Source organism: Lissotriton helveticus, chromosome 6 (assembly GCF_964261635.1).
Source record: "Lissotriton helveticus chromosome 6, aLisHel1.1, whole genome shotgun sequence".
Lineage (NCBI taxonomy): Eukaryota > Metazoa > Chordata > Amphibia > Caudata > Salamandridae > Lissotriton > Lissotriton helveticus.
This window is the reverse complement of record NC_136067.1, coordinates 432365870-432437958: the sequence shown is the minus strand read 5'-3', so window position 1 is coordinate 432437958 and position 72089 is coordinate 432365870.

Here is a 72089-nt window from a genome sequence, read left to right as displayed (position 1 = left end):
GTCACTGCTACCAAAGTTCTTCCTGATATTGATAGTTGACTTGCTACAAAATTTTTAAATAAAGTTTCCAATTTTTTTCCATCAGCTGTACAACGTTGTATCATTAAAGTTATATATTGTCAAAATCTTTATAAAAATAATGTTGATAACATTTCTGATTTGAATTGGCTACACTCCATGTTTGCTGCTTTAACTAATTTGTTGAAAGACACTGTTTTACAGTCTGGTATTGTCAAATATATGAATCTTTCAGTGTCTATGTTAGTAGTAGAAGTAAATCTACAATTTTCACATTCATGTTTCCATTTATAATGAAGTCTAAACAGATTTTCAATTTGTATTCCTTCATCTTCCAATACTGCAATCATATACATTAGAAATTCCTGAGCATCTTTTTGCACATTCTGTGTAAATTACGTAGAACCAGAACATATATCCAGAAGATTGCGAATATCAGAAACACTTTGGGGCATATTACCAAGGGCATTATCGCCGCTTTCGCGTACATGAGTTCAGAAAGTAAAACTTGTCAATTAGTTGGGGGGGCAGTGTCCTCTGGCGGTGGGTCCAGGTCCAAACCACGATAGTCCGCCCACCTTTTCCATATTTTGAAGTGCTTCCGGGGGCAGCCCCTTGCCACAAACACTGGGTGTTCAAGCCCCATACAAAAGTCCAACCCATTCTTCCATGCCGCGAGGGGCGGGGCACGGGGCGCCTTCCATGCCCTCGCAATGTCCCTTTTCGCCAAAGTTAATCCTAGCAAAAGCAGGTGTCGCTTGTATCGATCGCCCCCTACCCCAGCCATAACGTGAAGCAGGATAAGTTTAGGGTCCCTTTGGAGCTCCCAGGCCAGAACTTCCTCAAGACATCTGATAACCCCACTCCAAAATCTCTGCAAAGCCCCACAGTCCCACACTGTGTGCAGCAACGTGCCCACCTCCCTTCCGCAGCGCAAGCATTCTGGAGAAGGCACCATGCCCGCCCGCCACAGTCGTTGTCTGGTATAGTATGTACGGTGCAAGTATCTGAATTGGATGAGTCACAGGCGCGTGGATATCGCCGCCCCCCTAGGACTCTCAAGGGCCTCTACCCAGTCCTCCTCGTCTAACTCCCCAACATCCTGTTCCCATAAGGTCCTGAGTTTCGTCAGGTCGGAGGAGCTATGCCGCACTAGTGTTTGGTAGATGTGAGACACCTTCTTGTCGGGCAATTCCCCCATAAATAATTTGGCTTCGAGTGGACTAAACTCAGGGAGTTGTTCCAGACCCGCCAGACATGGCATAAGAGCGTGACGGAACTGGAGATATCTGAAGAACTGCGTACGGGGCATATCAAATTCCTTCTGCAATGTTTCAAAGGTCTTGAGGACACATCCGGACATAACGTCACCCAGGGTGGAAATGCCAATCGCATCCCATCCCCGGAAGCCTACCAGGGTGGTTAGCTGAGGCAGCCTACCGTTATGCCACAGCGGGGTTTCCTGGGTGAGTGTGGTCCACCAGCCCATTCGTCGCAGGGCTTGCCTCCACACCCGGAAAACTACTTGGGTGACTGGGGGAAGGGCCTTCCTAAGTGGAGCCGAATATAAGAGTGTATGAAGGGATGCAGTTCCCATTAGGGCCCTCTCTACTGCATACGCCGGGTCCCCTCTGGCAGCGTACCACCAATCATTCAGTACAAGCAGGTGGGACGCCTGGTAGTACGAGATCACATGCGACGTGGCCAGCCCTCCTGTGTATGTGGATAGGAAACACTTTTGTAAGGCTACTTGCGCCACTCCCCCCCCCCACAGGAATCCACTCAGCGCAGAATTAAGGCGCTGAAACCAACGAGGCGGAATCTCATGTGGATGGTTCTGCAGCTGATACAACATGCACGGAAGCGCCACCATCTTAAAGATGGCAGACCGCCCCGCTATAGACAGCGGCATCTTAGACCATAACTTCTGGTCCTCAAGCGTGCGGTCCCACACCGGGTTAAGGTTCCGTTCACGAGAGAGAGCCGCGTCATCCGACAAGAACACTCCCAGGTATTTCATCCCTTCCGTAACGAGCTGAAGACCAGATGCCCAGTCCCCTACCTCCTGCGGGCCTCCCAACATCCACAGCGTGGATTTACTCGGGTTCAGATAGAGACCCGTCGTCTCGCCGAATATCTGTAGTATGCGTCGCAGCCGCGGCCCCGAACGATACAGGTCGGTGAGAAAGAACAACACGTCGTCGGCGTATGGTGCAATCCTATCTGCATGACCCGCCGACCACTGGAATCCTTTAAGTTGGGCATCGATGCGCACCCACACCGCAAGAGGCTCCATAGCAACTGCGAATAAGTAAGGGGAGAGGGGACATCCCTGCCGCGTTCCACGCTGGATCAGAAATGAGCGAGATACCCCTCCACCCACTCGCACCGCGGCTGTTAGGTCGGTGTACAGAAGACGTACATACGCCAGAAAGCGCGGGCCGATGTTGAGGCGACCCAAAAGGGCAAATAGATATGTCCAGCTCAGGGAATCAAACGCCCTGTCCATGTCCCCATGCGCCCCCAGGCAGATATCGCGACCTGGGCCCTTCTAATGTTATGGCGAGTAGCCCGCTGCGGCATAAAGCCTGCCTGATCAGGATGGACCAGGTCCGTAATGTACGGTTTAAGCCTATTGGCCAGGGCCTTGGCCAGAATCTTAGCCTCCGTATTGAGAAGTGAGATGGGGCGATACGACGCATGACGCTCAGGGGGCCTCCCGGGTTTGAGGAAGACCACCACCTCTGCGTGCCGCCAGTCCGGGGGGAGAGTCCTGCGCTCGCACGCCTCTTCGACCACCGGTCGAAAATGGGGACCTAATTGCGTCCCAAACCGCCAGAAGAATTCGCTGGGAAACCCGTTTGGCCCGGTGCCTTACCCGGATTCAGCTCACCCAGCGCCGTCGCCAATTCATCAGCTGTCAAGGGTTGATCTAAGAGGTCACATCCCTCATCCGTGATAGCCTTCGGCGGAAGGTTATCGATGAAGCACTGGACCATTTCGGCCTCCAGACACTCCCGGGGTGCGTATAATGCCTCAAAGTAGTCTGCGAAACTCTCAGCAAGCGCTGCCGGCTCCAGTAGGGGCGTGTCGCCGGGGCCCGTTATTCAGGGCAGCGGATGGGCATGCATGACAACCTGACACAGGCGGTGCAACAGTTTACAGGACTTGTCGCCCCATTGGTAGACCCGACTGCGTGTAGCTAGCCAGGCCTGCCTTGCTTCGTCTAGCAGCACGGCAGAGTACTGCTGTTGAGCCAGTGCCAGCTGACTTCTGGCGGGACCGCCACCATCCTCTCGACCCCTATGCTCCAACGCCTCCAGCTCCGCCTCGCGACGCACTAGGTCCGCACGCTTCTCCCGACGAGCCGCCGCACACCATGAAATGTCTACCCCCCATATCGTGGGCTTCAGGGCCTCCCAGAGGAGTGCTGGGGAGTCAACCGTACCTACATTGGCCGTGAAGAAGTGATCTATTTCCGTAGTAATATGCGCGCGATATGCGTCCTGCATCAGATGCCAGGCCGACATGCGTCACCGGAATGGCTGTCTGGCCCGCCCCGTATCCAGCGTAAGGAGCACCAGCGAGTGGTCAGAGAGTGCCTGCGGCAGAATCTCCGCCGACTGCACTCTACCGGCCAGGGCCCTTGGGACAAAGATATAGTCTAGTCTAGAGAAGGAGTCTCGCGATGTAGAGAAACACGTGTAGTCACGTCTATTCGCATGTTTATGCCTCCAAGTGTCCACCCAGTCAAGACCCGTGACCAACGCCTGCAATTTGGTGATCGGACCCCCTCCCCCCCCGGAGTTTCGGACTGCAGCCGGGTTCCGCCATCTGTCGTAGAGTCTATCTATGACATCATTCCAGTCCCCCCCCACAATGGACAGGGCTGTTGGCATGTCTTCCCAGAGGGACATGAGCTTCTCCACCAATGACCACTGCAACGGCGGCGGGGCATACACGCTGCCAAGGACAACAGACTCTCCCCCAATCTCTCCCTGCACCAAGATATACCTGCCCTGCGTGTCCGACCATGTGCGTTTGTGAGTAAAGGGAATTCTACGATGGACAAGAACTGTCACCCCCCTAGAGCCCCTGGCGAACCCCAAATGGTATGTGTGTGTGTAACCAAAGCGCTGGAGGCACAAGGTATTCGTACCTAGCAAGTGCGTTTCTTGTAGGAATATGATGTCCGCCCCGGTTCTCCTGGCATGTTTAAGAACCGCCCCCGTTTCACTTTATCCAGCATCCCACGCACATTCCAACTCAAGATGCGCATCTGGCCTAGGGCTAGCCGCCCCCCCTCTTCAGTGTGGGACATTGGAACGCATCAACAATCCGAAATCCGGTAACTATACCCAGCGTGCACATTTTAAAGCAAGCAACGAGCAGCAATGACAGCGCAGACACATCCTCCCCCCGCCAACCCCTAACCCCAAACGCCCCCCCTCTCCCCACCCTGCACCTCCCGAACGCGGAAGCACCTGTCGCGGTCGGCATAAGGCCTGATCCCCAACGGGGGACCAATACCCTACCCTCCCAATGGATCCCCCAGCTGCAGCCCATAGAAACTAGGCTGTTGCCCCCTCCCTCCCAATGGGCTGGGTGTGGTTCCCAGCCTGAGTAACGTTGCACCTGATCATCATCTCCAGATAGGAAGAAATGGACGGATCATGCCCCATGATGTTCCTATCATGTACTGGGACAGGAACAGACTAATTTGCATATAGCTAAGTTCTGAGCTGGGATGGTGCAGTGAGCTAAAAAAACGGTGATGGATCAAGCCCTGATCTTTGGACTGGGTAAGAATGGTCTGCTTAATTCAGGCACTCTGTTCATCACCACCCCCTTTTCTGAATCATTTTGTCCACCATATGCGTGGAAGGGTATACTCAGATGTGAGTCCCTTGCTCATTGCACCATCAGGATTCAAGCAAGCCGGGCCGACGACGCCTGAAATGGCAGAAACCGGTCCCCGGAAGCTTGTTTCCTTCCCAGTATAAGAATTGGTTTGGTAGTTTGGTTTGCCCTGTTCCCATCATGCACTGGGACAGGAACAGACTAATTTGCATATAGCCAAGTTCTGAGCTGGGATGGTGCAGTGAGCTAAAAAAACGGTGATGGATCAAGCCCTGATCTTTGGACTGGGTAAGAGTGGTCTGCTTAATTCAGGCACTCTGTTCATCACCACCCCCTTTTCTGAACCATGACAGTCAAGGCACCTCCTCCTGTCTCTCCCCCATGGGGGTGCCACCACGGGAGGCCGATCCAGAGCACGAGCCACGGCTCGCCCGCGATTTCCCACGCCGCCGTCTCCAACTTCTCAGACCTCTCCTGGCTACACCACTCGATGAGGAATCCGATTCTCCGCCCTTCGCCGTGTTGACCCAGATCTTTACTGTCTCATCGGTCCACTGAAATACCTCCTCAGGGGTGTCAAAGAATAATGTGCGGTCCTTGTACGTGACCCTCAGCCTTGCTGGATACAGCAATGCATACTGTAGCTTGAGGCCTCGAAGCCGGGCTTTGGCTGCGGTGAACGACTGGCGCTGTTGCTGCACCAGCCGTGTGTAGTCCGGGAAAATTAGGATATTAGCATTCTCGTGAGTCAGCGTACCCTTCAGTCGTGCCTGCCGCAGGATGGTGTCACGGTCTGCGTAATTTAAGAACTTTGCTATAATGGGTCGCGGGCGTGCGCCAACTGGGGGTTTCTGCGTAAGCGCTCGGTGGGCCCTCTCTACAACGAAGCAACGTGAGAGAGCGTTCTCCGGGAGCCAGCTCTCCAGCCACTGAGCCAGGAATTGTTCTGTGTCTTTACCCTCGCAATTTTCCGGAAAGCCCACAAAGCAAAGATTGCTCCTCCGGGCACGCCCCTCCGCGTCCTCGACCCTCATTGCTAGGCTCTTTTGCGTCTTCTCTAGGACCAGGATTCTTTTCTTCATGGCAGACACATCGCCCTCAACCTCCGAGATGCGTGTCTCCATCCCCGTGATACGCTCTACTGCATTCCGCAGGTCCTGGCGTAGTAGTATGACATCGGACCCGACGGCCCCGATCTTTGCATCTAGCACATCTCTTGACTGTGTGATCGCCGCCAACAGTGCCGCATTGTCCGGCACTGGAGCCTGCGAGCCCCCCTGGCCAACCGCTTCCGTAAACTTATCGATGGGCCCCTGCTTGCTCTGGCTGCCCCCGGCTCCACCACGTGTCATGTTGAAAAGAGGACTTGTGGGGATGTGCGATGTGTCTGTAGGGCCTGGGACCCCGGATCAGTCTAATCAAGGAAGGCAGGGATGTCAGTGTCCACCAAGCGCTCACCCTGGGCGGGGGCCCCCCGTCCAGCCACCACCAACACCCTACGGTTATGAGCAGTCTCCCAGGCCAGGCTGCCAGGCCAGGCTCCCAGGCCAGCAGATCAATGCGGGCTCCCGCTCCGACGGCTGCGCTGTATATTGCGTGGGCCAGGGCCCGACCCGACCCCCGGGGCCCAGAGCGCCAAGCGGCCCCGACTCACCACTGCACGGCTGATGCGATGCCCCGCCGTCACTCCGCTCCCTCTGCGCCACCCACCACAGGTCTCAGGCGGTCTGCATGGGTCCAAGGGGGCCGCGTTGTTGTCTTTGGCGCCACTCTGCGCTGGTCCCACACACCTGCCGGGGCTTACCACCGAATGCCGGCCGCCACTTCCAGCCTCCCAACGGTCTCGGTCTCCGCGCCGGGCGGGCTCCACCACCAACTCAATAGGTATAGGGCAGGCCCCAACCAGGCTCCCAGGCAGACAGGAAAGTCTTTATGACCAATGGCGCTGCCACAGACCCCACGGATCTCACTGACGCTGGCTCCGTATGTTGCGTGGGTCGGGGCTCGCACCGACCCCCGGGGCCCCAGCCGCCCGGCTCCCTCGCCTCGCCCCTGCAGTGCCGACCTCTGCCCCGTAGATTCTTAGGCTCTCACGCGGGCCGACCCAGGAGGCGCAATCATCCGTGCCCACTCACCGGCTCAATCTCTGCAGATAATGGCGCCCGCTGCTGCCGGCCCCCCTCCTGGTCCCGGACACTGCGCCGGTCGTCTGACGCCTCAGCTCCTCTCCGCCATCATTCGGGAAGGGTTATGATCATTTGCGGCGTCCGGCTCCCAAGGGCTAAGCGATCACGCTGTCGCCCGCCGCCGCAGCCCACAGTTGCCGCCGGCCAGGTGCCTCCAAACTCGAGGCCCCGGCTCCGCAGGCCTCACTGGTCGCTTCCGGGCCGCTTCTCACCTCCGGGCCGCGCCGCGGGTCCCGGCGTCGGTCCGCCGCCTCTGTGCTCGCCGGAGGCTGCCCTCCAGACCAAGTAGGAGATCCGTCGCCAGTAGCACCTTAAGTGATGATCAGGGCCAGGATATGTAGCAGGATATTCGGACGGCTGGTCGGAGCTCTCGCTCTACACGACCGCCATGCTCGCCGGCCAAGCCACACCCCTCCCCGCTAACCAAGCTTAGCGATAATCATCGCTATAGCTTGGTAATATGCCCCTTTGTATTTTACTTTTATCAGTTCTCAATTTTTCATAAATAGAATGCAACAAGGAACACAATCTTTTTACTCGATTCTCCATAATTTGCTGTTGCAGACTTTCTAGGAAAAAAAGCCATTTACCACCACATTAGCATAGCAGTTGATACCTGAACTATTTTTTAACTGATATTCAACAATCTCTTCAATAGTGTCCTCAATTCATAGCAGTAATGCCTGTGTTTCTATTTACTCTTACATCCCTATTGTACAATGCTTTAAATTTGCATTCTAAATTGATTGTCATAATACCTATTGTATACATAGTCTTTGTAACTGAGGTACATGTTTCCTCACGATGTATCATCCATGCTCGTATTTCGGTGTAATTTAATGCGTTGACACCTTACCCTCCTGTCTGAGAGGTACATGTTGTTTATTTGGCCTTGATTGTAATTATGTCAAAAATCTGGAAATGAGGCCATTATTCAGTATTTTATCACTTTTAGATTTGCGGCATCCGTATAGAGTACTATTCATTACTCATTTTGGTAGAAACACAGCAGCAAGCCGGGGAAAGTCTTTTTTCTATTTGACACGATGAGTTGTCATAATTGACAAGCATCTAGCGTCTGTAACGGTACGTCACACGCATGCCCGTGTAAGTCGAGCCCCGGTAGTTAACGAGCAGGGATCTGACTGCTCTGGTTCCCTCCCATCGGACGGAGACACCGTTTCAGAGCTACGGTGAGTCTTTGGCATTAGCACCCGTGCACCCCCATTACCTCAGAGATTTTACAGTACAGTATTCTAAGCCGCTTCCCCCTTTTATGTTTTAGAATATGGACAGAGTGGATGGCCTATGTATCCCATGAAATTCAAGGTAATTCCTGTTTGTAACATCCTCTGGGACATAGTAATTAGTTTGTGGGTTATATCCAGTCGTGTTTTGGAGTATTTCTGATTCTCATAAGATATGGGTCTTTTCCTTATCCAGATACTCTACGTATTTCTGTGTATTTTTCAAGGATTGGCCAATTCATGTGGCTTTATACAGACAAATTTGGGAGGGACATGCTAGAGATTGACCCTGCCGAAGTGAGTTACCACTTTGGTTTTGTTAATCAATCGCTATTATTATTTTTTCCATGTGCCACTCCTTTGTAAGATAATGGGAGGGTCATTGACAGCCTGTACATTTATGTTACAGGTGCCGATACTCCGTTCTTTATCTTCTGGAGCCCACGCACCCAACAAACTCTTGACCATCCCGGATCTGGGATGATTTATGGTAATTTGCATGGGCATTGCCTCCTCATTATTATTTTTATGCAATGTTACCTGTTCCCAGAGTGAGGTCATTTTTATTTTTATTCCCAGGTGCCCCCTCTTCCCTTTCACTTCAGTCCTGAGGAAGACCTCCAGTAAGGAATTTAGAAACCTACAGTTTGTTTGGGGTCGAAACGTCAACATTTTTTACAGTTTGCCAGCTCAATCAACAGCGTTTTTGCATTGTGATAATATTTCCAAGCATGGCAACACATTATATGAATACTGTCTTGATTTGTGTGGCTTAAGGTTGAGCCTTTGTTTGTTTCATGTCAAGAACTATGTGATTTGCACATTATCTTTTCTATATACTCTCCTACCCTCACTCGAATCACCACACCCTCTATATTCACGCTCCCCTCTTCCCTTTATCTATATTTGGGACACATATTTATGCTAATGTTTTGATATACTCATGCATACAGGTAGTGTTCAGTGTGATTAAACAACATTGAACCTCCAAGTATATAACGTGGTTGTCTTATATGTTCTTCATTCCTTTATGTTTTGTCAATGTTGAATCACACTTTACTGGGACCAATCCTGTATTGTACTGTTTCATACCCAGGTCCAAGTGACACAATTTGCATTTACCCTTTTTTGTAACCCCTAACTTAAACACTTATAAGATTTTAAACTCTAGGCCCAATTCACAAAGGTAAACATAGGCCTGAAGTCTAAGTTCAGATCTAAAGTCTAAGTTTAGACCTGAAGTCTAAGGGCCTGATTCACATAGGTAAAATTAGACAAAAGTCTAACTTTATGACTGAAAGTTGAACTTTACGACTTTCAATATTCAAACGGGCATTTACGAGTGGTAAATGCACTTCATGGATACTGAAAGTCAGAAAGTAAGACTTGTGTCTAACTTCACTTTTTAAGTGTAGATCTAAATTCTATCTTTAGACATGAATTTTAAGATTAACTTAATGTCTAACTATAGACCTGAAGGTTACCAATTTGGAAGCGCTGAGCCAAGGGAACCTTGAGCTGCAATTGATTACCAGATCCTAAAATACTGAAAGGAACATAATGTTTAATTTTCCTTCTAAGATAAACAGGGCCTTTCTTGTAAAAGGAATAAAATGTAAACACCAAACATTTAAAAGAGATATGCTTGTGAACCAGGAGACCATGAAGAGTTCTTAGATGTGAAGTGATCAAGTCCCATTTAGGAATGCTCTGGAGCAAACGAGCAACAATGTTCTGAACAAGCTGGAGATATTGTAAGGCGTACCCCCGAAGGCCAATGTAGAGATTTTTTTGCATAATCAAGGCGAGTAGTGATCAGAGCGTGTATAATCATTTTGCTGGTACATTCAGGTACCAGGCTCAAAACCCTTTTTACGCTTTTTAGTATTGTGAAACAAGTGCCGGAAATTGACTTACCTGTGGGGCAACACTTAGTTCATTATCAAATCTAACTCCCATATTTTTGGCCAGCATCACTATCAAAGGAGGGGAACTCAGTTTCAAGACAACCAGGCACTGGACCACAATGTTTGAGAACAACGAAAAAGTTTGTCCTCAGTTTTAGCAGCATTAAGCTTCAGACAACTTAACTTCATCTAATCTGCCACTCGCAGTAGACATGATTGAAAAGATTGCTGATGATTACAATTATTCTCAGAAAAAGACAACAAAGCTGTGCATCATCAGAGTAAGGCACCACTTTTAACCCAATGGGTTGGATAATGTCAGCCAGAGGAGCCATGTAAACATTCAAAAGAGTAGGGCTAAGGACAGACCCCTGAGAAAAGCAGCAAGGAAGAGGCTTACATGAATGTAACAAAGGAGGGAGAAATATTGATAGGGATCGGTCAGGAAGATAAAACGGAATTGTTGTAATGCCAAGCCCCCAATACCATAATCAGAGAGCTGCTGAAGCAGTATGTGAAGCGATGATCGAGAGTACAAAGATTCTTAGATACTTTGCACTTGAGAGTGCTAAACTAGACCTTACACGTAATTTCTTTGAGTTTGAGGAGTCTCTACTCCTTCAAAAACACAAGACCAGCATGGGAAGCACATCTGCTCCCAGCATCGTGGTTCTGTTTGTCCATCACCAAGAAACTCACAAAATCTTGACGCAGACCAATCCATTTATATCTATTAAAATTCAAGAAACGTTACATTGATGACTTTTTTATCATCTGATATGGCAATGCAACCCTAGCCATAAAGGTAATGGACTGGTTTAATACCCCAAATCAGTTTTTTAGATTCACCCACTCAATGAGCGGTACTGATTTATTCTTTCTGGACCTACATATCAATGCGGATCAGGGGAAACTGAAAACAGTTACATATAAGAAACCAACAGCTCATAACTTCCTCCTGCTATTTGTCAGCTTCCACCAAGGCACCTTCTGGAAAATTTACCCTTTGGGCAGTTTCTGAGGATGGGAAGGAATTGCAGTGACCTGAAGGAATCTAGGCTAACTCTGTAGCTAAAATATTCAGGGAGAGGAAATACTTCGTAAATGTAGCACAAAAAGTCAAAAAAAGAGCCTGTAACAACAATAGAGATGCTCTTCTTGACCATACACGACAGAAATGAACAGATGAACATCGCATCTGTGTAACAACCTATAATATTACATCTAACATGGTCAGCAAATCAAAAATAAGAACTGGCGAATCCTGAGAGGCGGCTCCCTGAATCTCAAGAAAGCACTGTTCTCCCACAAAAGAGGATCAAACCTAGGAACTTAATAATACTTAATAGATCACTACACAGGTAACCACAGAACATCTAGACCCTAGGATTTCTACCAAGAATAACTGGACACAACCCATGTGGGAATTGTACCATCTGCCCAATGAAAAAGTTTACCAAGAGTGTGGATTTGGGGGTCAACCGCTCGTAGGAATTTAGACAGTTCACAGATTGTGCTCTAGATGGTAACCTATCTGTCCAAACTATGAAATATCAGGATGACAAGTCGCATACTCAAAACCACAATATGGGAACACAGAAGTATCTTAGCATGTGGCCACAGCATGACCAAAATGTCAACCCATTACAAGGAAAAGTGTCACAAATTGATTGACTTCAACTGGGTGGAATTAGTGCACCTACCAAATCCTGTTAACGGTGAAAATATCCTGATCAAGAAGGAACAGCAATGGGCTTTCAGACTTTCAACACATATATCAGGACTGAATGACAATTTCCTGTGGGGACAGTTCACTCAGTGACAATGCATAATTTCAGCAATTCTCTAGTACTAGTATTCATGGTCAGTTTTTTAATACCTGCTTTGAATATTTCATCAATTATTTTCGAACAAATGGTAAATTACCCCTACTCAGAAACTTTGGGTTAGTCTATGAACATATATTGGAACAGATTATCCCCATACCGGAATTTCACCAAGCACTTGTTTCAATGTAATAATTAAGAAATTGCATTAATCAGGAAGTAGTGCCACTATCAGTAGCCATTTTGTTTCAGACACGTTCTAATCTTCTCTCAAAGACCTGAGGCATGGAAGGGAAGTCAGGTGTGTTTAGTTAGGAGATGCAGCTGTCAGAAGGAAGCATATTTAAACCACTCTGGCTGCTCAGTTGCCTCAAGATGCAGTCATAGACGGAGATGTTTTAGGCGAGCAGGCCGGGTCGGGACCTTGGAGTAGTAAGTACAGCATAGCCCCTTGTGAAGTTTAAATCATGAAAGGACCCTGATTTCCAGTGCTTTCCTGTATTCAATTTTGCAATCCAGTGTGTGACAACATGCACGCCTCTCCTCCGTGCACCGATAGAACCTTATTAAGTGCCTCAATGTGTGTGTACCCACTACGTGTGTTTGAGTGTGGTGCCCAGAAAGCATGACACTTGGTTTCCTTTCGTATGAGTCCTAGATGTGTCCTAGTTTGCATTTGTTTATTCGCACAGGTACAAACCTCATTTATTTTAAATAGCCTCATGGTTTTTAGATTAGAAGCATAATGATACAGCTAGGTGATACTTCTAACAGCATGAACAACAAGTTGAGAGCACGGTCTTTCAATATTTGTGTATAATCCTTGAAAAATGCAGTTTGTTCACTCTCTTTTCAGATACCCACTTACAGATACCAACTAGATGGTTTAGGTGTGCTTGACCTATGTATGGTAATTTCATGAGTTACGTCAGCATTATGAAATAGGTGTGGATTGTTCAAAGAACAATCAGTCCCGACAAACACCACGAGCATTTGAGTACATAAGTGGAGGAAAAATGTTGCCCCTTAGTGGAAGTAGGGCTAACTAGAGCTCTGGGATTTCCTAACATTTCCCTTTTTTTTGTTACTCTTTTTTTATTGAAACATTGCAGGAGTTACAATCATGGCAAATAACTACGTAAGATGTTGCAGCAGTTAGAAGGTATAGAAGGTACAATTGCACAATCAGTTTGTAGTCAAAGCAGTGAGTATCTCATTACAGCATTGCCCTTTTAAATCATACCGGATGGTGCCCAAATTGAAACATTGGGCTACCAGGCAGGTATTTTTAAAGAGTAACCCTAACCACACTCATTGCCCTCTTACTTTTCCAACAAAGTGCTCCCATACATCTCATAGTTTGTAGCATATCCCGTTCTGCAACAGAAAGGGGAGGAACTCTATGATGAGGCATACTACCAAGGGGTCCTGCTACGGGGTGAGAGGTCTTTAAAGCAAAATGATTCTTTTCTCCTTAGGTTGACAGAGGGACCTTAGTTGGGCTAATTGAGTTGGGCTCTGTAGTTTGTTTAACCTCTTCAGCGCGACCGCGATTCCCCCTCCGGTGCTGGGCCGTAATAAAAACGGGCGTGGTCATGACAGAACGGTTCCGTCATGAGCACAGCTCAACCGTAGCTCATGACGGAACCGTTCCGTCATGAACATGGAAGGGGGTAAAGATCTAAGATTTAGGAACCAACACCTGAGAGAGTGAATTATCTAGCAGAACAATATTTAGCAGATTAATAATATGCCCTGCCTTGGATAGGATTGTCAGGGGACACAGATCAGATGGAGAGCCAGAACGAACGTTTGAAATTGCTAGTGCTCTAATGAGATAACCTGAAAAGAGGTAAGGGAGGGAGCAAAGGACCAAATTAGCATGCAGGACTCCTTAGCGAAGGTAAGTAAGCCTCCCTCCCGAAACTCAGAATAAATATTTTCATTAATTTCCTGAAAAAAAGTGAGATTCTCACACAAAGATAAGTTAGGAGCAGACTTTAGGAGACAGAAATTAATTTGCAAATTTAAAGATCTCTCTCAGCTTATTCTAGGAAGCCCCAATTTGATTAGCGGAATACGTGGACTCTACCTTATAAATTGCCACATGGTAGTTAAGAGCCTGTTTGTAAGTCACATTTCCATTTCCCCGTACTCCTTTCTCCATGCACTGGCGTAACGAAAAGTGAGGGGGCCTCCCTGCACGGTACTTAGGGGGCCCCCTCTGGGCTCAATCAGGAGCTCTCCCGACCAGAGTTCAGTGCCGAGGGGGCCCCTTGGAGCTAGGGGCCCCCCGTACCACGTGGGCTGAGGGGGCCTGTGCTACGCCCCTGTCTCCATGCCTGTTCCAGCTTCATGCAATTAGATTTAATATGAACAAGCATTGAGGTAAACCAAGGAGCCGATGACGAGATATGGCTGCCAATTTACATCAAAGTGGGGCAATAAAATATATAGCCGAACTCAGCCAGTTATTAAACGCGGAGGTATCCTGCTCGAAGTCATCATACAATTGTCAAATATGGCTGAAGAGATTAGAGCTCAGTTTGGAATCCTTTTTTTTACACCAAGGACAACAGCGGTGCAGTTTAGGTACCCAGGGTGCGAGCTTCCATGGTAGTGTAACTGCCTATTGAATAAGTTAGTGGTGGGATGAGAGTATCTTTTTCAGGGTCATTTTCAGCACCAAGTAAGATGGATAGTTTCTCTAGTATATCACAGCCTCATTCATAACAATATGTTTGGCACCTATGTAGTATCAATATGGTCATTACATGCTATGCTGTTAGTTATCATAGGAGTAAGATGACCAATTGGTGTGGAGTGACCATACCACACATACTTGCTGCCGTAGAAATGTTTATTACAAGTGGTAGTAGTTTGTGGTACAAACCAGTTATTCTGAATGTGAATTATTAGTCACATAAGAGGTGTACCACCCTCGGTGTGAGGGCAAAGAAGTAGGTACATATATTTTAACAGCAGTGCTATGCTTCAGCCTGTTAACAGTGAATTGGCATTGACATTTCTCATTAGAATATTGGCATAGGACAGTACATCCTAATGGCTTAGTATGTGTATGTCAGAAACCATGATTTTTGATTTTGAAAGAAACAACAGATGAATTCAGCAGTAAGTAGTAGATGTATTGATAACTATCAAACATGGCTGTTATCAGTGCAACATATATCATGATAAGGTATACAATTTGCATAAAGAAACATGAACTACAATGGTGCATTATGGGAGATGTAGTCATTGACACTATTTTAAAAGATGTGAACTATAACTAATAGCCAATAATGATATAAAAGGATCTGTCTGTGAAAATATAATAACAATTAGTAGCTGTAAAGAAAAAAAAATCTTAGCTATTTTAACAGAACCATGGAAAGGAACTGACGACAGGAGCTAAACTAACAATAATGAAGATTCTGAAAAAACCCATATGGCTACATTTTAGCAGAGAGCCAGATGTATCGCTTTACTGATTATGTCATGAGCATGGGGAGATAATATATCAATATACAACCTTGATTGATAATGAAGTTACTATTCACTGTTTTATATACAAACGTGTATTGCAAGACACATGCTCAATATCAACATCCATCAATAATTCTGTATTATACAGTGATCTTGGACAGCACAGATACATTCAATGTCCTGTAACACAGTGACATGTCACATTCTCCCCCTACGCCAGTACCAGCTAAATCTTTCAATTGCTTGCAGCAGTCTGTGGTTAGGCAACCTGTTCAGTTTGTGAGCTAGTAGATGTCTGTTTCAACAAATATGATTTATAAGGCTGCCATATAGCTAATGGTCTAGACACTGGGTGCTGTAGCTCTGCATATATCTCACTTGTGGTGTTACAATACGTCATGCTGACCAACCAGCTGTTCAGTGTTGGCGGGTACTTACTTATTCCCCCTGTGAATTGCCACCTCTCTTTTCGCTAACAGTAATGCAATTGCACTGAAACACTTATTTAGCTTAGTGATCTCTTGCACATACCCCAACAGTGCCTTCGACGAAGGGGAAAGGCTCAAGCCTGTCATGTTTGATAACTCACTGAATATTTGAGTCCAAAATTGAGCTACTTTGATAATGGACCAAACCATGTGTGCAAAACCAGCCATCGGGGCGCCGCGTCTGGGGTAGGTATGTGGGCACAGTGGGTCCATATGGTGAACTTTAACAGGAGATATATATGCTCACCATAAAAATGTAAACTGTAATAGCTTGTTCTAAAGGTTAAATGATACTTTACGGGTCTGTTTGCAGCATGCCTTTCATTGCATGTCAGTAAGGGGAGCACCTAAGTCCCGTTCCCAGGCTGCCCGTACCCCTTCAACCCTAACTGGGAGCATAGCCACAGAGGCTCTATACATCTTGGCCATAAGGTGCTCACTGGTTGTGTCCTTAATAAGTAGTGTCAGCGGAGAAAACTCCTGTGTTCCCAAGGAGTAACTCGGAACCAAGGATCTGAACGCTCTCTGGAATCGGCATAAATTGAACTTGTCCAGGAACATTGCTGCCTGAAATCTTCCATCTTCCTCCCCAATGAATATGTGCCCATCGTGGAACACCTCCCCAATCGTGCTCAGATAAAATTCAGTCAGGGTTTATTGTAAATGTAAATGTACATGTATTTATATAGCGCAAATCACCGACACGGTATCTAAGCGCTTGCTTAGGGAACCCGTCCTGGTATTCCCCTGTGAGATACCACGGCAGGGTATCCACAAGGTGAAAGCCAGGCATCCCGCCGCGAGGGGCCGTAGTGGAGATTAAGCAAGCTATTGCCCAGAGTCGCAGAGTGTGACCCCGTGAGTCGAGTTAGCACCGGAGCGAGAATTATCGAGTCCGTGGAATTTTAGAGCCCGAGACCCGCCAAGGCGGGGAATCGAACCCTGGTCCACGGCCGATCTCAGCTTCCGGGTCTGCCGCCTCTAACCATTGAGCCACACTTCTCCACGAGAAGTGCATCGTGACCTCCTCGGTAATGGGTACCCAAATGTTCCCAGCGAACAGGAGGGCTGGAGAGTACAGCAACTGCACTCCTGTGATTCGAGCCAATTGTATCCAGGCCCAACTGGTCACTGACAACGTCTGTAGGTCCGCCGGTTCTCTTTTTAAACCAGTCGGCAGCAATGCAGACAAGAGGGTAGGCTGTGCTAAATCTGCTTCAGGTTGTAAATATGGAATTCGTGAGTCAGAGTGAAACCAATGTCTGGAAAAGCTACACTGCGTGAGTAGGTAGTATATGTGAAAATTAGGGATCCCAACCCCACCACTCGTACTGGTGTGGCAAAGAAATCTTGTATTGTGGTATTGGAATGTTCTGGAACAAATATAAAAACTGTGGAAAAACTACCATCTCGACCAGAGGGATCCATCAGGCCATGTCAGTGGGAGTTTAAGCCACCTTTCCATTTTGTCATCTAGTTTCTCCATGGCTGGACCGTACTTAAGCTGGAGTATTTTGGAAGGGTCCCTATGTATAAATATCCCAAGGTATTTAACTGAGTCGTCACACCACTTCAAAGCCAGTTCAGTGTCCCGGTTACAAGGTGCCTCCGTCAATGGAAAAATGTCGGATTTGCCCCAATTAATATGCAGTCCCGAAAGAACACTAAAGCAGTTGATCTCCAGCAAAGGGGGCATTCGATTTTCATCTGGGCACCGACCCTACAAGATAATATCATCTGAGTATAATATGCTCATCAATGGGCCTGTTTTGAATTGTATGCCTCTGTGGAAATGATTATCTTGATGGTGACACACCAGGGAGTCCATTGCAATGAAAAAAAACAATGGCGCTAGAGGACATCCCTGGTGCGCCCCCCTCGATAGCGTGAAGGACACCGTCAACATGCCCTTCACCTGAATACAAGATGACGGGCACGTATATAACAATGCGACCACCTCAATGAACCTGGGCAGCATCTCCAGCCTTATCAATGTCACCACGAGAATGGGCCATTCTAAAGAATCAAAGGCCTTTTTCGGCATCTAACAGCGCTGCTGCTGCCGGCAATGCAGGCAACATCTTGTGGAGTGTGGCAAACAGGGTGTAGAGATTCAAGGCAGTGGACCTATGCGGTGTGAACCCAGCTTGGGCGGGTGAAATCAGCTGAGAGATTATCAAGGCAAGCCTGGTAGCCAGCATCTTTGCCAGGATCTTATCAACAAAATTCAATAGAGACAGCGGTCTTAGGATCTTTGCCGGCATTAGGTATTAGTGTGATAACTTCCTCACAGAGGGTCCGGGGAAGCACACCTTTTTCTATTGCTTCCTGGTAAACATCTATCAAGTCAGTGTCCGTTTGAAGGCTTTATAAAAACTGCCAGTGAAACCATCCATGCCAGGTGCTTTGGACCCATCCATTGGTTCTATGGCCTGAACTACATCATCCACTGTAAAAGGCTCTGCTAAGAATTCCCTATATGCATTTTCCAGCCACACTGACACTATTTCATCCAGTTAGGCATTACTGGCCTCCGTATCCGAGGAGACTTTCGTAGTATATAAATCTTCATAATATGCTAATACTTTGACTTCTATTCCCTCACAGTCAGTGATAGTCTTGCCTTGCTACCCAGTCAAGCTAGTTATGTATGATTGGGCCCTGTGCGGATGAATCAATCTAGCCAACGTGCAGCCTGGGTGTTCTCCCTCCCCATACCTCCTGGCGACTGAGTATTTCCTCAGATTCCCTCTCGGCAGCCTCATGAAAGTCTGCCAATATCGCCGCCCCAGCCCTGAAGTCGTCAGAGCATGCCCCTGCTCCAGGTCGAGAGCCATTCATTTCCTCTCAATTCCAGAGTGGGTATTACGCAGGTCTTTGCCCCTTTATAAGCTTAAAATTCTTCCCAGAGCATCGCTTTTGTATCAACTGTACCATCATTCAGTTCAAAGTACTTATCTATGGCCTGACCAATTTCACTAGCAAATACTGAATCGTGCAGCGCCCTCTCAGGGAATCACCACTGCTTGGTTCTAACACCTGGACCAGGGATCCTCAGTTTCAACGTAACCGGGGTATGGTCAGACAACATATGCATTAAGGGCCCTGCATCGCTGAGCCATGTATCCACCTCAGGGGTGAGAACCCAGTAGTCCAATCTTGTCCACATATTGTGTGGGCCGAATAGTGAGTATACATCTGTGTATCTGCATGTAAGTGACGCCAAGAATCAGTCAACTGATATGACTCTGTAAGCCCTGTCAGAGTCTTCCTGGCTCTTGGCTTTGTGTCTGTAGTGTTAGCTGTACTATCCAGTAGTGGGGGTCAATAAAATATTCATGTCCCCCCCCCCCATGCAGACACTTTCTGCCCCCATGCGGTCAGTACTAGCATGTAAATCGGCAAAGAAGTATAGGTCATCTATATTTGTTAGGTTATGTTATGTTATACTATATTTATAAAGCGCACGGTTACTCGAAGTATCCTGGCACTAATTCCCAAGAAAGCCCCCCACATGACTATTCAAGGAAAAAACACAGACACATAACTATCAGAGGAGAGACAGAAAGAACGAGCCCTCAAAAAAGCAAAGTTTTTAACTTCTTCTTAAAAACAACCGGGTCCGAGACCCTCCTAAGGGCCAGAGGGAGCTCATTCCAGGCAAGACCTGCTATACGGGTGAAAGAGCAGCCACCCAGTCTTTGGCGACGGAACCGAGGGTTCTGTATCAGGAGTTGGTCAGAGGACCGCAGTTGCCTGGAAGGTCTATAAAAGGCAAAACGCTTCTGCAGATAGAGCGGACCCAGTCCATACACCGCTCGTTGGACAATGGACAGCATTTTGAATTTAAAACGCGACTCAACTGGGAGCCAGTGCAGATGACGAAGATGAAACCGCACGCTCTGCCTGGTGGAAAGTCCCAGGAGGAGTCTCGCTTCCGCATTCTGGACTACCTGCAGCTTCCTGGTCAGATAGCCAGGGCATCCTACCAGGAGAGCATTGGCATAGTCCAGGCGAGAGAGGATCAGCGCACGGACAACCGTCTCTTTAGCATGGGCAGGCAAGAGGGGAAGGAATTTCCTCAGAATTTTTAGCGTACCAAAACATGTCCCTGTTAGCTTCTTCACATGTGTGGCAAAGTTTAAATTTTCCTCAAACCAGACCCCCAAATTTTTTACGAGGCCCTTGTTTGATAGAGGGGGCGGGAAGTCGGGCGGCCACAACCTGGCTCTGAAGTCCACCGGGAACGTGCCAAACAAGAGAACCTCCGAGTTTTTTCACTGCACTTTAACTGTGCATTAGCCAGCCAGCGAAACAACGCTGCCAAACAGTGCTGCGCCGATCTGACCGAGTCCTCACCACGCTTCCAGGAGAACAACAGCTGTGTGTCGTCCGCATAGGCCATCACCTTAGCACCCAATGACTCCCCCAGATAGACCAGGGGAGTCACGTAGATGTTAAACAATAGGGGGCTAAGTGAGGAGCCTTGCGGAACGCCGGTGGAAAGGGACATAGGCGCCGAAGAGCAAGGGGGCTGCCAGACTTGCTGTGACCTGTCCTCCAGAAAGGATCTAAGCCAGCTCCAGGCAGAGCCAACAATGCCAATAGCAGTAAGACAGTCAAGCAGAAGAGAGTGGGGCACCTTATCGAATGCCGCCGAGAGATCGAGCATCACCAAGGCTGCTCTCCCGCTGGCATCCAAACAGTCCTGTATAGCTTCCGCCACCTCCAGTAAGGCTGACTCTGTGCTATAAGAAGTAGGGAACCCTGATTGTGCCGGGTGCAACAAACCCTCCTTCTCAACAAAGTTGGAAAGCTGAGAGGTAACTGCTTTTTCGCAAACCTTCGCCAGGCTGGGCAGAAGCGAAATAGGCCGGTAGTTGGCGGGAACAGACGGACCCAGGGTAGGCTTCTTGAGGAGGGGCAATATGAGAGCCTGCTTCCAGGACGACGGAACATAGGCATCGCGGAGCGACTGATTAACCAGAAGGTTATCTTCTGGATTAATCACATCGGACAGCTCGGCCAGCAACCTAGCCGGACAAGGATCCCGAGGGGACACCGATTTCAGTGCTCCTAGAATTCGGCGGGAGGTCAGTGGGTCAATAGGCGTAAAAGCCGAAAAAGAATGGACCAAAACCCTCTCCGAGCCGCCTAATGGAGCAGTCGGGGTCGACATAGGATTTTGCGGGAAAGATTCTTGAATGGCCATAATTTTATCTCTGAAGTGTTTTGCCAAGGTGTTGCACCAGGTGTCCGAGGGGGGGACCGCCGCCTCCTGGGCGCGAGGCGTTACGAAACTCTGCACAATGGCGAAAATGTCCTTGGAATTGTTATTCGCCCGGACAATGCGAGTAGCAAAGTGTTGGGCCTTAGCCAAGGCGATGGCTGAATAATAGGATTTTTGTTTGACTCTGAGAGTCTGTTTAGCAGTGGGGCAATAACGCCTGGCCTGCCACGCTCTCTCCAACACCTTGCAGGCATGCTTGAGAACCTTAAGCTCGGGGGTAAACCAAGGCTTAGAGGGGGTTTCTCTCCCCAGTTTGCGGGGAGCCGGGGTCGAGAGGGCCCTCACTGAACCATTAATCCAGCTAGAGAAGGTAGTGAGATTGTCCTGCAGGTCACCTAGGAGGGTAGGGCGAGAGGCCGCCAGATGGGCGCCGAGAAGCCCGGCGTCCAACTTCCTGGCCGTGGGGGGGGCGATGGCAGTTGACTGATTGCCGTTGGCTCAAGGCGGACCATGTAAAGAATATAGGAAAATGGTCTGACCAGGTGATTGGGAGAGGCTTTTGAACCAGCACCGGGAAGTTGGAGCAAATAGGATCCAGAATATGTCCCCCCTTGTGAGTCGGGTCCGTCACCCATTGGGAGAGCATGGCCAGCTGGAGGTTTTCCATGAAGGCCACGGCATCAGCGGACTCCAAGGAGTCAAGATGTAAATTAAAATCCCGCAGGAAAAGGTAGTTGGAAAATCTTAATACTCTATCAGCTAAAGCGTCTCCACAGGTATCCAAGAAGACGCCCGCTGGGCCCAGGTAGGCGGTAAAGAAATTAGAACCCCCAATGTGAAGTGAGGTGACAATTGGAGATTGAAATCCATAGCCTCACAGCCTCCCCATATGGTGGAGGACTCACAGTGCAGAGCCCAATGTTCTCTATGAATAATGGCAACGCCCCCCCCTCCCCAGTGGGCGGTCAGTCCGATGGATTTTATACCCCGAGGGGGTGGCAAGAGCAACGATGGGATTAGAGAACTCATCAAGCCATGTCTCCGTGATGAACAGTAGATCCAGATCATTGTCCAACACCAGGTCAGCAATATCAGCATGATGTCGCTTCAGGGATCTGGAATTAATGAGGCAAGCTTTGAAGGAGCCCTGGGGTCAGGGGTCAGCCCTCGGCGGGACCAATGAGAGTTGTGTAGATGGCAAAAAGCCACAGTCCGGGCAAGGGGAGATATTCTCTGGGTAGACAGTGCTTGTATAGTAGGAAGGGCAGCACGGAACTCTCAATGACCTTAAGGCAGTGCCAGAGTACTGAGTGAGCTTGCCATTGCGACAGGTGGAAGCGAATCCAGCAGCATGACTCGCCCTGAGCCCTGCCTTGGTGCTGACGGGCGCAGACAAGCTTGCCTTCGGCGCGCCATCGGCACGCCCACTGCGCGTTCGGCACAGACACATTAAAATAGGGTGGGGCCAGTGCTGGGAAGATGGGTGGAACGACTGGACCGCTGACTGCGCCGAGCGCGTGTCACGTCCAAGATGGCCGCTACCCGGCCGAAAATGAGGATAGTGGTGCTACGGAGCCGTGGCGGCAAGGATACAGCCCCGAGTAATGCCGAGCACCAACAGGTATTGGTAGACTATAAAATACTGTTTTAGCACATCGAAGTGAAGCAAAAATAAAAGATAACTGGCAAGCACTCCCCCCCAAATTCCCTTCACACACACCAAGAAAATTAAAATGCAGCGAGCATAAGTTAAAAGTAGCAACAAGCTAATAGTGTGGGAACTAACAGGAGCAGCATATTTGGGACATATACATTGACAAATAGTATTGTGTTCCCTCATAACCTTCCTTTTACTGGTAGGTACCTACCGGCCCGGTCTGAGTATACATCTACCACTCTAAAAGGTACCCTTTAGTGGATTAAAATCGCAACCCCTCTAGAATATTTGCTGTAACTGTCAAAATAGCGATTTGTGCCCCAACTACAGGCAAAACGGGGGGAAGGGGGTTATGTGGCGACAAGTGTGATTCCTGCATAAACGCAATCTCAACATTGTGACGCTGTAGGTAATGTAATACTTGCTTTCTTTTCTGAGCATCATTTAGCCCCTGCACATTCCAGGACATAAATGCTATATTCTTCTCAATAACACCCTTACTATGCATTAATCTTCAATTTGGTATCTAATCGGCTATACGGTCTCATCGTCAGTATATGTATGTTGAGTATGTGTCTACCAGCTTGCAAACAAATCAGTTCTGTAACTCTAACACATCCCCCCAAGCCCCCTGCCAAACCCTCAGCCTTCACTAAGGGATCATCCCAACTCCCAAATATGGAAGTAGTGATAACACAGAAAATACGTAACACCCAAGTGTGTATGTTTAAGCATGGGGCGGGGGTGACAACGCTATGCTTAGTCCCCCTATTGCATTCTTTCAGTAAAAGGAGAAGTATATAATCGGCCCACCCCACGGACAGTGAGCACCACAATATACAACAATGTTAGAAAAGCACCGGCAATACTTGTAAATCCTTTTAGAGCAGTCTGTCCATCAACTGCCAGAGAAAAAATCTGCACTGGCACCAGAGTCCAGCAGCCCAGGTGAATGATCTGGCATAGGAGACTTCTTCTGAAATCCATTCACATCTCGCAATCTAAGAAATTCTTGCACAGCAGCTGGTGTGTCAAATTTTCGGGACCAGCCTTCCACATCTACTCTGAGCCTTGCGGTATACAACATGCCATACACCTGCCCTGCTTTTCTCAATGCCACTTTGACCGCAGCATATTTTTTACGTGCATCCTGCACCATTACTGTAAAGTCTGGGTAGAAAGCAATAGCCAATACCTGCCAGTCAAATGTTCCTTTCTCTTGAGTCATGCGCAAGGCAGTGTCCCAGTCCCTAAAATTAAGGAGCCTCACCATAATGGGGCGTGGAGGGCAGCCAGGATTAGGCCGAGGGCCAAGGGTGGAATGTGCTCTTTCAACCACAAATGTTGCCATAAGGACTCTCTGCCAAACAAGTTGACCAGCTATCCTTCCACAAATCAATCCAACCGACCTCTATAGGTTGACTCCATCACGCCCATAATGCGAATATTATTGCGCCTTCCTTGGGCCTCCAAATCCTCATTCTTGATAGCTATTGTTTTAATAACCCTTTTCATTCTCTCAATCTTCTTAGTAGTCTGCGCCGCGCCGTCCTCCAGGTCCGATATTCTGCCCTCTGCCGTTTCCAGTCTACCTTCGTGTTGGTCTAGCCGGGATCCCATTTTATCAAGCCGTTTATCCAATGAGTCAAAACGCGTATGCAGTGGCTTGAATCCTGCTCGCTGGTCAGACCTTAGCGCGTCATTACTCCGGGGCGTCATCTGTGGGGGACCTGAAGCGTCACCTCTTTCCACCATTGATGTGCTTGTGGCGTCTGTTCCACCACTCGGCTTTTCAAAGGTACGTTTCCGTTGCTTGGGGTCTCCTTTGCCCATGAACCCCCATCTTTGGTGTATCTGTGCAGCGTATGCGCACTCACTGTCCTCTCGTAGGAGCCCCACAACGCGCGGGTGTGTCCAAAGCCCTCCAGGGGCAAGCCTGTATTTATCCACGCTTTCTTTAATTGGACAACTCTCTCCCTCCTCACGTTGTACGGGACACCAGTTGCATATATCATCAATTTGTGCAGTATTGGATCAGGAGGAGGCCTTGCCCCATTCGCAGCTTTCCAGCAGTGCGGTGGTGTCAAGCATCACAGCCCACTATTTCCCCTCAAGCCCAGGCCTTCTCACACAGTGTCCTGCACACCGGAACCATTTGATTTGTAACTTAACCAGTACTGGTTCTCATACACCTGTACCATTGTGTAAGCTGTGCACTGTGCTGGGGAGATGTTCAATGGATCCCATACACGCCACTCGCTGCAACAGGTCTTAAGCATTTAGGTGGCAGGTCTGTTACTGCACAGCCACAATCTAGTCTCCTGCTACTCTTTCACGCTACGCGCAGCTCTCTCGGGGCCTCCGGGGGAATATTAAATAGTTGCCATTCACCTTTACGATCACAGAGAGGGACGCCTCAAATACCGCAGTGCCCTCACTGGCCAACACCACACTACACACATTGCAACTTCACTACGCGGCAATGTCCGGCTCAGCCCTCCGGGAGCTCCGAGCCACCAAATCAGCATAAGCCCTCACCCCTGCACGTATCGCTGGCCTCATGGAAAGTGAGCCCCCGGCTCTTCACTGGCCACGCCTCATCTAGGCCGATAGTACGGACGCCTGCAGCTACGACTCCGCTTTGCAGTTCCCGGTCAGAGCAGGTTTATTGTGGCGCCAAGTTCCTGGACATCCTCCGGTACACTTAACTTCTCAGTAGGGGTACCGCCACTGCCAGGTGGCCGATGTGCGCCGGGGGTTCCGGTGGAGCTCCACAGCTACGCGGCCATCTTGTTCCGTGGCTTGGTAATGCCGCCCTACTTTTCACAGTTAAAATAAAAATTTTAACTTTGTTTAGGTCAAACAAAGCATTATTAAAAAGAAAGACAAGGATGTATAGATAAGTAGAAATCTGATGAAAAGCACAGTTGCAAGTTGACATACAGTGAGGTGTGGCGCCGCGGCCAGGGCGTCTGACGTTGGAATCTGGGGACCACGGTTCGATCCCCGGCTCCGGCGGCAGGTTAGCCCAGCACCATGTGACTCTGGGCAATAGCTTGCTTAATCTTCCCGACGGCCCCCAGCGCCTAGAGACCATTACGGGTGATTGTGCCCTTTACAAATGTGGACTTTTACTTTACTTTACTTACCATTCTTCACTCCACCAGATTCCTGCAAAACCTTCAATCTGGATGATTCCATACACCTTCTCCTCCAACAGCATGATGTTCATGGGCCTGTCCGCTGGTCTTCTATATGGACTTTTGAGACCAGTAAATGCACACTCTCCTGCAGATCATTCCAGAGCTTCCTAATTTCCTCCTGTGAGCACCTATTGTTCGATATAGCTTTCACTCCAGTTACAATCCTATTCCACATTTGCCTTTTCTGTGTAGCAGTGGTATTCTGAGCAAGTATGCCAAACAAATATGTCTATACCCCAATAACCTCACCAAACATGACAGTTACTTCTTTGTCAGAAAATCTTGGGTTCTTTCTTCCAGACATTGTGATAAAAAATTATTAAATGAAAAGCAACAAGTGAAATAAAGGTAACATAACATAATAAATGGAGTACCACAAGACCAATAATCCACCTATATCTTACAGCTTCCAAATGAGAAAGGCAAAGGATCACGGTTTTGAAAGGGGTGTGTTGTATAGAGTGTAATGCAGGTGTGCTTACTTTGCCCATACATCTCAGGTGTGTGACATAACCATCCATCATGAAGATGGATGGATATGGCAAGGGAAAACATGCCCGTGACGTCATTTCTCTATCAGTACATTGCTGCATGGCCACCAGTATAGCAAACAAATATAAATCTGGCAGCATGTAAACCGCCACTCTAACGCCAATGGAGTATTATACGGCGCAAGACAACTATGGATATTGTTCCATCTAATATATAAATCAGGCAGAAAAAACTTTGCCATCATTGCAAACAGATTGAAAACGTTGTCACGGAAGATTTATGAACAAAACACCAACATATAATTCAGGCCCCAAGTTTGAAGGTAAATCCTTAGTGAGTGAGGTGAGTGAACAAATCCATCACAGAGATAAAGTAACCTCAGAAGATGCAAAATCCAGCTTTGATCTCAATGGAGCTTTTGGAGCCAAAAGCAGCTGCTTGAACACGAGTTTACCAATGGTGTATCTGTCTTTGATGGGTCCTCACCAGCCTCAGCCTTGGATATTGCCCCTTTGAAGTCCAAAGGAAAAAAACTTTGACCAGGTTGAACCGCTTGGATATCCGACTTCAGCTCCATTGTGATCAACAGGAAAATGCGCCTGTGCTTTTTCAATGTGTAGAAAAAACAACAATGTCTCAACTGGTATTATTGAAAGAGCTAATTAGTAAATATGTACAAGAGATTACCAGGAAAGAGAAATAGGGAGACTTGTAGTTTGTTTTAAATGTGTTAAAGGCATCATATATTTTGAAAAAGAAAAGACAGCATGGGTTGTGTAAACAATTGGCAACAGCTGTATTAGCACTGTAGGTAATTATTGAAAGGGCAACCTGAAGTTTGTGTGCAAGCAAGTGCTCGTGACACTCAAAGGTGAACGGTGCAGGTGACAAGTGAAAAAAACAGGGAGGGCGCAGTGTGAGAAGGTGACTGATATATACAATGAATTTATGGTTCAGAAAGGGTTATTTCATAGCTGAATCATATTCTTTTGACATTTCATGAAAGGACCATAGTTGAAAAAGGAGCCGCAAATCGCGCTGGCATGTCGACTGCATTTCGATACTAGTCAGTTGGGATCATCATCAGGACCAGGTTGCCATTTGAAGGTACTGAGGGGAATGCTGATTGTAGCACAGCAAAGCACGCCCTGTACCAGAGGCGTCTGTAGCCAGATAGTGGGGTCCGGAGATGAGGCGCAGGATCCCTAAGTGCACAAAAACCAGCCGGGGGCCTGAGCCTTGATTGGTTGGTCGTTCCAATGGTGGGAATCAAGACGAGGCCATTTCTGGTATGGAGGAATCAGGAGTAACAGAGGCCCCGGGAAGGCAGCAAGAGCCATGAGATGACTAAAGGCTGAAAATAGGGTCGGAGCCCCGATCCACTGTCAGTCGGCCGAGACGGGAAGAAGAGGAGACATCTAGTCGGTCCATCCATAAGAAGAAGAGTTTGTGGAGTAAAACAGGATGATTTAGCTTCCTTGGTAGGAGTCGAGATCACCACGGGGCCACCACAATCATGATCGGCTTCAGTCTTGACCCTGATGCATATGGGAACAGTCCAGCCAGAACTGCCAAGCCTGGTTCTCCCTGGACCGGAAACAAGGATCATGGGACCGGTTTCAGGGCATCACTCCTTATCAGTCAGGCTAGCTTGATCAGGGTCAAGACTGATTTGCATATGGCTGGGTTCAAACTGGAATGGCATGGTGAGCAACAAACGATGGATTTAGGCCCAGATCTCTGTACTGGGGTGATTGTATGACATTGTTCTGCAGTCTGTCCATCAATTGTTCTTTTTGCATTTGAATGCAACAACCTCCTCTAAAGTATCGGATAAGTTGCAGTTCTCAATTTCTATTATATTTGATCCACCAAACACTTTGTAACAGAGTATTGCAGATAAGGAATTATTTAAAGCCCAACTAGAAAAGTGACTCCTGAAAACACACCTTTTTTATGCCATATTCTCTTTACACATTCTTGTTCGTATATTTTCCAGTCATCCCGCTACTGTACTTGATTAGAAACACATTTATACCAGGGAGCCCAGTTTCTTCTGTTCTCTGATGAGCTCAAAGGCACAGCTGTTTGAAGACAGCTAATTGCGCTTAAAGATGATTTGAACGTTGTTTAAGTTATCTCCGAGGGGAATGAATGAGGACACGGGTGTAGACTTAGAAGGTCAAGACAAAAACATGATAGAACACCGCCCAGGACTGCCAATGGTTAATGAGTGAACATGTTTGTCAACAAAAAAATGAAATGAATGATAAAATGTGTCAATTTGCAAACGGTTTGCCAGCTGTACAGAAAATGTTTATCAATTTAACAAGTAGCTAAAATCAAGTCTATTCTCATTGCTTCTATATTGAAGCTTACTGCGTCCCTTAATGAAAATATATAAGAATGAGTTTTTAAAGTTACCATCCAAAACAAAACCCAGAAAGCATTTGGTTTGTTTTATTAATATGTGGTGGCCTTTGAGCATAGACTGTCACAGGCCAATTCTGTTGCCCACCTTAAGCTGCACGCGTTAGTTCAAGTTAACATTGAAAAAAGGAAAACACAAATTGAGCTAGTATCCTTATTATGCAACATTTTAAAGGAGCTACACTCCTCGTTCAATTCTATGCTGGTATGCTACAAAACAGAAGGTTGATAGACCCATTTAGTATCCTTTCAGTAAATTATTCATTGCTAAGTGTTGATATGTAGGGGTGGGCCCTTAGGTGTTCCCATGAGAGGTGCAGTGAGGGGCTTTGAAAATGTTGTAAACAAGCACAAAGAATGCTTGCATTGTGTACTGCTTTCGAATATGATTTTATGTCGTTGTGTTTTAATCTGCCTATGTCCCCTTATTAACCTGTTGTAAATCGCTCTGATACTCTCAAGTATCACAGTTGCGCAATATAAACTTTATAAATAAAAATAAATAAAATACCTTAGTGATCTTGGAGGACAAAGGTCTAACTGCAACACCATTAAAGAACACCATGAAAGTCATTGACGGGTCCTAGCTGTGACAGCTGGTGACCCCAAAATGACATCCATGGTGTGCGTTAGTGGTGTTGGCACAATGATTATATTTACAAAAAAGTATCGGGACATTATGAATTTTAAATCTAATAACTAACTACGGTGTGGGTGTAGTGAGAAAGTATTCCAAAATTAGTGGAAGGGAAAGGGCATTAGTCTTATAAAGACGAGAAACCTCATTCAACCAAAGTTGACATGCTTCATCATTGGGTTCCCTCTTGCATACTGTGTGCGCAAGGTACACAGTGTGGGCTACAATTCTCCCTCAGGAGAGTAGCGTGAGGTGTTTTTCCTGCTTAGGTACAATTCTCATTAGAGTAAGGTCCCACCCCTGCAGTATGGTTTTGAGTCATACCTCCACAAGATATGGCTTGCGCTCCAGGATATAAGTGTGCCAGGTCCCTCCGTGTCTAAGAGCAATTTGAAATCAAAAAAGCATTTGCAATGCAATAGGTCTCGCATTTACGCGAGTTTATGCCATTGGCATTGTAAATCACAATGCCTTTTATTTATGTTTTTTTTAAAGTTTGATTTATTGAGGAATAAAAGGGGAAGGGGAAGGAAAGAGAAGAATTACAATAAGCAGGTGGCATAAATAAACATTAAAGTAAAAATTTCATAAACATAGGCATTACAAGCATGAGAAAGCGTGAACATATCATATAGGTGGGAATATAAGAAGCAAAAATACAATATATATGAATACAATAATAATAATAATCAAATATAAGTAGGCATAAACAATTACGGAGGAAGACATGGGGGTTTGTGGACTTCAACTGTGTCTGGAGCAGGAGAGGTAGGAACTGAAGTAGTAGGAGAGAGATATGTTACCAAAGGGAGCCAAAGTAGGTCACGTTTAATGGCTAAAGAGATGGGAGATACATAATTAGTGTCTAAACGATGATTAAAACAAATAGCATTCCACCAGGATTGATAGGTAACATTCGCAGCTTGTTTCCAATTAGAGGTAATGATATGAAAAGCTATAGCAAGGAAAAGGTCAAGTAAAGGATAATGATTGGAGGGATGGGGAAGTTCTGATGAGAGGGAACCAAGAAAAACTAGTAGAGGTGAGAAGGGGACCTGGAATTGAAAAATCTTTTGAATTTGCTTCCAGACCGACTGCCAGAACTTGGAAATAGGAGGGCAGTCAAACAACATATGTTTGAGGTCAGCAGAGGGGAATGAACAGGACCAGCAGGAGGAGGGAGTGTCTGTTGAGAAACGGGATAGGGCGAGAGGGGTAAATAAAATCCTATGATAAATAAAAAATAAAGTCTGGGTAGTGTTAGCAGCCCTGGAGGTCTTATGGAGTTTAGTCCAAATTTTGTCCCAAAAAGGAACCGGCCATGTCTGAGAAAAATCCAACTCCCAAGCAAGTTCAGTAGGATATTTTGATCTATCATTAGTAAGGCGAAAAGAATTATATAAGGCGGAAGCAGAAGGAGACGTATCTAATAATAGGGAAGTGGGTCTGCAGCCTGCTGGAATTTCGTTAGAGGATGGAAGAGCTTGAAGGTATGAAAGTAAGACTGGATAAAGGGTGTTGTATTGAGTTCGGGCAGAGACGGGCAAAGAGAAAAGAGATTGAAGGTGTTGAAATGAAAGAGGTGTACCTTGAGACACTAATTGAGATATCCAGGAAAGACCACGAGAATGCCAAGTTTTCCAATATATGGTACGATTTCGTATTTTAAGAAGAGCATTATTCCAAATCGGTTGATCATGAAGAGAGAGAAGAGATGAATAAGAGGACGAGACGTAGGGGGAAAGGAGATTACGAGAGTGTGAAAGAATAGGCGAGCGGAGACGAGTTAAGGAGGAGGTAAAAGATAAGAATTCTTGAAAGGTGAAAGGGGAAATGAAAGAAGATTCCATACTTAACCAGACAGGGGGATGATGTGGCAAATCAGATGATAACCAGCGAATCGTTTGTTTCAGGGAAAAAGCGCGATGATATAGTTTGAAATCAGGAAAACGGACTCCAGAGTTAGCTTTGTCTTTACGTAAGGAAGTAAGGGCTATTCTGGATCGTTTACCGTCCCAGAGGAATTTCAGTAGTAGAGAGTCAATTTTCTTAAAGAAAGAGAGAGGAATGCGTATAGGGAGCATGGAAATAGTGTAAAGAAGTAGGGGAGATAACATCATTTTTATAGAATTGAGGCGACCCCACCAGGATAAAAAGAGCGGATGCCAACGAGTGATAGCTGTATCCATTTTCTTATATACATAATCAAAGGTAAACTTGAGAGTATCAGATAACAAAGGAGCAAACCAAACCCCTAAGTATTTAATTTTGGATGGTTGCCATGAGAAACCTGTAGAAGAGAAAAAATGTTTCTGACAAAAAGGATTCAAAGGTAGAATCTCACATTTATCAGCGTTCAAAAGATAGCCGGAGACTGCAGAAAAAGAAGAAACCTGATGAAGAAAAGAGGGAATGGAAGTAGCAGGATCATAACAGTAGAAAAGAATATCGTCGGCATAAACCGAGAGTTTGACTTGTTGGGAACCAAAAGGAAAGCCAGAAATAGTGTCATCTAAACGAATTTTTGTAAGGAAGGGTTCTAAAGCTAGAATAAAAAGTAAGGGAGATAGTGGACAGCCCTGTCTAACTCCTCTGTGGAGAGAGAAATAGTCCGAAGACAACCCATTAACAAAAATAGAAGCTTGAGGATTAGAATAAAGCAAGGAGATAACAGAAATGAATTTAGGAGGAATACCAATCCAACGTAAAGCCTGAAGCATGAAATCCCATCCAATGCGATCGAAAGCCTTCTCCGCATCTAGGGAGATAGCTGCAAAAGGAAGAGTGAGTGAAGAAGATTTACTAAGTACGTTAAGAAAAACTCGGGAATTATCTGAAGAGAGACGTCCTTTGACAAAACCAGATTGTTCTGGTCCAATGATGTCCGGTAAAAGAGAATCCATACGTAAGGCCAATATTTTTGCTAGAATTTTATAATCAGTATTAACCAAGGATATTGGTCTATAATTTTTACAGAGGGAATGGTCTTTATCATCCTTTGGAATTAAGCAAATTAAGGCTTGTTGGAAGGAACCGCTAGAAGATCCGGTGTCGGAAAAGGATTGAAATAAAAGTAGGAGTTTGGGAAGAAGAAGAGAAGGGAAGTGACTGTAGAATTCAATTGTAAAGCCATCAGGGCCCGGAGATTTACCATGATGGAGTTTAGAAACAGCATGGGAAACTTCAGAAAGAGAAAGATCGCGTTCCAAAGCGTGAAAATCAACATGTGAGGTTGGGGGAGAAGGGAGAGATTGAAAATAAGCAAGAAGATCATCAGGAGTAGGGGTTTGCTCAGGAGTATAAAGCGCATCATAGAATTTAGCAAATTCTGCAAGAATTTCTTTATCTTTAAATGTGGATTCACCAGAGGAGGTTTTAATAGATTGAATTTTTGTGCGCTCTTTACGAATCTTCAGATAATTGGCCAGGAGCTTCCCCATTTTATTTTTACCACCGTAATATCTAGAGTTACATTTGAGGAGAATATTAGAAGCGGCATCCGTTGTAAATTTGTTAAAAGAGATTTTCGCATCAATAAGAGCTTTAAGAGAGGAATCAGATTTAGAGGTGAAATAGGCCTGTTCTAAAGTCTTGATGTCAGCTAAAATGTTCTCCGATTTGGCTGCGTGTAGTTTTTTCCGCCGTGACACAAAATTAATAATAAAACCCCTAGAAGCTGCTTTAAATGAATCCCAAACCATAACAAAGGGAGAATCTGTAGTTTGATTTAAAAGAAAAAATTCCTTGGCAAAAGCAGTAAATTCAGCATGAAAAGTGGGGTCTGTAAGTAAAGCATTGTTAAAGCGCCATCTACCAGAATGTGGGGAGAATGGGAGTAAGTCTAGGTCAACAAAAACAGGGGCATGGTCTGAGAGTAGAATGGAGCCAATCTCCGAGCGGATAGCGTGTTGGGATAAAGGTTTACTGAGAAAGATATGATCAATACGAGATTGGGATTGGTGAGGCGGGGAGAAGAATCTATATTCACGAAGGTCGGGGTTGCATAGTCTCCAAATGTCTACAAGAGCATTATTCTTAAATGAGTTGAGAAATTGCGTGTGGATTCTAGAGGGGGTAAATTTGACTTTTGAGTGTCGATCAAGGAAAGGATCCACAATCTGGTTGCAATCCCCAGCGAGGAGTATATACTCTCCAGTAAGGGAAGACAATTTGGTAGAAATAGCAGGCCAGAAGGATTTATCAATTGCAGTAGGGGCGTATACATTAAAAAGGGTGAGCGGGATGTTATCAATGAGTAAATTAACAATAAGCCAACGGCCATCAACATCACATTCATGAGTAATCGAAGAAACATTTAACTTTTTATGTAACAAGAGTACAACTCCATTCTTTCTAGAAGTGGTAGGTGAACAAAGAACATTACCCACCCAGCAACGTTTAAGCTTCAAAGCCTCCGGTTCAGAAAGATGAGTTTCTTGAAGGAGGGCAACATCAGTTTTAAGTCTTGCTAAATGCGAGAGAACCCTCTGTCTTTTAATGGGATTATGTAATCCCTTAACGTTCCATGTTGTTACACGGAATGAAACAATTTAGAAAACAGCTATAAACAACATGCTTAATAATGCATAAAAATATAATTGAGAAGAGATTATAAAAGTAGAAGAGAAATGTGAAAAGAAAACAAGAGGCAAGGGTGTGAGCAATAATGATTCCAGAGAGAGAGAACCAACAAAGATGTGGAAATGGCAGATGTGATACAGAGAAGAAGGAAAATCTGGAAAAAAGGAGAGAGAAGTGAAAAAGAGTCCAGGGAAGAGGGAGAAGAGAATGCAAGAAAAGAGAAAGGGAAAGAGAAAGGGGACAGAGATGAACATAAAAACAGTACAAGTTCGAAGTGAACGACTGAAAGACATACTTACGAGAACGGAAAAACTCAAACAAGAATGGGGGTGGTGGTTGCGGGAGATGACGACGTCAACAACCAGAGCGAGCAACCAACCAGTGATATGTAGATCCAATGGGCAAGACAAAAAAAACACTAGGAAGCATCGAGAAGGGTCGACGAGGGGAACATCTAAAGGAAGGAAATACACATTAGAGAATAACATAAGAAGTCACATTGAAAACATGACTCAACTGAATATCACAGTATAGAAAACAGTAAAATGAATTAACAAAAACAGCCAATAGAATAAGAGAGAACAATTAACATCGAATAAACAACACTAAGGAAGAGCAAGTAGAAACATAATCAGAGGAGAACAAGCAAATATATCCAACAATAGACAACAGGTGTCCTCAGCCAGGTTTGGAGGTATCTATAACATCCGGATTCAGTTGGCGAAGAAAGGCTTGCAGAACCGCAGGGTCATCATATGTGGTGGTTTTGTCTTTATACGTGACCTTGAACAGGCAAGGGTGTAGGAGACCATATCTGGCATTGATAGCTCGTAACTGAGGTCTCAAGTCTAAAAACCTTTTCCGTCGATCAGCGGTGGCCTTGGAAACATCTTGCGAAAGATAAAGACGGTGACCTTCCCACATGATTTGCTTCTTGAGTTTGGCAGCTGAGAGGACCTGCAGGAGGTCTGTATACTGCAAGAATAGCATGATAACCCCTCTAGGCTTGGTAGCAACCTTGGGCCCAAGACGGTGCGCTCTCTGAATATTTATGGAGGATAGAGCCGGAGCGTCTAGTATCTTCGCAAGGAAGGATTGGAAAAAGACGGTAGGATTGGACCCTTCTGAAAGTTCCGGAAGGCCGTACAAGCGAAGGTTGTTCCTGCGGTTTCTATTCTCCAAATCCTCAGTTTGACGCCTGAGGAGAAGAATTTCAGCTTCTATTGAAGGAATGCGGGAGCATGAAGAATGTAAAGAATCTGAGGATTGTTCCAAAGTTGTGACTCGAGAGTCCAAAGATGTCCACTTCTCCTGCATAGCCTGCATATTTTTTGTAGTGGCTTCCATAAAGGGTTTGAAGGCTCGGAGTTCTTCCAGGATGAGGTCCATGGAGGAGGAAGAAGAGTTACTCCCAGGCGAAGGCAGATCTTTCTTCAGCCGCTTGGATGAGGTCAAAGAAGGCTGTGTCTTCCCTCCAGCGTGGGCTTTAGGAATGGCTCCATGGACTGAGTCAGATTTTGAGGATTTGCCCTCTTCCATTTCTTGGTGTGGAGAATCGGAATCAGATCCAGAAGGAAGTTTCGGTAAATAAGTGAGCTTCAAGGTGCGAAGTTTCCCCATAAAAGGCAGTCAAGCACCAGTAAAAAAAAAAAAAAGGAGAATAGGAGAAACCTCGCAATGCCACTAAATAGCGATGAGTAGTGGACCCACCGCCTAGAAGAAACAATCCAGAGACAATCAACCAACCAAGAACGCAGGAACGGAGGTATGTGGTAAGAGGAAGAGTCCTGTCAGAAAGTTCAAAGCATGGAGAGAACAGAAGCGCCAAATAATGAGAGAAAGCGCTGCATGCGGATAAAGTGTGGCAGAGGTTATAAAAGGAGCAGTCTCTGAGGTGGAGGAGAGGCACTTAGGTCCAAATAGAATTCAAAAATGTCACTGGCAGAACTGGAGAAAAAAGGCGCTTCAGGAAAAGTCAAAATGTAAGTTCATGGAGGTGAGTATAGCAGAGGAGCGCAGATAAACATGGGGGGAGCATCCCTCGTTGAATAAAACACCAGGCTTCGTTGAAAATGACACCACTGACGCGCAAGTTGAGAGCAAGGTGAATACAAGACCTAACAGAAGTTGAGTAAAAATTGGTAATTAGAGGCAAGGAAATAAGCTGTGACGCATCCTACTGCATATTTGAGAGACTTCCTGAAACAGTATTGAGGGGGAAGTACAGTAGAGGTACAGAAAATACCTTCATGAGGCGCTGCAGCTGGGAATCACATGTGTGAATAGATAAAGATGCCACACCACGTAATGCAGGCAGAATCTGTGGAGAAAGGCATTTGAGGAGCTGGTTGTGAAAAACATATGGCTTACCAAGGAGCGCAGTATGAGAGCAGCGCTTGCCAAATTGATATGCAGTTCCTTCAATAAGTGCAGAGGAGTCCGCCAGGTGAAGGGATGTGACGAGAAGCCGGCCGCCTCTGTGTCCCGCGGCCGGCATACAAAATGGCGGTGACAGCCGCGAAACGAAAGCTTGCGGTGAACTCCTGCGTCGACCCGTGAAAAGCGGAGACAGTGAGGGCGCCGGGCTCTGCTCACGTTCCGCTGTACGGGGCTGTGTGGAAAGAGGAACATTTCACCGACATAGTGCCCCTTGTGTGGAGTTTAGGTGCGGTCGGTAGCGGAGCACTCGGTCTACGCCGCCATCTTGGCCGGCGTCCAAGCCACGCCCCTTATTTATGTTTTTAGGTCTGCTGTTCCTTGCAGTCCACCACCCCTGTGTTTGTAGCTGTTTGACCTGACATCCTTGGTGTGGTTTCCATTAACCTTTTGCTTTAAGACCTGCTGTTTTGCTGACTTCCTTTTTAGGGGCCATAGGCCTTTGTGCACTTTACCACTGCTAGGCAGTGCTAAAGTGCTTGTGCTCTCCTCCTAAAACATATTAGATTGGCTTATACCCAACTGGCATATTTGATGTACTTGTAAGTCCCTAGTACAGTGAATTAATGAAATGAAATGAAATGAATGAAATGAATGAAATGAATGAAATGAATATTGCACTTATATAGCGCATAACTACCCGGAGGCCTCGCAGCGCTTTAGACAGATTATTTTCTAGCGGGCACCGGGTAAATCAGCACGTTTTTGCATACAAGTGTGTTTTTAAAGCCTTTCTGAAGGACATGAAATTATTGTTTTCTCGGAGGGAAAGGGGCAGGGAGTTCCAAAGTTTGGCCGCAGTGTGAGAAAAGGAGCGACCACCCCAACGAGCCTTGTTAATTTTTGTTGTGGTTACAAGCTGAAGGGAGCTAGAGCGTAGAGCTCCGGACGGTGCATAAGGCATAACCACAGGATGAAGAACTGCCGGGCCAGTGCGATGGAATGCTTTGTGAACTATGCACATGGCCTTAAACTGCACTCTAGCTGCCACCGGGAGCCAGTGAAGCTCTTTCAGAGCTTTCCTAGCTGACTGCCGGCGGGGGATGTTATACAAGAGCCGTGCAGCACAGTTTTGTATGACTTGAAGCCTGCCGGTGACTGCTACCGGGGCTCCTGTGTAAAGCGCATTCCCATAATCCAGGCAAGAGAGAATCAGGGCCTGGACCATGACTCTCCTGGCCTGGAATGGGAGTAGAGGGAGCACCTTACGAAGCATTTTCATCAGCCCAATGCAAGTAGAGGCAGTTTTTGTGGCTTGGGCTGAAAGATCAAGCACCTTGTCTAGCCAAATTCCCAGACTCTTGATCTGAGATTTGGGAAGGGGGGGCATGCCAAGACATGGGGGCCAAATGGATGCGAGGGCAGATGGAGAGGGATTGCCCAACAGCATAATGTCTGTTATCTCCCCGTTTAATTTAAGACAGGAAGATTGCATCCATCTGGCGAAAGCCTCTAGACAGGGGCCTAGGGTGGAAGACGACCCCTCGGGGTGGTCAAGAGAGACCACCAGTTGGGTGTCGTCTGCGTAGGTGACAATACGCACACCAAAGGGATGGACTATCCCTTCTAGAGGTTCCATGTAAACATTAAAAAGGGTGGGACTCAGGGAAGAACCCTGAGGCACCCCACAGCTAAGTGAGTGCTTAGGGGAGACTGTCTCACCCTCAAACACCTGAAAGAACCTGCCATCCAGGAAGGAAGTAAGCCATTCCAGGGCCGCACCCGACATGCCCAAACCACTCAAACGTTGTAATAATATGGAGTGGTTGACCGTGTCGAATGCGGCGCTGAGGTCGAGTAATATGATGGCAGCCTTTCCTCCCTGGTCCAGCACGGCTCTGGCCTCTTCGGTCACTGCCAAAATAGCGGTTTCAGTTCCGTGCTGGGGACGGAACCCTGTCTGAGAGGCACGAAGCAGACTATTGGTCTCAAGGTAGTCCACTAAGATGTTATTGACGTGCCTCTCAAGCAGTTTGCTCATCCAGGGAAGCAAGGAGATGGGGCGATAGTTGGCCAAGTTGTTTTGATCAAGTGTAGGCTTTTTCAATAAGGCTCTAACCATCGCGCACTTCCAGGGGGGGGACACAGTACTGGAGGTGATGGAAGAATTAAGAACATCCAGAATCACTGGACGAATGATATTCATGACCTTAATAAGAGTCTGAGGAGGTGCTTGATCACTAGGGGATCCCGAGGTGAATTTCGGGATCAACCTATCTAGTGTGGGAAGGTCGAGGAGTGGGAGTTCGTTCAGCTGACTGGAATGGTTAACTACAGTCGGAAAGATAGGTTCTGGAATATTGCTACCGATGGCAAATGTAGAGTAAATGGCCTGGATCTTCTGAAAGAAGAACATGGCTAGATCATTGCCAAGGGTCTGAGCACCGTCTGATGATGGACGCTCGGGGGAGGGAGAAATTAAGGACTTCGCTATTTTGAAGATCTCCTTGGGGGCATTAGCGGCCAGGTTAATTTTTGACTCATAAAAAAGAGATTGAGCAGTTTTTATTTCATTTTTATAGAGCTTTATGGCAGCTCTATATTCAGCCTTCCTCTGCTGCGAGCGATTCTGACTCCACGCTCTTTCCAATTTGCGGCAGGTTAGTTTCATAATTCTAAGCTCAGGTGTATACCATGGGGCAACTTTGGATCTTACTATAGATTTCAGGGGGATCACAGGGAGGACTTGATCGAGAGTATCACAGATCCAGTTATCAAAGTTAGTTGTGGCGATGTTGGGATTAGTGGACTTCTTAGGTTGGTGTTTCATAAGGGCCCTTTCCCAGTCAGGGATCGAGAGTGGGGGCCATTTCCTACCTTTATGTTTGTTAAAATTATCAGGATTAGGAAGGGAGCTTGTGGACCAAGATAAAGGTATTAAGAAATGATCGGTCCAAGGTAATGGAATAGGGGTCTCAGTCTTTAGTTTGTCCAAATTACTATGGATGTGGTCCAAAAGATGTCCCTTGTTGTGTGTTGCAAGAAAACCCTTTTGGTGCAGACCGATGGCCTGAAGATTAGATCGAAGGTTAATGGCTTGAGCATCACAGGGGTCGTCCAAATGTATATTAAAATCGCCCAACAGGGTAAAATTTGCCGAAGCAAGTAAAACATTGGTGACAGTATCTATCAAATTGGGGATGAAATTACTAAGGGCACTAGGAGGGCGGTAGGCTAACATGCCAGAAAAAGTGGTGGTGGGAGAGAATTCTAAGATAAAATGTAGAATCTCACAGCTTGGTATAGTGGAGGAGGTGGTGCGGCATTTGTACATGTCTCTATAGACAATAGCCAAACCACCACCTCTCCCTGACTGGCGGTCTAGTCGTTTAAAGGTATAGCCCTGGGGAACCGCCCACACCATAGTTGGATCGCTTTCTAACTGAAGCCAGGTCTCTGTCAAGAAGAGAACCTCTGGATTAAGCTCTTCAATCAACATAGAAAGTTCAGTGTGATGCTTAGAAAGTGATCGACAGTTAAGGAGAAACATTTTCCAATTGTGTGAGGATTGGGGATTTTCGGTGTAAGCATGAGCTGTGCTCCAGGCACATGACTTACAATGGGACACTGTAATGGTGAGGAAAATCGAATGAAGGCACAGAGGGTTTGTGGGGGGGCGTAACATGTGAAGACTAGCAAAGCTATAAGTAAGGCGTATTCCTACCATGGTGGCCGAGTTAGCCTATTTCTGAGGGCTGGAGGCGTCTGGACGCGGACTGGCGCAGACTGGCTTCTCTTTGGCGCCTCTTAGGCGCGTCAATGGCGCTCCCGCTGCGCGTCACCGCTGCGCGAGGGGACAAGGTATTTGTAGATTGGGAGGTGAGGGAAGACTAGAACGTCACCCTCTGAAGATGGCCGCCCGCCGAGGGACAAGAAGGAAGTACGAGCGCTCTTCCTCCCTCCACTCAATCAGCATAAAGTAGCTGCGGTGGACCGGGGAGTCAGCGCTATGACTGGCAAGGTACCAACAATTTTAATGACACTTTACAGTTTTAAAAACACACAAGTTTTAAAAGTATCCTTGACACAGTGAAAAACGATCCACACCCAAGCGCTAGCGTGCTAGTAATCAGTCTGCACGAGCGCGAGTGTCTAGAGCCCTAAATAGTCAGGGAGGGAGGGAAGACTAGAACGCCACCCTCTGAAGATGGCCGCTCGCCGAGGGACAAGCAGGAAGTAAGAGCGCTCTTCCTCCCTCCACTCAATCAGCATAAAGTAGCTGCGGTGGACCGGGGAGACAGCGCTATGACTGGCAAGGTACCAACAATTTTAATTACACTTTACAGTTTTAAAAACACACAAGTTTTAAAAGTATCCTTGACACCGTGAAAAACGATCCACACCCAAGCGCTAGCGTGCCAGTAATCAGTCTGCACGAGCGCGAGTGTCTAGAGCCCTAAAATAGTCAGGGAGGGAGGGAAGACTAGAACGTCACCCTCTGAAGCTGGCCGCCCGCCGAGGGACAAGCAGGAAGTAAGAGCGCTCTTCCTCCCTCCACTCAATCAGCATAAAGTAGCTGCGGTGGACCGGGGAGTCAGCGCTATGACTGGCAAGGTACCAACAATTTTAATTACACTTTACAGTTTTAAAAACACACAAGTTTTAAAAGTATCCTTGACACAGTGAAAAACGATCCACACCCAAGCGCTAGCGTGCTAGTAATCAGTCTGCACGAGCGCGAGTGTCTAGAGCCCTAAATAGTCAGGGAGGGAGGGAAGACTAGAACGTCACCCTCTGAAGATGGCCGCCCGCCGAGGGACAAGCAGGAAGCAAGAGCGCTCTTCCTCCCTCCACTCAATCAGCATAAAGTAGCTGCGGTGGACCGGGGATTCAGCGCTATGACTGGCAAGGTACCAACAATTTTAATGACCCTTTACAGTTTTAAAAACACACAAGTTTTAAAAGTATCCTTGACACAGTGAAAAACGATCCACACCCAAGCGCTAGCATGCTAGTAATCAGTCTGCGCGAGTGTCTAGAGCCCTAAAATAGTCAGGGAGGGAGGGAAGACTAGAACGTCACCCTCTGAAGATGGCCGCCCGCCGAGGGACAAGCAGGAAGTAAGAGCGCTCTTCCTCCCTCCACTCAATCAGCATAAAGTAGCTGCGGTGGACCGGGGAGTCAGCGCTATGACTGGCAAGGTACCAACCATTTTAATTACACTTTACAGTTTTAAAAACACACAAGTTTTAAAAGTATCCTTGACACAGTGAAAAACGATCCACACCCAAGCGCTAGCGTGCTAGTAATCAGTCTCTGATCACTACCTGTGCCCTGGACCTGTAAATAAAGTTCTACTACTGAACCTGCAGCACTGATTGTACCACCCACTTAAGTAGCACGTCAAACATGTATCAGGCCTGCCATTGCAGCCTCAGTTTGTGCAGTTTTAAACTGCCATTGTGACCTGGCCAAACAAACTTTTGCCAAGCCCAAGCCTTCATTTTTAATTTGTATAAGTCACCCCTAAGGTAGGCCTTGGACAACCCCAAGGCCAGGGAGCATTGTATTAAAAAGGTTGGACATGTACATTTAAGTTGCACATGTCCTGGTAGTGAAAAACTCTCAAGGTCAATTTTCACTACTGCAAGGCCAACCTCTCCTATAGGATAACATTAGAATTATCTTAATACATTTTTTGTAAGTGCAATTTCCAAATGGGAACAGGTAATTCCATTATGTTTGGTGTCTCTGGAATAGCAATTTAAAATCCTAACTTATGGTGAAGTTGGATTTTAAATTACAATTCTGAAAATGCCACTTTTAGAAAGTTGAAATAACACAAAATGCCAACACCCACTTATTACTTTTGAAAAAAGCCAATTATTTAAGGGCAATAGGACAAACACTATTTCTTTATATTTGACCTGGTATATTTATTTATACCTGTCGACTTCAGTATTTATTTAATTTTATACTTTTTTTCAAAGAAGAAAGGAACATTCAACTACTCACAATAAATATATACATTACTGTCTACAAAACACTAAATATGTACAATTCTATTATACACTTACAAACAATCTACATGTAATAAAAAACATACACGATATTTAATTCAAAACAATCTTGTGCATAAATGATCAAATCAATATTCATACAGAAGAAAAAAGAGACAAAGTCAAGATAAGGGAAGGAGTAATAGCTTGTTCTTGGAAACGTTTAGTGTTACGAATAACTCCTTTCAATGTGCCGACGCGTTTCTAGTCCAAAGAACTCAATCTCTGGACTGTCATCAGGGCTCTGTCACTTATCTGTATTAACATGCAGAAAAACAATAAAGTTTTATTATTTCCCTGCACTCCATTTTTATGAGCGAAAATAGATCGCAACACCAACTTGTCACACTGGAAAATACCTGTTGGTTTTGTTTTGAAAAACCTAGTATGTTCTAGACCCTTTGGGGTCTGCTCGGGGGGCCGCACCTTAGCGCGAACATGCTCTAAACATTGGCACTTGTTGTAATTGTAGATACCGCCACGGACAATTGGAGAAACCTTTGATGCGCAAAAAGACGTATTAAACAGGAGCGCGGCGTGCGCCGCACGGCGAAGCTCTGTACTAAGTAGCAGATCAAGTTATAAGAACTTTCGTATCGTGTGAAGGTACGTTGGTTTTCGATGCATTGTTGTCAGATGGGGTAGTCAACATATGCGAATAATGGAGTAATACGGTTATTTAAACATTGGCAGATTACTTCTCAAAAAGCTGACAGAAAGGTCGAGCGACAGCCGCCATTGAATTTAATCCGCCGATGAGACAGGTAGGACATGAGTGTAAGCTCTACCGTCAAAGAATGTTTTCCATGTTAAACTTGAGAGAGGACAGGTAAAACGTCCACAATTCGTTTCCTTTTTGTAGGTGGAGACCTTTCTCTATTAAAAAGGAATGCGACAGCATAGAAGCTGCAAGCCCGGATAATTTCAAGTGGGATTAGGTTTTTCAAAACAAAACCAACAGGTATTTTCCAGTGTGACAAGTTGGTGTTGCGATCTATTTTCGCTCATAAAAATGGAGTGCAGGGAAATAATAAAACTTTATTGTTTTTCTGCATGTTAATACAGATAAGTGACAGAGCCCTGATGACAGTCCAGAGATTGAGTTCTTTGGACTAGAAACGCATCGGCACATTGGAAGGAGTTATTCGTAACACTAAACGTTTCCAAGAACAAGCTATTACTCCTTCCCTTATCTTGACTTTGTCTCTTTTTTCTTCTGTATGAATATTGATTTGATCATTTATGCACAAGATTGTTTTGAATTAAATATCGTGTATGTTTTGTATTACATGTAGATTGTTTGTAAGTGTATAATAGAATTGTACATATTTAGTGTTTTGTAGACAGTAATGTATATATTTATTGTGAGTAGTTGAATGTTTCTTTCTTCTTTGAAAAAAAGTATAAAAATAAATAAATACTGAAGTCGACAGGTATAAATAAATATACCAGGTCAAATATAAAGAAATAGTGTTTGTCCTATTCCCCTAAATAATTGGCTTTTTTCAAAAGTAATAAGTGGGTGTTGGCATTTTGTGTTATTTCGATTTAAATAGGGTCCAGCCTCCCCCACTCCTTGTCTAAAAGGACTTAACTCCTTAGTTTTCAAAACTTTTAGAAAGTTGGCATTTTCATGCCTCTGTCATTTGGTGACTGCAGCCTTTATCTGGGTCACATGACTGGCTGCAGGTGACTGTTGGGTATTGTGCATTTCAACCTTGACAGCCAAACTCAATGGGAAGCTTATCTGTGACTGGATGGGCCATCACTGGCAGGATGGGAGGGAGGAGCTGGGCCCAACATCACTTAAACCTGAATAGGCTGTGTCTTGTCTCCACACAAGGGCTGCATACCCCTGTAGTTAATCGGGAGCCAAGGCCAGGATGGCAGGGCACCTGTGCACTTCAAAGTCATTCTTCTAGAATCTTCTCCCCACTTCAAAGACACAATTGGGTACATATACTGGATCTCAGCTACCACCACTTCAATACTATTCTGAACCTGTGGATACTCAGCCAGGAAGAAGATCTGCTGTGCTGCTGCAAGGACTGCCACTCTGCTGGACTGCTGCTCTGAAGGAATTGCTGCCCTGCTGTGCTGACCTGATGCATGTTGCTCTTTAGCCTGGTTGAGAAGGACTTGGCATGCTTCTCTTGAACCCAGATTCAAGAATGTCTCCCCGGGCTAACTGGCTGGCCTCTTGATATGAAGCCTCAGTGACAGAACAGGTTTCCAACAACCTTGGACCTGCACCTGGACTCTGCCATCTGTGAGTCTACCCTGCCAAGTGGTGCCACCCCAGTCATTGACCCTTGGACATGGGCTGAAAGTACTGTGCCAGCCTCTGTGGATCCAGCAGAACCAAAGCATTTCCTCTGCTGGATGGCACAAGGCTGAGCAGAACCAATGCATTGCTGCTACTTTGTGGGTTTTACCCATCACAAAGAACCACATCACAGCCTCGCAGCTCTTCAGAACCGATACATCACCCTGACTGCACACTGCATCCTCAACGCTGGACTTTGCATTGCAAGTCACATTTTTGGGATCCTCAACAACGAACTAGGTCATTGCATCGCAGCCTCACCTGATCTCGAAATCGACGGATACATTTGACTGCATGATCCAACTTTGCACAGATCCTCACAATGCTCCACACACCAGGATTTAATGTACTTTGTTCAGCTGGCCTGACTGGGCCCCTGGAACCAGCCTGCGCTCCATCGCAGTCAGCCTGAACTTGTGACTTTGTTCCGGTCTGCATGATCAGATATCCACAGTTGTCGCTTTGTGTTTTTTTGCACAATTTTTACACAAACCTTTTTTGTCATTTTGGTCTTATTTTATAAATTATAATAAGTTAAATGTTTCTAACTTGGTGTGTGATCCTTTTTGCGTGAAATATTCACTTTATTAATGTTGGACAAATACTTTATACATTGCCTCTAGGTTAAGCCTGCCTGCTCTGTGTCAAGCTATCAAAGGATTGAGCACAGGTTAATTCAGGGTCGGCTCATGCCTCACCCTGACAGGCATTGTGGTTGATGCTAGACCTGGGCTCAAACCTCAATCAACCAACAAGCCCAATCCCTCACAGTAGCAAGTCACAGAGAGTGACAAATAGAGACATGCCTAATTTAATTTCAGTGGGCAGGTCTTTCTGAAATCATCTGCAACTGGACATTTTGCAATGTAACCTGGTACATAGGTCACATCGCAAGAGCAAAGAGTCATCGGAAAATGTTAATGAGCAATTTGCGACCGCTTTTTGGTGACCGGTCTTTTGATACTTCAGGCCTGTTATATATAAATACCACATACATGCATAGATTATGTCTTATTCTTAATATTTGTGAATGCTGATTTTTCACCAGAATACACACTGTCCTAGATGTGCTTCTACACGTATACACAATTTGTTCACATTTTGTTCCTTTTCAAATCTGGCCTATTTGGCACATCTACTCATAATTTATCTGATGTCCTCAAGGCCGGAAGAAGATTTGAAATCTTCACTAAAATCGTTATACTGATGCCAATCATGTTATCTGGTAAACAATATAGATGTGCACCTTTTCATAATGTTTGAATTTAAGCTGACTTCTCTTAAGAGCAGCTGAGGGAGAATACAATGCCTCCAGTAATACCGACATGCAAAATTTAAACCATTGTTGTTTGCATGGCCACCATTGACATGTTTGGTATTGTTGTTAAGACAAAATATAAAACACTGGAAGAAAGCAATGATTTTAGTTATGCTCATACATGTATTGCTAATACATGCTATGAAGTTCATATGTTTTAAATGTTTTAGTATGTAAGTATTAATGTTAGACTTGACTTCCTTGTCATTGTGTTATCTCAAACTTGTTACCTTCACCCCTCCTGCTTGCTGAATTTGTTTTTGTTGGCTTTACGACTTGGTGCACTTTCCCACTGCTAACCAGCACTAAAGTGCTTGTGCTCTCTCCTTCATACAAGTTGATTACATCTAATTTGCATCTTTAATTTACAAATAAGTCCCTAGTAAATGATACTACATGTACCCAGGACCTTTACATTAACCCCTTCGGGGCTAATGACGAGCTGGGCTCGTCATCGCGCTTACCTGTCCTGCGCGGATGACAAGGCCAGCTCGTCATCAGCCCCACCCTCGGGGAAGCGCTGGCGCTCCCCCCGAGGCTCTCTGATCGTCGTTGTTTTGCTGGGGGCGGCAGTGGAAGAGCTTCCGCTGCCGCCCCCGCCCCCCCCCATGGTAATCCCTGATGACGTCAGCGCGCACAGCGCGCGCTGACATCATCAGGGATTCCCAGCGCTCGGGAAGCCATTTGCTTCCTGCGCGCTGGGAAAGAAGGTAGGTTTCTCGAGGCTGGCGGGGGTTTGGGGGCAGCGAAGAGGCATCAGGGGAGAGGAAAGAGATTTTCCTTTCCCCTGATGTCTCTTTGCAGGGCATTTCTGCCTCACGATCGCGCACAGCGTCGCGATTGTGCGGCGGAAATGCCCCCACTAGACACCAGGGATATACTTTTAGTTTTTAGGAAGTGACCCCTTGGGCAAGGGTCGCTTCCAGGCTGGCTGGCAATATGTTTTCATTTTTCTGCCCCCCCTGGGGGGAAATCGGCCCGTTTTTTCGGCCGTTTTGCCCCCAGGGGGGGCAGAAATTCCCCACTAGCACCAGGGATATAGATTTTTACAAAGATGGCGGCCATTGATTTTGTTTACGTTTTTCTGTCCCCCCTGGGGGCAAATCGGCCCGTTTTTTTTTGCCGTTTTGCCCCCAGGGGGGACAGAAAATGCCCACTAGACACCAGGGATGTAATTTTAGTTTTTAGGAAGCGACCCCTTGGGCAAGGGTCGCTTCCAGGTGGGGTCTGAGTATGTTTTCGTTTTTCTGCCCCCCCTGGGGGGAAATCGGCACGTTTTTCGGCCGTTTTGCCCCCAGGGGGGGCAGAAATTACCCACTAGAACCAGGGATTTTTGTTGGGGCAATGTGTTTGTTTTGGGAAGCGACCCCTTGGGTAAGGGTCGCTTCCAGGTGGACATGATTGTGTTTTTGTTTTTCTGTCCACCCTGGGGGCAAATCGGCCTGTTTTTTTTGCCGTTTTGCCCCCAGGGGGGGCGGAAAATGCCCACTAACACAAAGTTTTTAGGAAGCGACCCCTTGGGCATGTTTGCTGGTGGTGTGTGTGGGGAGTGGTACTTGGCTGGATGGTGTGCGTGGAGCGGTGCTTGGCTGGCGGTGTGTGTGGAGTGGTACTTGGCTGTCGGTGTGCGCTGAGTGGTGTTTGGCTGGCGGTGTGCGTGGAGGGGTACTTGGCTATCTATGCACGGAGTGGTGCTTGGCTGGCGGTGTGTGTGGAGTGGCGCTTGGCTGGTGGTGTGTGTAGAGTGGTACTTGGCTGTCTGTGCACGGAGTGGTGCTTGGCTGGCGGTGTGTGTGGAGTGGCGCTTGGCTGGTGGTGTGCGTGGAGTGCTACTTTGCTGTCTGTGCACGGAGTGCTGCTTGGCTGGTGGTGTGTGTGGAGTGGCGCTTGGCTGGTGGTGTGCGTGGAGTGCTACTTTGCTGTCTGTGCACGGAGTGCTGCTTGGCTGGTGGTGTGTGTGGAGTGGCGCTTGGCTGGTGGTGTGCGTGGAGTGCTACTTTGCTGTCTGTGCACGGAGTGCTGCTTGGCTGGCGGTGTGTGTGGAGTGGCGCTTGGCTGGTGGTGTGCGTGGAGTGCTACTTTGCTGTCTGTGCACGGAGTGCTGCTTGGCTGGCGGTGTGTGTGGAGTGGCGCTTGGCTGGTGGTGTGCGTGGAGTGCTACTTTGCTGTCTGTGCACGGAGTGCTGCTTGGCTGGCGGTGTGTGTGGAGTGGCGCTTGGCTGGCGGTGTGTGTGGAGTGGCGCTTGGCTGGATGGTGCTTGGCTGGCGGTGAGTGGTGCTTGGCTGGTGGTGCTTGTGGAGTGGCGCTTGGCAGGTGGTGTGCGTGGAGTGCTACTTTGCTGTCAGTGCACGGAGTGGTGCTTGGCTGGCGGTGTGTGTGGAGTGGCGCTTGGCTGTTAGTGTGCGTGGAGTGCTACTTTGCTGTCTGTGCACGGAGTGCTGCTTGGCTGGCGGTGTGTGTGGAGTGGCGCTTGGCTGGTGGTGTGCGTGGAGTGCTACTTTGCTGTCTGTGCACGGAGTGCTGCTTGGCTGGCGGTGTGTGTGGAGTGGCGCTTGGCTGGTGGTGTGCGTGGAGTGCTACTTTGCTGTCTGTGCACGGAGTGCTGCTTGGCTGGCGGTGTGTGTGGAGTGGCGCTTGGCTGGATGGTGCTTGGCTGGCGGTGAGTGGTGCTTGGCTGGTGGTGCTTGTGGAGTGGCGCCTGGCAGGTGGTGTGCGTGGAGTGCTACTTTGCTGTCTGTGCACGGAGTGGTGCTTGGCTGGCGGTGTGTGTGGAGTGGCGCTTGGCTGTTAGTGTGCGTGGAGTGCTACTTTGCTGTCTGTGCACGGAGTGCTGCTTGGCTGGCGGTGTGTGTGGAGTGGCGCTTGGCTGGTGGTGTGCGTGGAGTGCTACTTTGCTGTCTGTGCACGGAGTGCTGCTTGGCTGGCGGTGTGTGTGGAGTGGCGCTTGGCTGGTGGTGTGCGTGGAGTGCTACTTTGCTGTCTGTGCACGGAGTGCTGCTTGGCTGGCGGTGTGTGTGGAGTGGCGCTTGGCTGGTGGTGTGCGTGGAGTGCTACTTTGCTGTCTGTGCACGGAGTGCTGCTTGGCTGGCGGTGTGTGTGGAGTGGCGCTTGGCTGGCGGTGTGTGTGGAGTGGCGCTTGGCTGGATGGTGCTTGGCTGGCGGTGAGTGGTGCTTGGCTGGTGGTGCTTGTGGAGTGGCGCTTGGCAGGTGGTGTGCGTGGAGTGCTACTTTGCTGTCAGTGCACGGAGTGGTGCTTGGCTGGCGGTGTGTGTGGAGTGGCGCTTGGCTGTTAGTGTGCGTGGAGTGCTACTTTGCTGTCTGTGCACGGAGTGCTGCTTGGCTGGTGGTGTGTGTGGAGTGGCGCTTGGCTGGTGGTGTGCGTGGAGTGCTACTTTGCTGTCTGTGCACGGAGTGCTGCTTGGCTGGAGGTGTGTGTTGAGTGGCGCTTGGCTGGTGGTGTGCGTGGAGTGCTGCTTGGCTGGAGGTGTGTGTTGAGTGGCGCTTGGCTGGTGGTGTGCGTGGAGTGCTACTTTGCTGTCTGTGCACGGAGTGCTGCTTGGCTGGCGGTGTGTGTGGAGTGGCGCTTGGCTGGTGGTGTGCTGGAGTGCTACTTTGCTGTCTGTGCACGGAGTGCTGCTTGGCTGGCGGTGTGTGTGGAGTGGTGTTTGGCTGGCGGTGTGTGGGGAGTGGTGTTTGGCTGGCGGTGTGTGGGGAGTGGTACTTGGCTGGATGGTGTGCGTGGAGTGGTACTTGGCTGTCGGTGTGCGCTGAGTGGGGTTTGGCTGGCGGTGTGCATGGTCTGGTGCTTGGATGGTGGTGTGGGTGGACTGGAACTCTGCTGGCGGTGTGTGAGTAGTTACTTTCTGTTGGTCACTACACACACTGCTAGTTGAGTGACACTCTACGCAGTCCATCATTTTCTGTAGTTGCTATGTCAGATATGTGGGCGTGTGAAAGTGATGGGCGGCTGGCGGTGTGAATGTTTTGTATGTGTCACACGTACAAAAGGTGTATGAATGTCCTTACTGCCCCTGTGTGATATGGGTACTGGTAGTAGCAAAAGACTGACTGGCACCAAAGTGGTCAGGCACTTTACAAAAATTCAAAAAATTATCCAGTGTCTTGATGTTAAACCTCATCTAATCTCATTTGGTCTAAGCCCTAATTGATGGCCCATCTGGCCGAATTTTAATTTGGGGGGCAAATTTGTGTGTTGTTTTTTTAATTGTTATATTGTTTGTGAAATGTGGTAGTAATTTTTTTTTCTTCTCTATTTTTGTCTTGTTCCAGGCTTTTGCTGTTTGGATTGTTGTAGGTTGCGTGTCTGTTTGCAGCTTGTGTAGTTGCTTGTGCTTGGTAAGTGAATGTATTTTGTACTACCTCTCCTTGATGTTTGTCTTTTTGAAAAAGGTTGTACTTCTAGCAGTTTGTGTGGCTCTGTGTTTTTTTTTTCAGCATTAGTGTTTGATGTGCACTTTGTTTTCTAATGTCATTTATTTTTTTCTTTCTAGTGGGATTTCATTTCTTTTCGCTGTGTCTCAACAGAGTAGGTGCTGGTGAGTGTAGCTATATTTTGTAAGAGTGAAATTGTTTTGGATTGTATTTATCTTTTAGTGAAAGCCTTACCTTGTTTACTTCTTACTTTGCACAGTGTAGGTTGTTGTTCACTTGTGTGTGCAGTCTTCTTGCTTTGTAAGGATAATGGCTAGTCGCAGGATTACTGCTCAGCAGGTTCTTGGTTTGCTTTTTGAGTCTTCCTCGGACCATGGTTCAGAGTCTGAGTCCGATTCGGACTCCCAGGAAGCGGCAGAAGATTCAGGCAGTGAGTTTTCTCTTCGCATAGAATCATCATCATCGGATGATGACTCTTCTTCTAGTGCTGATGAAGGGCCTATGGTACAGGAGGACATTGTGTTGCCGGTAGTGGGCCAAGAGGCACCTGTGCTGCTGCCTAGGGCCGCAAGGTTTCCTTTCTTTTTACGTCGGCAAGAGGCATGTGGGCTGGAGCCTGCACCCATAAGGCTTCACATTGCTGTGGTGTGCAAAGGGGCATCTGGTGCTTTTCGTCTTCCTGCTCGTGTAGTGCAGCAAGAGGCATCTGGGGCTGTTAGGCTTCCCATTGGTGTAGAGCGGCAAGAGGCATCTGGGCCTGCTGGGTTTCCCGGTGGTGTAGTGCAGCAAGAAGCATCTCAGGCTGCTGGGCTTCCCGTTGGTGTAGTGCAGGAAGAGCCCTCTGGGGATGCTACGTCTTCTGTTGGTGTTGTGCAGCCTGAAGTATCTGTGGCTGTTAGGCTTCCCGTTGGAGAACAGCAGCAAGATGTTTCGGTGCTGCAGGCTGGGGTGGCTGCTCCCCCCGTTGATAGGGATGGCCTCTGGGTTCCCCCTGGCTTGGTGCAGCCGGCATTGCCAGAGTTCACTGGTGTTCCTGGGTGTAGAGTGAATACAGAGAATTTTCTGCCAATTAATTTTTTTCAGTTGTTTTTTGACGATGTGTTTTTGCAAGAGATTGTTGAGCAAACCAATTTATATGCAGAACAATATTTGAGGGCCAACAGTGCCAGCCTTAAGCCCTATTGTAGAGCAATCCGGTGGACTCCCACCAATGTTGAAGAGATGAAGAAGTTTCTGGGATTAACTTTTTTGATGGGCTTGATAAGGAAGTCATCAATTACTTCATATTGGTCCACTAGTCCCTTGATGGTAACAGCTATATTTCCAGCAGTCATAAGTCGTGATCGGTATACGCTTCTTCTTCGGATGATGCATTTTGCTGATAATAGTTTAGCGTTGTCACGCGATCACCCTGATTGTGACCGTTTGTTTAAAATTCGGCCTGTCCTTGATCACTTTGTTGATCGTTTTTCTGAGATTTTTGTCCCTGGTAAAGAAATTGCAGTGGATGAGTCTTTGGTGTTGTTCAAGGGCCGCTTGGTTTTTAGGCAATACATTCCTAGTAAGAGGTCACGCTATGGAATCAAACTGTATATGCTGTGTGACAGTGAGACTGGATATGTCTACAATTTCAGGGTGTACACTGGTAAGGAGTCCCGCATTAACCCTCCTGGTTGTCCTTCTACTTTTGGAGTAACTGAGAAAATTGTGTGGGAACTAGGTAGAGGATTATTTAACAAAGGCCATCATTTATATGTAGATAACTTCTACACTGGTGTGCAGTTGTTCAAGGAGTTGGCCAAAGTGGGCACTGTTGCTTGTGGCACAATGCGCAGTAACCGTAAAGGTTTCCCAAAGGAACTTGTTTGCAAAAGGCTTGTGCGGGGACAGTCTACGGCATTGCGATGTGGGGAGCTTTTAGCTGTGAAGTATTCAGACAAGAGAGATGTGTACATGCTGACTACTATCCACGATGAAAGTACTGTACCTGTGCCTGTTTGGGGTCAGGGTGCTGAAGTGCGCAAACCTGTGTGCATTCTAGCTTACAATAAGTTCATGGGTGGTGTTGACAGAGTAGATCAGAGGTTGGAACCTTATGCTGCTCTTCGAAAGGCTTACGTTTGGTACAAGAAGTTGGCTATCCATCTGTTCCACTTGGCATCATTTAATGCTTTCGTTGTGTACCAGAAGTCTTGTCCTGGGACGAAGATGACTTTTCTTAAGTTTCAGGAGTCTATAATAGGCAGCCTTGTACTTGTGCAGCAGGCAAGTGTTCCTAGATTTGGAGTGGTGGAGGAAGTGGCTAGATTGCAAGATCGCCACTTTCCTGAATCTATTCCTTCCACTACTGCTAGAGACTTTCCGACTAGAAGATGCAGAGTCTGTTGGCGAAGAGGCGTGCGGAAGGAGTCTCGTATATACTGTCCTGACTGTCCTTCTAAGCCTGCATTGTGTATGTCAGCTTGTTTTAAATCGTACCACACGCAAAAGAACTATTGGGAGTTTGATTGAGCTGTAAAGTGAATTGCTTGGTCTGCATTCTGTAAAACATTTTTAGTTTGTTTCAAGGATTGGCATTAGTGCAAAGTTTTTATTTTAAGAATTTGTGTTACCTGATTTGTAGGTATTTCCATTTGTTTAGTGTCATTTTCAAAAAAAGAATTCTAAATGTGTTTGTGGTGTATGCCGGCTGGTGCTTGGCTGGCGGTGTGTGTGGAGTTGCGCTTGGCTGGCGGTGTGTGTGGAGTGGTGCTTGGCTGGCGGTGTGTGTGGAGTGGTGCTTGGCTGGCGGTGTGTGTGGAGTGGTGCTTGGCTGTCTGTGCACGGAGTGGTGCTTTGCTGGCGGTGTGTGTGGAGTGGCGCTTGGCTGGTGGTGTTCGTGGAGTGGTACTTGGCTGTCTGTGCATGGAGTGGTGTTTGGCTGATGGTGTGTGTGGAGTGGTGCTTGGCTGGCGGTGTGTGTGGAGTGGTGCTTGGCTGGCGGTGTGTGTGGAGTTGTGCTTGGCTGGTGGTGTGTGTGGAGTGGTGCTTGGCTGGCGGTGTGTGTGGAGTGGTGCTTGGCTGGCGGTGTGTGTGGAGTGCTGCTTGGCTGGCGGTGTGTGTGGAGTGGTGCTTGGCTGGCAGTGTGTGTGGAATGGTGCTTGGCTGGCAGTGTGTGTGGAGTGGCGCTTGGCTGGTGGTGTTTGTGGAGTGGTACTTGGCTGGAGGGTGTGCGTGGAGCGGTGTTTAGCTGTCTGTGCACGGAGTGGTGCTTGGCTGGCGGTGTGCGTGGAGAGGCGCTTGGCTGGTGGTGTGCGCTGAGTGTTTGGCTGGCGGTGTGCATGGTCTGGTGCTTGGCTGGTGGTGTGGGTGGACTGGCGCTCGGCTGGCGGTGTGTGAGTAGTTACTTTCTGTTGGTCACTGCACACACTGCTTGTTGAGTGACACTCCACGCAGTCCATCAATTTGTGTAGTTCCAGTGTCAGAAATGTGGGCGTGTGAAAGTGATGGGCCCTTGAATGGCGCTGTTTGCTGGTGTGAGTGTTGAAATGTGATGGGTCCGCGGCTGGCGGTGTGAATGTTTTGAATGTGTCACACGTACGAAAGGTGTATGAATGGCCTGTAAAGAGGTTGGTGCCTTGACGTGGCTTTACAGCTCACGAGCTGTGAGTCAGTGGTTCAGTTTATCATACTTGCAATTATACACAGTGTATTTCATTTTTGTGAAATTACTTGCGTATACAATTGTATGTACTGAATCATCACTCACCCTCGTGCCAAATCCAACCAGTATGTGTGTGTGCTTGCGGATTAGATGGGTGTGCAGTAATAATTGTTTTTTTTCTCTTTCTGCATTAGGGTGTACCTTGTCCCTTATTGTGATTGTTGTAATGTGTTGCTTTTATTCCAGATGGTGTCAGTGGTCTTGTTTGCATCAGGTATGAAAGGTGCGTGAATGGCCTGTAAAACGGTTGGTGCCTTGTCGTGGCTTTACAGCTCACGAGTTGCGAGTCACTGGTTCGGTTTTTATGCATTTATTTATTGACAGAGCATTTCATTTTTTTGAAATATCTTGTTAATAAAATTTTATATACTGAACCATCACTCGCCCTCGTGCCAAATCCAACCTGTATGTGTGTGTCTTTGAGGAATAGATAGCCGTGCTTGAATGTTTGTCTTTTGAGTAACTCTGTTAAGGTGAGGTACCCTTTTACTCGGGAGAACAAGGGGAACGCTGGGTGGTAGGACATTTTTGCCGGCACGGCGATCCCACGGCAAAATTTTTGGAAAAGTGCTATTTTTACCTAATTAAGGTTTGCAAGGAGTTCTGGGTAGGAAAACATTGGGGGACCCACGCATGCCATACCTCCCTGGACTCCCCCGGGTGTCTACTTTTCAGAAATGTGTGGGTTTGGTAGGTTTCCCTAGATGGCTATCTCGCACGGGGCCAGAAACCCAGGTAACCCCTCTTGCAAAAGCTGGAGAATTCATGTCCACCAGCTTTTGCAAGAGGGGTTACCCGGGTTTTTGGCCCCGTGCGAGACAGCCATCTAGGGAAACCTACCAAACCCACACATTTCTGAAAAGTAGACACCCGGGGGCTTCCAAGGAGGTATGGCTTGCGTGGATCCTCCAACGTTCCTTTACCCAGAATCCCTTGCAAACCTCATTTTTTGCTTGGAAAAAATCATTTTTTTTCACACGTTTTAGTGTGGGAAAGCGTGGCATCACTGGGCTCACACAAATTACCTCCCACCCAGCGTTCCCCAAGGTCTCCCGATAAAAATGGTACCTCACTTGCGTGGGTAGGCATAGCGGCTGCTTTAGGAAAAGGCCCAATTCATACTGTGGAGACGAAAACATTACCTTTAGCCAAATAATCTTATTTTTTGAGGGGGTCACCTGAGCTTTTGGCCCGGGGCTTGGCAGGCATCTTTGGAAACTACCAAACCCAAACAGTTCTGAGAACTAGACACCCGGGGGAGTCCAGGGTGGTATGGCATGCGTGGGTCCCCCAATGTTTTCCTACCCAGAAACCCCTGCAAACCTGAAATTTTGGTCCAAAAACCAACTTTTCCATACTTTTTTGGGTGGGATCTCGCTGCCGGAACAAATGTCCTACCACCCAGCGTTTCCCTTGTTCTCCCGAGTAAAATGATACCTCACTTGTGTGGGTGGGCCAAAGGCAAGTGACTTAGGCTGGGGTGCTTAATTTGTAAAACGTAAATATGAGTAAAAACTACCTTTTTCAAAATTCATTTTTGGGGTGTTCTACTTTGGGGCACCCACACAAGTGAGGTATCATTTTACTCGGGAGAACAAGGGGAACGCAGGGTGGTACGACTTTTTTGCCGGCACGGCGATCCCACGCCAAAAAGTTTGGAAAAGTGCAATTTTTACCTAATTTTAAGGTTTGCAGAGAGTTCTGGGTAGGAAAACATTGGGGGACCCATGCATGCCATACCTCCCTGGACTCCCCCGGGTGTCTAGTTTTCAGAACTGTTTGGGTTTGCTACTTTGCAAAGAATACCACCGAGCCCCGGGCCACAAATTCAGATCCCCCCCCCCAAAATCAAGGTAGTTTTGCAATAAGGTAATGTAAATTCACCACCGTACGATTTGAACCGTTTCCTGTTGCAGCCACTATGTCTACCCACGCAAGTGAGGTACCGTTTTTTTCGGGAGACCTGGGGGCACGCTGGGTGGGTAGAAATTTGTTGATCCACGCAGATTCCAGAACTTTCCACCACAGAAATGTGAGGAAAATGTGTTTTTTTGGTCACATTTTTATGTTTTCAAGGAGTTCTGGGTAGGAAAACATTGGGGGACCCACGCATGCCATACCTCCCTGGACTCCCCCGGGTGTCTACTTTTCAGAAATGTGTGGGTTTGGTAGGTTTCCCTAGATGGCTGTCTCGCACGGGGCCAGAAACCCAGGTAACCCCTCTTGCAAAAGCTGGAGAATTCATGTCCACCAGCTTTTGCAAGAGGGGTTACCCGGGTTTTTGGCCCCGTGCGAGACAGCCATCTAGGGAAACCTACCAAACCCACACATTTCTGAAAAGTAGACACCCGGGGGCTTCCAAGGAGGTATGGCTTGCGTGGATCCTCCAACGTTCCTTTACCCAGAATCCCTTGCAAACCTCATTTTTTGCTTGGAAAAAATCATTTTTTTTCACACGTTTTAGTGTGGGAAAGCGTGGCATCACTGGGCTCACACAAATGACCTCCCACCCAGCGTTCCCCAAGGTCTCCCGATAAAAATGGTACCTCACTTGCGTGGGTAGGCATAGCGGCTGCTTTAGGAAAAGGCCCAATTCATACTGTGGAGACGAAAACATTACCTTTAGCCAAATAATCTTATTTTTTGAGGGGGTCACCTGAGCTTTTGGCCCGGGGCTTGGCAGGCATCTTTGGAAACTACCAAACCCAAACAGTTCTGAGAACTAGACACCCGGGGGAGTCCAGGGTGGTATGGCATGCGTGGGTCCCCCAATGTTTTCCTACCCAGAAACCCCTGCAAACCTGAAATTTTGGTCCAAAAACCAACTTTTCCATACTTTTTTGGGTGGGATCTCGCTGCCGGAACAAATGTCCTACCACCCAGCGTTTCCCTTGTTCTCCCGAGTAAAATGATACCTCACTTGTGTGGGTGGGCCAAAGGCAAGTGACTTAGGCTGGGGTGCTTAATTTGTAAAACGTAAATATGAGTAAAAACTACTTTTTTCAAAATTCATTTTTGGGGTGTTCTGCTTTGGGGCACCCACACAAGTGAGGTATCCTTTTACTCGGGAGAACAAGGGGAACGCAGGGTGGTACGACTTTTTTGCCGGCACGGCGATCCCACGCCAAAAAGTTTGGAAAAGTGCAATTTTTACCTAATTTTAAGGTTTGCAGAGAGTTCTGGGTAGGAAAACATTGGGGGACCCATGCATGCCATACCTCCCTGGACTCCCCCGGGTGTCTAGTTTTCAGAACTGTTTGGGTTTGCTACTTTGCAAAGAATACCACCGAGCCCCGGGCCACAAATTCAGATCCCCCCCCCTAAAATCAAGGTAGTTTTGCAATAAGGTAATGTAAATTCACCACCGTACGATTTGAACCGTTTCCTGTTGCAGCCACTATGTCTACCCACGCAAGTGAGGTACCGTTTTTTTCGGGAGACCTGGGGGCACGCTGGGTGAGTGGAAATTTGTTGATCCACGCAGATTCCAGAACTTTCCACCACAGAAATGTGAGGAAAATGTGTTTTTTTGGTCAAATATTTATGTTTTCAAGGGATTCTTTGTAACAAAACCTGGGGGTAGGCAGACGAGTCACCCCATCCTGAATTCCCCTGGGTGTCTAGTTTACAAAAATGTATAGGTTTGCTAGGTTTCCTTAGGTGCTGGCAGAGCTACGGCGCAAAAACAAAAGGTAGTCTTTTTGTCCGAATCGTGCAAAATTTCACTGGGAAATTGAGGTGCGACCATGCTGCGTTTTGCGCTGTTTCATGTCGCAGCCACTATGCCTACCCACGCAAGTGAGGTACCATTTTTTTCGGGAGACCAGGGGGCACGCTGGGTGGGTGGAAATTTGTTGATCCACGCAGATTCCAGAACTTTCCACCACAGAAATGTGAGGAAAGTGTGTTTTTTTGGTCACATTTTTATGTTTGTAAGGGATTCTGGGTAACAAAACCTGGGGGTAGGCAGACGAGTCACCCCATCCTGAATTGCCCTGTGTGTCTAGTTTTCAGAAATGTATAGGTTTGCTAGTTTTCCCTAGGTGCTGGCAGAGCTACGGCGCAAAAACAAAAGGTAGTCTTTTTGTCCAAATTGTGCAAAATTTCACTGGGAAATTGAGGTGCGACCATGCTGCGTTTTGCGCTGTTTCATGTCGCAGCCACTATGCCTACCCACGCAAGTGAGGTACCATTTTTTTCGGGAGACCTGGGGGCACGCTGGGTGGGTGGAAATTTGTTGATCCACGCAGATTCCAGAACTTTCCACCACAGAAATGTGAGGAAAATGTGTTTGTTTGGTCACATTTTTATGTTTGTAAGGGATTCTGGGTAACAAAACCTGGGGGTAGGCAGCAGAGTCACCCCATCCTGAATTGCCCTGGGTGTCTAGTTTTCAGAAATGTATAGGTTTGCTAGTTTTCCCTAGGTGCTGGCAGAGCTATGGCGTAAAAACAAAAGGTAGTCTTTTTGTCCGAATCGTGCTAAATTTCACTGGGAAATTGAGGTGCGACCATGCTGCGTTTTGCGCGGTTTCATGTCGCAGCCACTATGCCTACCCACGCAAGTGAGGTACCATTTTTTTCGGGAGACCTGGGGGCACGCTGGGTGGGTGGAAATTTGTTGATCCACACAGATTCCAGAACTTTCCACCACAGAAATGTGAGGAAAATGTGTTTGTTTGGTCAAATTTTTATGTTTGTAAGGGATTCTGGGTAACAAAACCTGGGGGTAGGCAGACGAGTCACCCCATCCTGAATTGCCCTGGGTGTCTAGTTTTCAGAAATGTATAGGTTTGCTAGGTTTCCCTAGGTGCTGGCAGAGCTACGGCGCAAAAACAAAAGGTAGTCTTTTTGTCTGAATCGTGCTAAATTTCACTGGGAAATTGAGGTGCGATCATGCTGCGTTTTGCGCTGTTTCATGTCGCAGCCACTATGCCTACCCACGCAAGTGAGGTACCATTTTTTTCGGGAGACCTGGGGGCACACTGGATGGATGGAAATTTGTTGATCCACGCAGATTCCAGAACTTTCCACCACAGAAATGTGAGGAAAATGTGTTTTTTTGGTCAAATTTTTTTGTTTGAAAGGGATTCTGGGTAACAAAACCTGGGGGTAGGCAGACGAGTCACCCCATCCTGAATTGCCCTGGGTGTCTAGTTTTCAGAAATGTATAGTTTTGCTAGGTTTCCCTAGGTGCTGGCAGAGCTACGGCGTAAAAACAAAAGGTAGTCTTTTTGTCCGAATCGTGCTAAATTTCACTGGGAAATTGAGGTGCGACCATGCTGCGTTTTGCGCTGTTTCATGTCGCAGCCACTATGCCTACCCACGCAAGTGAGGTACCATTTTTTTCGGGAGACCTGGGGGCACACTGGATGGATGGAAATTTGTTGATCCACGCAGATTCCAGAACTTTCCACCACAGAAATGTGAGGAAAATGTGTTTTTTTGGTCAAATTTTTTTGTTTGAAAGGGATTCTGGGTAACAAAACCGGTACCTCACTTGCGTGGGTAGACATAGTGGCTGCAACAGGAAACGGTTCAAATCGTACGGTGGTGAATTTACATTACCTTATTGCAAAACTACCTTGATTTTGGGGGGGGGATCTGAATTTGTGGCCCGGGGCTCGGTGGTATTCTTTGCAAAGTAGCAAACCCAAACAGTTCTGAAAACTAGACACCCGGGGGAGTCCAGGGAGGTATGGCATGCATGGGTCCCCCAATGTTTTCCTACCCAGAACTCTCTGCAAACCTTAAAATTAGGTAAAAATTGCACTTTTCCAAACTTTTTGGCGTGGGATCGCCGTGCCGGCAAAAAAGTCGTACCACCCTGCGTTCCCCTTGTTCTCCCGAGTAAAATGATACCTCACTTGTGTGGGTGCCCCAAAGTAGAACACCCCAAAAATGAATTTTGAAAAAGGTAGTTTTTACTCATATTTACGTTTTACAAATTAAGCACCCCAGCCTAAGTCACTTGCCTTTGGCCCACCCACACAAGTGAGGTATCATTTTACTCGGGAGAACAAGGGAAACGCTGGGTGGTAGGACATTTGTTCCGGCAGCGAGATCCCACCCAAAAAAGTATGGAAAAGTTGGTTTTTGGACCAAAATTTCAGGTTTGCAGGGGTTTCTGGGTAGGAAAACATTGGGGGACCCACGCATGCCATACCACCCTGGACTCCCCCGGGTGTCTAGTTCTCAGAACTGTTTGGGTTTGGTAGTTTCCAAAGATGCCTGCCAAGCCCCGGGCCAAAAGCTCAGGTGACCCCCTCAAAAAATAAGATTATTTGGCTAAAGGTAATGTTTTCGTCTCCACAGTATGAATTGGGCCTTTTCCTAAAGCAGCCGCTATGCCTACCCACGCAAGTGAGGTACCATTTTTATCGGGAGACCTTGGGGAACGCTGGGTGGGAGGTAATTTGTGTGAGCCCAGTGATGCCACGCTTTCCCACACTAAAACGTGTGAAAAAAATGATTTTTTCCAAGCAAAAAATGAGGTTTGCAAGGGATTCTGGGTAAAGGAACGTTGGAGGATCCACGCAAGCCATACCTCCTTGGAAGCCCCCGGGTGTCTACTTTTCAGAAATGTGTGGGTTTGGTAGGTTTCCCTAGATGGCTGTCTCGCACGGGGCCAAAAACCCGGGTGGTATCTCTTGGGGATCAGGATTCAATCCAAGAGAAGCCAGCAGCAGGGCTTGGGCAGTTCCAGTTGCCGTTCCAGGAAGGTCCAGTTACGGCAGGTCAGCTGGGCAGATTCAGGGCGGGGCTCTGAAGCTTGTTGTGTCCCTCTAGCTCACACAGGAGGTCAGCCAACTGATCATTCTGGGTAGCCTGGGATGAAGGAAAGTCAATCTTCCTTCTCAGACAGCAAAGCAGACCTTTAAGCAGCAGGGCAGTCATCTGGCAGCAGGGCAGACCTTCTTCTGTAACATCCACAGGTCCAGTAGGGTACTGATGGGTGACTTTGGAGGTCCAATATTTATACATGGTGCCAGCCTTTGTGTGAGGGGAATACATGTTCTACCACCACATCTCATTCTGGAAAGCTCTTCCCCTTCTCCTGTCAAAGGCCCAAAATGTATGGGGCTCACACAAGATAGGGCAAGGCTAGTGTCAGGTTACTTTGTGTGTATAGCTGTAAAAGCCTATTGAAGTGTATGTGGGGCTGGGTATTGCCCCTCCCTAGTCATTCTGTCAGGATGGCCCATCCTGTCCACACCAAAGCCCCTTTTGTCTCACTGTCTGAAAGCAATACACAAGCAATACATAACACCCAACAGCAGAGCCATTCATGTGGTCTAGGGCACTGGCAGAAGGCACATATGGTTGGGGCAAGAAAATGCCAACTTTCTAAAAGTGCAAAAGTTGTATTAAAGCTGGCTTCATTGTGATTTTATTTGATTGGAATGACGTTTGGATTAGTTTCGGATAAAATACTGGTTTACCATTCGGATTCAACTTAGAAAAATAAGCTAACTTGTTGACAGTCAGGATCCTACATGCTGCAGTGTGACTGATGGGCATGTTAGACACGTGCCTTTTTAGTGACAATTAATTTGAGTGTAAAAGGCATATCTCTATTTGCTTTACAGTTTTGGCACAATTTTTACTGCAGCTCACTAGCAGCATTTAACCCCTTCGCTGCTAGGCCTTTTCCCCCTCCTGTGCTAAGGCTTTTTTTGGTGTTTTGGGGTAGTGCGCGCTTAGGCCCTTGTAACTTTTTGACCACATAAGGGATCCGCGCCAAATTTGCGTCCTTTTCTTCCAACATCATGGGGATTCTAAAGGCGCCCAGGGTTTGTGGATTCCCTTGGAGGGGGCCCAGAAATTAACCAAAATATAGTGTTTTTTTTGTTTTTTTCAGAAAAATGGGAAAAACGGGCTGCAAATGAAAGCCTCTGGCTTTTTCCCTGAATATGGTATCAAAAAAGGGTTTGTGGGGCTGAATTCTCCATTTTCTCAGCTTTTAGGGAATGACAGTGTTTTGTCAGAGAACCGAAATTTTTCACTCAGTTTTGGCATTTTTCTGGGACATAGCCTATTTTTGCTATTTTTAGAGCTTTCCACCTCCTTCCAGTTAATGGTAGAAATGAGTTTGAAAGCAATAATGGATCCTGGAAAGCTTTACATTTCCGAAAAATAGACAAAATTCTGAATTCAGAAAGGGGTCATTTGTCTAAATCCATGAAGGTTTCGTTATAGAAACTAACAGTTAGATATTGGAATATTTGAAAATTTGTTGAAAACAACGGCCTTTTGTCTCAACGTTTTCACCTATAACTTTCTCTAATTTTGACAGCTCTTGGAAAGCAATATACCGTTACATCCGTTAGACCTTCCTGGTTGTGGGGATATATGGGACTTGTAGTTTCACCAGATTCTGGGTAACAAAACCTGGGGGTAGGCAGACGAGTCACCCCATCCTGAATTGCCCTGGGTGTCTAGTTTTCAGAAATGTATAGGTTTGCTAGTTTTCCCTAGGTGCTGGCAGAGCTACGGCGCAAAAACAAAAGGTAGTCTTTTTGTCCGAATTGTGCAAAATTTCACTGGGAAATTGAGGTGCGACCATGCTGCGTTTTGCGCTGTTTCATGTCGCAGCCACTATGCCTACCCACGCAAGTGAGGTACCATTTTTTTCGGGAGACCTGGGGGCACGCTGGGTGGGTGGAAATTTGTTGATCCACGCAGATTCCAGAACTTTCCACCACAGAAATGTGAGGAAAATGTGTTTGTTTGGTCACATTTTTATGTTTGTAAGGGATTCTGGGTAACAAAACCTGGGGGTAGGCAGACGAGTCACCCCATCCTGAATTGCCCTGGGTGTCTTGTTTTCAGAAATGTATAGGTTTGCTAGTTTTCCCTAGGTGCTGGCAGAGCTATGGCGTAAAAACAAAAGGTAGTCTTTTTGTCCGAATCGTGCTAAATTTCACTGGGAAATTGAGGTGCGACCATGCTGCGTTTTGCGCGGTTTCATGTCGCAGCCACTATGCCTACCCACGCAAGTGAGGTACCATTTTTTTCGGGAGACCTGGGGGCACGCTGGGTGGGTGGAAATTTGTTGATCCACGCAGATTCCAGAACTTTCCACCACAGAAATGTGAGGAAAATGTGTTTTTTTGGTCAAATTTTTATGTTTGTAAGGGATTCTGGGTAACAAAACCTGGGGGTAGGCAGACGAGTCACCCCATCCTGAATTGCCCTGGGTGTCTAGTTTTCAGAAATGTATAGGTTTGCTAGGTTTCCCTAGGTGCTGGCAGAGCTATGGCGCAAAAACAAAAGGTAGTCTTTTTGTCTGAATCGTGCTAAATTTCACTGGGAAATTGAGGTGCGATCATGCTGCGTTTTGCGCTGTTTCATGTCGCAGCCACTATGCCTACCCACGCAAGTGAGGTACCATTTTTTTCGGGAGACCTGGGGGCACACTGGATGGATGGAAATTTGTTGATCCACGCAGATTCCAGAACTTTCCACCACAGAAATGTGAGGAAAATGTGTTTTTTTGGTCAAATTTTTTTGTTTGAAAGGGATTCTGGGTAACAAAACCTGGGGGTAGGCAGACGAGTCACCCCATCCTGAATTGCCCTGGGTGTCTAGTCTTCAAAAATGTATAGGTTTGCTAGGTTTCCCTAGGTGCTGGTTGAGCTACGGCTCAAAAACAAAAGGTAGTCTCTTTGTCCAATGAGCTTAAGATTTCACTGGGAAATTGAGGAGCGACCACGTTGCATTTTGTGCCGTTTCCCGTCGTAGGCACAAGGCCGACCCACACAAGTGAGGTACCATTGTTTTTGGGAGACCTGGGGGCACGCTGGGTGGGTGGAAATTTGTTGATCCACGCAGATTCCAGAACTTTCCACCACAGAAATGTGAGGAAAATGTGTTTTTTTTGTCAAAATCTGAGCTTTGCAAGGGATTCTGGGTAACAAAACCTGGTGGTAGGCAGTCAAGTCATCCCATCCTGAATTCCCCTGGGTGTCTACTTTTCAAAAATGTATAGGTTTGCTAGGTTTCCCTAGGTGCCGGAAGAACTAGGGTGCAAAAACTACAGGTAGGCACTTTGCCAAAAAAGGGTCAATTTGTAACTGCAAAATTTAGGTGTGACCACGTTGCATTTTGCGCCGTTTCCTGTCGCAGGCACAAGGCCGACCCACACAAGTGAGGTACCGTTTTTATCGGGACACTTGGGGTAATTCAGATTTGTAAATCAACTGTTATTACCAATTGAGCTTTCTTGCATTTCTCCCTTTGAATGAAAGATATTGTGTAGAAAAAAAAACTTTATGAAAAATGACCAATAATTCTCATGCTAGTATGAGTATTCCCAACTTTGAAAATGTGCAATTATATACTGTTTCTGAACTCTATAATTTGTACCCAATTCATACATACATAGGTGTCTTTCATGCAGATTATTCCATGTGTACATTTTCCAAGACAAAGTGCACTATACCCAGTAAATGAAAAAATACCATTGCAAGTTGCTGCTCAGTTTTTGGATCTGGGTTCGTCGGGTTCTTGGTGAAACTACAAGTCCCATATATCCCCACAACCAGGAAGGTCTAACGGATGTAACGGTATATTGCTTTCCAAGAGCTGTCAAAATTAGAGAAAGTTATAGGTGAAAACGTTGCGACAAAAGGCCGTTGTTTTCAACAAATTTTCAAATATTCCAATATCTAACTGTTAGTTTCTATAACGAAACCTTCATGGATTTAGACAAATGACCCCTTTCTGAATTCAGAATTTTGTCTATTTTTCGGAAATGTAAAGCTTTCCAGGATCCATTATTGCTTTCAAACTCATTTCTACCATTAACTGGAAGGAGGTGGAAAGCTCTAAAAATAGCAAAAATAGGCTATGTCCCAGAAAAATGCCAAAACTGAGTGAAAAATTTCGGTTCTCTGACAAAACACTGTCATTCCCTAAAAGCTGAGAAAATGGAGAATTCAGCCCCACAAACCCTTTTTTGATACCATATTCAGGGAAAAAGCCAGAGGCTTTCATTTGCAGCCCGTTTTTCCCATTTTTCTGAAAAAAACAAAAAAAACACTATATTTTGGTTAATTTCTGGGCCCCCTCCAAGGGAATCCACAAACCCTGGGCGCCTTTAGAATCCCCATGATGTTGGAAGAAAAGGACGCAAATTTGGCGCGGATCCCTTATGTGGTCAAAAAGTTACAAGGGCCTAAGCGCGCACTACCCCAAAACACCAAAAAAAGCCTTAGCACAGGAGGGGGAAAAGGCCTAGCAGCGAAGGGGTTAAATGCTGCTAGTGAGCTGCAGTAAAAATTGTGCCAAAACTGTAAAGCAAATAGAGATATGCCTTTTACACTCAAATTAATTGTCACTAAAAAGGCACGTGTCTAACATGCCCATCAGTCACACTGCAGCATGTAGGATCCTGACTGTCAACAAGTTAGCTTATTTTTCTAAGTTGAATCCGAATGGTAAACCAGTATTTTATCCGAAACTAATCCAAACGTCATTCCAATCAAATAAAATCACAATGAAGCCAGCTTTAATACAACTTTTGCACTTTTAGAAAGTTGGCATTTTCTTGCCCCAACCATATGTGCCTTCTGCCAGTGCCCTAGACCACATGAATGGCTCTGCTGTTGGGTGTTATGTATTGCTTGTGTATTGCTTTCAGACAGTGAGACAAAAGGGGCTTTGGTGTGGACAGGATGGGCCATCCTGACAGAATGACTAGGGAGGGGCAATACCCAGCCCCACATACACTTCAATAGGCTTTTACAGCTATACACACAAAGTAACCTGACACTAGCCTTGCCCTATCTTGTGTGAGCCCCATACATTTTGGGCCTTTGACAGGAGAAGGGGAAGAGCTTTCCAGAATGAGATGTGGTGGTAGAACATGTATTCCCCTCACACAAAGGCTGGCACCATGTATAAATATTGGACCTCCAAAGTCACCCATCAGTACCCTACTGGACCTGTGGATGTTACAGAAGAAGGTCTGCCCTGCTGCCAGATGACTGCCCTGCTGCTTAAAGGTCTGCTTTGCTGTCTGAGAAGGAAGATTGACTTTCCTTCATCCCAGGCTACCCAGAATGATCAGTTGGCTGACCTCCTGTGTGAGCTAGAGGGACACAACAAGCTTCAGAGCCCCGCCCTGAATCTGCCCAGCTGACCTGCCGTAACTGGACCTTCCTGGAACGGCAACTGGAACTGCCCAAGCCCTGCTGCTGGCTTCTCTTGGATTGAATCCTGATCCCCAAGAGATACCACCCTGTCCTGGACCCTTGACTGGCATCAGTAGAAGCTCCTCTTGAAAGACAAATTTGAAATTCTGAAGTTTGTGCTCTTTGTGACATGATTGGGCCCCGTTCGTGCCTAGACACTTCCACCTGCAACAACCTAACATATAAGGGGGTGATCCTGTTGAGGCAATTAGGGGTGGCATCAAACAAAGCTAAGCATGCAACACTAATACCCATTATACCATAGATGTGTGTTTTATTTCATGAAACGTATAATCTATATACGTCCAGATGGGCAATTTATTCCCATGGTTTTCTGATTATGTGTGTTCCTGTCCTTACTCTCTGAGCTACTACTAAGCTTTTTTATGTATATATGTGTATCTTCTGTGTGTTTCCCTAATCTCAAAACAGCAAATGTACAGACATCAATAAATAAACATGAATATAAAACAAATTGATTTATCTACCAATTCTTTTTATGACTTGTTTTTCAAATTTTCAATTTTTTCATAATTTTTGGTCAAGATTTTATTCATATGAAATAACATATAATGTGTGTACATTATATCTCCTACAGTTTAAAAAACATTTTATGACACTGAATTACATATATATACAACATATAAAAATATTACACACAATTTTAAGTCTCCAACTGAAAACGTTCAGACAGGGATTAATTAGGAGCTATATATTTGTGATCCCTTTAACATTTTAATCTTCTGAAAATCATGTGGCCCTGTGTGGCCGAAGTAAGGGTTCAGGATGTCTGTGCAACATTTTCATGGAGGATAACTAAAATTACTCTGGGTTTCCCATCCCTCAATCAATTTCTCGCTGGGGTTTGCGTAACCAGTTAGCATGGACGTATATATGTTATACATTTCATGTACTAAAACACACATTCGTAGTAGAAGGGGTATGAGTGTTGTATGCGTAGCCAATGGCGACCGGCAGCACAGGACCTGCACTTTGAGCTACAGCAACACAGCCTGCCACAACCCCTAAGTTGAAGCTACAGCAACAACCGTACCTGATGCTCAACCATCTGTTCCTGCTATGGTGACGATCATCCAGGATGTACACCTGCTCTTTGTTCTACAGGGACAACCATCTGTGAAGCTCAGCCTTCTTCAAGTGGCCTCCTCCAATGTGAACAGAACTCTTTGTGCCAGACATAGAAGGTAATTTTTCAGCAAGACTAACCTGGTCCCAGTATCTGACCTGGTCTCCATTGTGGTCAGCCTGAACTTGGGACTTTCCCACAGTCTAGTTCCACCTGATCACCACGAGTGGCACTTTGGGTTTTTTAGGCACTATTTTCACTAGAAACTATAACATTGAATATATGTGCTTCTACTTATTGGATGCGTGTTTTTCTGGCATAGTTCCTTTAACTCTAATGGAATCTTTTTTCCTGAATTGGTTTGGGATTATTGTTGTGCAGTGTTTTCACTCTATCACTGGTTGTGTGGTGCATAAATGCTTTACACATGGCCTCTATGTTAAGCCAGACTGCTTTGTGCCAAACTCCTCTATCCCTCATGGGAAACAGCTTAAAATGTCCCCCTCTGCGTGTTTCAATGGCTCCCTCACTATCTCACTCTATAACAACGGTACAGTCATGATCCAAGACAAAGACACCTGTCTCTCTCTCTCTCTTTGACCACCTCTTCCCTTCCCTACTCCCCTCCCCTGCGATCGGGTTGTCCCTTGACTCTTCATCTAGCTCCATCCATTACTCCCTCTCTCTGCCCCTAACCCCCCTACACTCCAATAGGCTTCACCCTCGGGAGGCACAGGTCGACCCTCATCCCTCCTCCCCGTGCCCTCCTCTCCCTTTCTTCCCCCCTCACAGTATGCACCCCCTTCATCACTTCAGCCGGACCTCTAGCTAATCCGCTCCTCGGCCAATATGCACCATCTAATCTCATCTCCTCCCCGCTATCCCTACCTGCCACCTCCCTTTTTAGTTCACCTCTCCTCCAACCGTCCCCCTAGTTAATTTTCCTTATGTCCCACTTATTCCCTCCTATTCTCCTCTTCTCTTCCCCCTCCTCCCCTCGCTATGTACTCCGATTTCTCCACAAACCCCTTGCATCTCTCTCCTTCCCCCAAAACTGTGCTACCCCCTTTACCCCCTTTGTAACCCTTTCCCTTTCCCTCCCCCGGGTCCAGCAGAACCACTTCCTTTCTTCAACTTCCCTATCTCTCAACCCCCCTCACTCCGCCAGATGCCTGTTCCCTCACAGCCACCTCACCTAGCATACAAGACCTCTCCAACCCCCTACCCTCGCTTTCTCCCAAACCGCCTTCATTCCTATGTCTCCACACATTTCTCCCCTCTCCCTCCACCCCACCGCCTCGTTCCTCACCTACCTCCCCCTAATTATGTCCTTAATTCCCATCCTCCGTGCAACGCCAACAAAGACGACTCTCCTTTCACCTCTGATGCACCAATGCCCTCTCTCAACCACCACCTTTCCCCACCTCTGAACCCTATAGCCCGACTCCCCTCCCGTCCCCCGACTTCCCCCTGCCTTCCACCACCAATTGCACCCCCTCCTATCTCCATCGAGCCACCCAACATGCCATGCTCTGCCCTACTCTCTCTGGAAAGCTAGGGTCTCTTATCACCTCCATCTCTCAACTTGAAGCTACCATTTCACTTTTAAGCTCCAAGATTTCCACTTTTCCATTCACCTCAATTCCATTGGAAAGCACTCACCTTCCCACGAGATGCACCTCGCCAAGCATAACCTGTTGTCTGCAAACATCGCAAACTCACCCCAGCCCTCCAACGCCACCCTCCTTCCACTTTCATCTCTGAGTAGCCCTACTATCTACACTATTCCGACCATCTCCTCTGTCAGAACCACTCATCCACCTAAACCCACCCTAGCACCCTCGTATAAGTACAACATCCCTATAACCCCTCATAGCCCAAGTGCCCCCGTCACCAAAACAGTCTCGACAGAGCTGCGCTGTCTGCTCCACAACTGCAGATCTGCAATAAAGCACAAACTCAAAATCTTTGATCCCATCATACTTGAATGAATGAATGAATGTGCAATTTATTAAGCGCAGACTAAGCCCAGGGCATCAAGGTGCTGTGTACAGACAAGACTACAAACAAAATCCGCATACGTGCTCAAACCCGTCTCACAGGAAACAGCCAGGTCTAAAGGGTTTTACGGAAGATTAAATGAGCTTGTTGGCCCGAGAGGGAGATGGGGAGAGAATTCCACGCCTTGGCTGCGGCCAGCAAAAAGGCTCTCCCACCCCATCTCACCTTTTTAAATTACTTCACAATATTGACATGCTCTTCCTCAAAGAGACCTGGTTCAATTACACCTCTCACTCTATGTTTGATCTCCTAATACCCAGAGGCTATTCTATATTTAGAAATGACAGAATTGACAAAGTTGGGGGAGGTGTTGTAGTCATCTTTAGAAACTCCCTTCAACTTAAGGCTATTCCTAACAGCTCCTTCCACACTTTTGAATGCCTATCCCTTGAACTTCAATTGCACCACCGCTCACCCTCAGATTCCATGCCATTTACCGCCCGCCTTGTAGCGGCCCCTCGTTTATGGAGGAACTCACTGACTTCATTAGCGACCAATACTCGCAAAGTGACAATCAGATCTTCATGGGTGACTTCAATCTCCACTGGGGCTCGTCTCAAGACTCTTCTGCGAATTTGCTGGCCACCTTCCTCTCGGCAAACGATCTTATCCAACACTGCACAGAAACAACACACTCTAAGGGCTCAATCCTGGACCTTGTTATTTCGAAAACAGGCATGCTTACTATCGCTACCCCTATTCATGTAGACTGGTCTGACCACCTCCTCATCCCATTCTCTCTTCACCTATCACACTCTATAACTCTCGGGCAACCTAAGAGGGCTACCTCCTGTTTCCGTGACACTAAGAATATTGACCTTGGTACCCTCTGTGAATGCGCTTTGCTATCACTTCCAAGGCTAGACCCGAACCTAGATGTTAACGAACTCACCTCCCAATGCCTGACAGTCCTTGCAGTCGAAATCAATAACGTCACTCCTCTCCAAAGCAAAAAGAAAAGGACCACGCCCTCAGCACCTTGGTTCAACAAATCCCTCTATAAAGAAAGGAAGTACCTAAGATCCCTGGAGAAACAATAGAGATAAGCGCCCTACACCGATAATTTGACCACGCTTCGGTCAGCAAGATCCGAGTACCACAAGCACATCTTCTTTGGAAAAGCGACGCACTTCAGAACCCTCCTCGACTTAGCTAAAGATAGACCCAAAAAACTATTCGATCTCATCAAGAATCCAAACTGCTCTCCCCCAACCTCCAATTTGAAGGATGATTCTACAAAGAAAGCAGCGGAATTCGCTATATTCTTTGACGAACAAGTGAAATCACTTGTGGACCAGGTCAGTCATCCTACCCCTCCAGAGGAGCGCAAATCCCTAGCCATTTGGCAGAATTGTGACCCCATCTCTGAAGATGCCCTCCTCAAATGCATCCTCGAAACAAAGCCCATTCCTAGTGCCATTGCCATTGACTTCCATACCCATTCTCTGTCCTATTGGACCACTTTAGTGAACCCCTCCCTCTGTCAAGGCTCCCTTCCTGTTTCCTTCAAAACTGGGCAGGTCACCTCTGTGTAAAAAAAACCACTGCTGATGCGAATGACCTCAACAACCTTTGCCCCATCACTAACCTACCTTTTCTTGCGCAAATCACAGAAATATGTGTAGCGAAACAACTCTCTCGTCATATCAAGGAGAATGATCTTCTTGACATTTTTCAGTCCGGCATCATTCAAAACTGCAGCACTAAAACAGCCATGCTACAAGTGATTGATGACGCGCTGCGGATACTCGATTCTGGTGAGTCTTGTCTTCTTATTCTCCTTGACCTTTCTGCAGCCTTTGACACTGTCAATCACAACACTCTCCTTAACACTCTTCAACAGAGAATGGGCATGGAGGGCACTGTGCTTAAACGGTTTGCTTCCTTCCTCTCTGATAGATCCCAAATGACAAAAATAGCGAATAGTCTTTCATCTCCTTTGGCGGTAGGTCAAGGTGTTTCTCAAGGCTCTCTACTTGCACCTACATTGTTCAATCTCTATTTAGAACCATTGGGAAATCTCCTAAGTAAATCCGGGATCCACTATTATCTCTATGCGGATGACACTCAAATCTACATCAAGGTGGCCTCCACTCACGATCTCTCGATCCTAAGCTCTACTCTCGACTCCATTCAAAACTGGATGTTTACTCATCAACTGATTCTCAATCACTCTAAAACTGAATTCCTCCTCCTCTCCTCCTCACTTTCTCCTCCCCGGTTCAACCATGGATGGATCAGATGAATCTACTTAACAATAAATCCATCATTGTCGACAGTGCCAAAACTCTTGGTGTCACACTCGACACAAAACTCAATTTA